Genomic DNA, 71,673 nt, shown 5'->3' with positions numbered 1-71,673 from the left:
TGAAGTTGAGTAAGACTCAAAGCCCGACCACGACAGAAAATAGAAAGAGAATGAAAGTCATTCCCTATGCCTCAGTTATAGGTTCTATAAAGTTTGCTATGCTGTGTACCAGACCTCTTGTATACCTTGCTCTGAGTTTAGCAAGGGAGTACAATTTTGATCTAGGAGTAGATCACTGGACAGCGGTCAAGAATATCCTTAGTAAGGACTAAGGAAATGTTTCTCGATTATGGAGGTGATAAAAGAGTTCGTCGTAAAGAGTTACATCATGCAAGCTTTTACACCGATCCAGATGACTCTAAGTCTCAATCTGGATACATATTGAAAGTGGGAGCAATTAGCTAGAGTAGCTCCATGCAGAGCATTGTAGACATAGAATATTTGCAAAATACATATGGCTCCGAATGAGACAGACCCGTTGACTAAACTTATCTCACGAGCAAAACATGATCATACCTTAGTACTCTTTGGGTGTTAATCACATAGCGATGTGAACTAGATTATTGACTCTAGTAAATCCTTTGGGTGTTTGGTCACATGACGATGTGAACTATGGGTGTTAATCACATACAGATGTGAATATTGGTGTTAAATCACATGATGATGTAAACTAGATTATTGACCCTAGTGCAAGTGAGAGACTGAAGGAAATATGCCCTAGAGGCAATAATAAAGTTATTATTTATTTCCTTATATCATGATAAATGTTTATTATTCATGCTAGAATTGTATTAACCGGAAACTTAGTACATGTGTGAATACATAGACAAAACCTATAGTCCCTAGTATGCCTCTACTTGACTAGCGCATTAATCAAAGATGGTTATGTTTCCTAACCATAGACATGTGTTGTCATTTGATGAACGGGATCAAATCATTAGGAGAATGATGTGATGGACATGACCCATCCGTTAGCTTAGCACTTGATCATTTAGTATGTTGCTATTGCTTTCTTCATGACTTATACATGTTCCTATGACTATGAGATTATGTAACTCCCATTTACCGGAGGAACACTTTGTGTGCTATCAAACGTCACAATGTAACTGGGTGATTATAAAGGTGCTCTACAGGTGTCTCCTAAGGTACTTGTTGAGTTGACGTATTTCGAGATTAGGATTTGTCACTCCGATTGTCGGAGAGGTATCTCTGGGCCCTCTCGGTAATGCACATCACTATAAGCCTTGCAAGCAATGTGACTAATGAGTTAGTTGCGGGATGATGCATTAAATAACGAGTAAAGAGCCTTGCCGGTAATGATATTGAACTAGGTATTGAGATACCGATGATCGAATCTCGGGCAAGTAACATACCGATGACAAAGGGAACAACGTATGTTGTTATGCGGTTCGACCGATAAAGCTCTTCGTAGAATATGTAGGAGCCAATATGGGCATCCAGGTTCTGCTATTGGTTATTGACCAGAGAGATGTCCCGGTCATGTCTACATAGTTCTCGAACCCATAGCGTCAGCACGCTTAACGTTTGTTGACGATATAGTATTATATGAGTTATGTATGTTAGTGACCGAATGTTGTTTGGAGTCCCGGATATGATCACGGACATGACGAGGAACTCCGGAATGGTCCAGAGATAAAAATTGATATATGGGATAATAGTGTTTGGTCTCTGGAAGGGTTCCAGAATTCACCGGAAGGGGTTCCGGATGTTTCCCGAAATGTTTGGGTACGAGAACACTTTATTTGGGCTAAAAGGAAAAGCCCATAAGGTTTTTGGAAAGCGCAAAAGAAAGTTTTGCGGAGTCCAGAGGCCAGGCACCAGGGTCCCTGGCGTCTGGGTCTAGCCTTGGAGTCTGAGAAGGACTCTTGCCTTCTAGGTGAAACCGACTTTGTGGAGGCTTTTGCTCCAAGTTTTGACCCCAAGGCTCAACATATAAATAGAGGGGCAGGGCTAGCACCAAGACACATCAAGAAACACCAAGCTGTGTGCCAGCAACCCTGTCCCCTCTAGTTTATCCTCCATCATAGTTATCGTAGTGCTTAGGCGAGGCCTTGTGGAGATTGTTCTTCACCAACACCGTCACCACGCCGTCGTGCTGCAGGAACTCATCTACTACTTCGCCCGTCTTGCTGGATCGAGGACGCGATGACGTCATCAAGCTGAACGTGTGCTGAACGCGGAGGTGCCGTACGTTCGGTACTTGATCGGGGCGGATCGTGAAGGTGTACAACTACATCAACCGCGTTGATAAATGCTTCCGCTTAGCGATCTTCAAGGGTATGAAGATACACTCTCCCCTCTCGTTGCTATGCATCACCATGATCTTGCGTGTGCGTAGGATTTTTTTTGAAATTACTACGTTCCCCTACAATTGCGTGAGTATTGTGAATGTCCGTCTGTCTCTATGATGTCCTAAAAGACATTTCTCATTGTTATAAAAATATCGTAAATGGATATTAAAAAAATAATTTCAGAGTACTTACCAAAGAAAAATAATCAGTATGTCTAAAAAACCCAAGAATATCGTACACCTGCAAATGGTTTTCTTTGTAATTAATTATTTTCATATGTTTTTTTCGAGAGCATGCCAAGAGCATGCCTTAATTTTATAGAAGAGAGCAGAATAGTCAATGTACAAGAAGCCTAGGGATGAATGCTAACATACATCCCAGGCAAACACACCCACACACCCCCTAGCTATCCTAAGCCTGCTCTCTCGCAGTAACCACCAAAACCTCCTCCCCAAAGGCCTGCCGCCTTCCACTCCTTCAACTCGCCAATAATGGCCCTAGCCAGATCTGGACCGTTCAACTGCTGGTTGGTCCTGTGGAAGACTCGTGCATTTCGCTGCTTCCATAACGCCTAGATGACCGCAATAACGACCGTGTTGAAACCCCTCTTTGAACCCCTGCTCCCTCTCGCTCTTTGCGTCAACCACCAATCCAAGAGGTGATCATGCGCGTCTAGAATGGTTGCCTGCAGGCCCAAAGCATCAAACATGATATGCCACACTTCCCTTGCATACATGCACTGGACCAAGATGTGTTCCGCATTGTCCTCCTCTTGGAGGCACGTATAGCATGCCGAAGGCTGATCTTGCAACCCATGCCTCACTTGCCTATCCGAGGTCCAGATGCGATGTTGCACCGCCAACTGATAACCCGCAAGTATATGGGATAGTTGTAGCCTCTTTCGATAAGTAAGAGTGTCGAACCCAATGAGGAGCTAAAGGTAGAACAAATACTCTCTCAAGTCCTATCTGCCACTGATACGACTCTAAGCACACTTGACGTTCGCTTTACCTAGAACAAGTATGAAACTAGAAGTACTTTGTAGGTGTGATAGGATAGGTTTGCAAGATAATAAAGAACACGTAAATAAAAGCTAGGGTCTGTTTAGATAAAGAAGCAATAAAGTAAATATAGCGAGTGTGGAAAAGTTGTGGTAGGAGTTGTGGAATTGCCCCTAAGCAATTGACTACGTTACTAGACCAGTAATCACTATTGCAATTCTATTTGAGGGAGAGGCATAAGCTAACATACTTTCTCTACTTGGACCATATGCACTTATGATTGGAACTCTAGCAAGCATCCGCAACTACCAAAGATTCATTAAGGTAAAACCCAACCATAGCATTAAAGCATCAAGTCCCCTTTTATCCCATACGTAAACAACCTACTTACTCGGGTATGTGGTTCTGTCACTCACGCCACCCACCATAAGCAAATCATAAACATATTGCAAACCCTACAACGGGAATCCCTCACGCTTGCGCGACACGGAGAGCACCATAGGATAGCACCAATAATAAAACGTGCAACTCAAACCAATCATAGCAATTCATCAATCACTGATAGGACAACGAAAATCTACTTAGACATCATAGGATGGTAACACATCATTGGATAATAATATGAAGCATAAAGCACCATGTTTAAGTAGAGGGTACAACGGGTTGCGGGAGAGTGGACCGCTGAATATAGAAGGGGGAAGGTGATGGAGATGTTGATGAAGATGATGGCGGTGTTGGTGAAGATCGCGGTGATGATGATGGCCCCCGGCAATGCTCCGTCGCCACCGGAAGCAAGGGGGAGAGGGGGACCCTTCTTCTTCTTCTTCCTTGACCTCCTCCCAAGATGGGAGAAGGGTTTACCCTCTGGTCCTTGGCTCCCATGGCTTGGGAGGGGCGAGATCCCCTCCGAGATTGGATCTATCTCTCTGTTTCTGCGTTCTCTGATTCTGCCCCTTCACCGCTTCCTTTATATCTGGAGATCCGTAACTCCGATTGGGGTGAATATTTCGCCCAGATTTTTCTCGTAAAATTAGCTTTCTTGCGGCAAAAGAAGGGCATCCACCGTCTTACGGGTGGCCCACAAGAGTCCAGGGCGCGCCTGCCTCCCTGGGGCGCGCCCCCCTATCTCGTGGCCACCTCAGACACCGTTTCGCGTTGATTCTTCCTCCGGAAAATCCCAAATATTCCAAAATAATTCTCCGTCCGTTTTTATCCCGTTTGGATTCCGTTTGATATTGATTTTCTGCGAAACATAAAACATGCAATAGACAGGAACTGGCACTGGGCACTAGATCAATATGTTAGTCCCAAAAATAGTATAAATAGTTGCCAAAAGTATATGAAAGTTGAATAATATTGGCACGGAACAATAAAAAATTATAGATACCCCGACGGAGACGTATCAGCATCCCCAAGCTTAATTCCTGCTCGTCCTCGAGTAGGTAAATGGTAAAAAAGATAATTTTTGATGTGGAATGCTACCTAGCATAATCTTGATCATATGTCTAATCATGGCATGAATATTAAGACACGAGTGATTCAAAGCAATAGTCTATCATTTGACATAAAAAAAATACTTCGAGCGTACCAATAAAGCAATCATGTCTTTTCAAAACAACAAGGCCAAAGCAAGCTTATCCCTACAAAATCATATAGTTTGGCCATGCTTCATCTTCGTCACAAAAAAATGCTCCCATCATGTACAACCCCGATGACGAGCCAAGCAATTGGTTCATACTTTTTAACGCGCTTTAGCTTTTTCAACCCTCACGCAATACATGAGCGCAAGCCATGGATATAGCACTATAGGTGGAATAGAATATAATGGTGGAGGTTTATATGGAGAAGACAAAAAGAGAGAAAGTCTCACATCGACGCGCCTAATCAACGGGCTATGGAGATGCCCATCAATTGATGTCAATGCGAGGAGTAGGGATTGCCATGCAACGGATGCACTAGAGCTATAAGTGTATGAAAGCTCAAACTAAAAACTAAGTGGGTGTGCATCCAACTTGCTTGCTCATGAAGACCTAGGGCATTTGAGGAAGCCCATCGTTGGAATATACAAGCCAAGTTCTATAATGAAAAATTCCCACTAGTATATGAAAGTGACAACATAAGAGACTCTCTATATGAAGAACATGGTGCTACTTTGAAGCACAAGTGTGGAAAAAGGATAGTAACATTGCCCCTTTTCTTTTCTTTTTTTTTCTTTTTTTTCTTTTTTTCCTTTTTGGGTGGGCTTCTTTGGCCCCCTTTTTTATTTAGGCTTCTTTGGCCTTTCCTTTTTTTTCTTTTTTTCTTTTTTATGGGGCAATGCTCTATAATGATGATCATCACACTTTTATTTACTTACAACTCGATATTACAACTCGATACTAGAACAAAGATATGACTCTATATGAATGCTTCCGGCGGTGTACCGGGATGTGCAATGATCTAGCATAGCAATGACATCAAAAAACGGACAAGCCATGAAAACATCATGCTAGCTATCTTATGATCATGCAAAGCAATATGACAATAAATGCTCAAGTCATGTATATGATGATGATGGAAGTTGCATGGCAATATATCTCGGAATGGCGATGGAAATGCCATGATAGGTAGGTATGGTGGCTGTTTTGAGGAAGATATAATGAGGCTTATGTGTGATAGAGCGTATCGTATCACGGGGTTTGGATGCACTGGCGAAGTTTGCACCAACTCTCGAGGTGAGAAAGGGCAATGCACGGTACCGAAGAGGCTAGCAATGATGGAAATGTAAAAGTGTGTATAATCCATGGACTCACATTAGTCATAAAGAACGCATATACTTATTGCAAAAGTTTATTAGCCCTCGAAGCAAAGTACTACTACGCATGCCCCTAGGGGGATAGATTGGTAGGAAAATACCATCGCTCGTCCCCGACTGCCACTCATAAGGAAGACAATCAAAGAAACACCCCATGCTTCAAATTTGTCACACAACGGTTACCATACGTGCGTGCTACGGGACTTGCAAACCTCAACACAACTGTCTCTACAATCCACAATCACCCACTAGCATGACTCTAATATCACCATCTTTATATCGCAAAACTATTGCAAGGAATCCAACATATCATATTCAGCGATCTACACGTTTATGTAGGATTTTATGACTAACCATGTGAATGACCAATTCTTGTCATCTCTCTAAATAGATATAAGTGAAGCAAGAGAGTTTAATTCTTTCTACAAAAGATATGCCCACGCTCTAACAAATATATGTGAAGCAAAAGAGCATTCTACAAATGGCGGTTTTCTATGTGAAGAGAAACAGGCAATCCAAACTTCAAATGATATAAGTGAAGCACATGAAGTATTCTATAAAGCCATACTCAGAAGATTTAAGTGAAGTGCAATGAGCATTCTATAAATCAACCAAGGACTATCTCATACTAGCATGGTGCATAAAAGAAAACTAAATGCAAAAGACGCTCTAAGACTTGCACATAATGCATAAACGAAACGAATACGAAAACATACCGATACTTGTTGAAGAAAGAGGGGATGCCTTCCGGGGCATCCCCAAGCTTAGACGCTTGAGTATCCTTGAATATTTACTTGGGGTGCCTCGGGCATCCCCCAAGCTTCAGCTCTTGCCTCTCTTCCTTTTCCTCATATCGAAACTTCCTCGATTAGACACTTCATCCACACAAAACTTCAACAGAAAACTCGGTAAGATCCGTTAGTATAATAAAGCAAATCACTACTCTAAGTACTGTAGTAAACCAATTCATATTTTATTTTTGCATTGTGTCTACTGTAATACAACTTTTCCAGGGCTTAAATCCACTGATATAAATTGATAGATTCATCAAAACAAGCAAACTATGCATCAAAAACAGAATCTGTCAAAACCAGAACAGTCTGTAGCAATATGAACATTCACCATACTTCTGGTACCCCAAAAATTCTACCACAATTAGGAAAAATAAAAAATTTGTATAGCAAGACAGTACAAAAATAATCAGAACCAATTGACATTTCAGTTAAAAATGTAAAATCGCGCACTACAGCCAAAGTTTCTGTCCTGCACCATACAAACCAACAAGCATTGTAAACATCCTAAAGGCAAACCTTTGCACATTATTTGTATAATACAATGGAATTGTACAAGGGGATAATTATTTTTGATGAAATTTTTCTGTAATTAAGATTCACAAAGTTTCCGTGAGCATTAACAAAGTTCAAGGCTAGCTCCCACTTCAACAATGCTTGTCTCTCTCACTTTCACTTTCCTTATTGAAAAGTTTTTAGGTTCCCCTCTTTTTTTTAACTATATGAAAGCACTCAACAGAAATAAATGACTCTCTAAAACTTCCGGGTTGTCTCCCTGGCAGCGCTTTCTTTAAAGCCATTAAGCTAGGCATTTAGTGCTCAAGTAATGAATCCACCCGGATCCCAAGGTATATCAAAGCCAATTTTAATTAACAATGATTTGTAATTTAGTAGTGAGCACAAAGTAACATATATCATGCAACGACGAAGTCTAACTCTCTTCCTATGCATCGGCATGTTATAAAAGAACAATTCATGCACACATAGTAAAGGCCAATGCATAGTATAAACAGTTTCTTGCAATTTTATCGTATTGGAAACATAGAGAGGTGGAGATATAGTTCCTCTCTCATAACAATTGCAAGTAGGAGCAGCAAGCACATGCATATTACATTCATCAAAATCATCATGTGCAATGGTAAAAGGCAACTCATCAATATAATCCTCAATAAGCACAAACTTCTCCGATATAGTGTAGTTTGGAGAATTCAAAAAGATAATAGGACTATCATGCGTGGGTGCAATAGCAACAATTTCATGTTTAACATAAGGAACTATAGCAAGTTCATCTCCATAAGTATAATTCATATTGGCATCTTGGCCACAAGCATAGCAAGCATCATCAAAAAGGGATATTTCAAACAAATTCAAGGGATCGTAGCAATCATCATAGCAATCATCCTTCGGTAAGCACGAAGGGGAATTAAATAATGTATGAGTTGGAGGGTTACTCTCATTAGAAGGTGGGCACGGGTAGCTAATCCGCTCTTCCTCCTTTTGTTCTTCGCTCTCCTCATCATCTTTTTCATCCAATGAGCTCACAGTTTTATCAATTTCTTCTTCCATAGCTTCTTGCAAAATATTAATCTCTTCTTGGACAGTGGAGACTTTATCAATAAATGCATTAATATAGTAATTGTATTCATAATTTTCATAGCAATATCTAAGTATAGAAAGATTTTCAGGCCTATAACCATCATCATCAAAAGCTTCATACTTTTCAAACAAAGCTTCAATTTCATAAGCAGCCTTAAAAGCAACAAATTCTTCTATTTGTTCCACATCATAGTAATCATATATACCATTAGCATAAGAAGCTAAGGTTTCATTATCATTAAATTTGCATGAAAAGGGAAGGTGTGGAGCCTCCATCCTAGAGCAACAAGTAATATCATATCTCAAGCATAGATTCCATGCATACGAACGCAACATAATAAATTGATCCCATAATAGTTTCCCTTTTTGTGTCGAGCGATAATCCCTAAAGTATTCACGTTGATCCAACGTGTCTCCCATTATAAAGTTGAATGGGGTTTTCTCAGGATTATCAAAGTAGTACATAATATCTCTCACATAATGAGAGTCGGGGGTTTTAGGAGTTACCCCATCTACATGAGTAGCAAGTACATCTAATTTTTTGGTATTTTGCATTCCATATGCATAATTAAAGATAGAGAACAACTTAGAACAACAAATAAAAATTACTTAGTGATAAAGCAAACAAGCACACACGAGAATATTCACCCCACGCTATTGCTCCCCGATAACGGCGCCAGAAAAAGGTCTTGATAACCTGCAAGTATACGGGATAGTTGTAGCCTCTTTCGATAAGTAAGAGTGCCGAACCCAACGAGGAGCTAAAGGTAGAACAAATACTCTCTCAAGTCCTATCGGCCACTGATACGACTCTACGCACGCTTGACGTTCGCTTTACCTAGAACAAGTATGAAACTAGAAGTACTTTGTAGGTGTGATAGGATAGGTTTGCAAGATAATAAAGAACACGTAAATAAAAGCTAGGGGCTGTTTAGATAAAGAAGCAATAAAGTAAATATAGCGAGTGTGGAAAAGTTGTGGTAGGAGTTGTGGAATTACCCCTAAGCAATTGACTATGTTACTAGACCGGTAATCACTATTGCAATTCTATTTGAGGGAGAGGCATAAGCTAACATACTTTCTCTACTTGGATCATATGCACTTATGATTGGAACTCTAGCAAGCATCCGTAACTACTAAAGATTCGTTAAGGTAAAACCCAACCATAGCATTAAAGCATCAAGTCTCCTTTTATCCCATACGTAAACAACCTACTTACTCGGGTATGTGCTTCTGCCACTCACGCCACCCACCATAAGCAAATCATAAACATATTGCAAACCCTACAACGGGAATCCCTCACACTTACGCGACACGGAGAGCACCATAGGACAGCACAATAATAAAACATGCAACTCAAACCAATCATAGCAATTCATCAATCACTGATAGGACAACGAAAATCTACTCAGACATCATAGGATGGCAACACATCATTGGATAATAATATGAAGCATAAAGCACCATGTTCAAGTAGAGGGTACAGCGGGTTGCGGGAGAGTGGACGGCTGAATATAGAAGGGGGAAGGTGATGGAGATGTTGATGAAGATGATGGCGGTATTGGTGAAGATCGCGGTGATGATGATGGCCCCCGGCAGCGCTCCGGAGCCATCGGAAGCAAGGGGAGAGGGGGCCCCTTATTCTTCTTCTTCCTTGACCTCATCCCTAGATGGGAGAAGGGTTTACCCTCTGGTACTTGGCTCCCATGGCTTGGGAGGGGCGAGAGCCCCTCCAAGATTGGATCTATCTCTCTGTTTCTGCGTTCTCTGATTCTGCCCCTTGACCGTTTCCTTTATATCTGGAGATCCGTAACTCCGATTGGGGTGAATCTTTCGCCCAGATTTTTCTCGTAAAATTAGTTTTCTTGCGGCAAAAGAAGGGCATCAACCGCCTTATGGGTGGCCCACGAGAGTCCAGGGCACGCCTACCTCCCTGGGGCGCGCCCCCCTATCTCGTGGCCACCTCAGACACCGTTTCGCGTTGATTCTTCCTCCGGAAAATCCCAAATATTCCAAAATAATTCTCTGTCCGTTTTTACCCCGTTTGGATTCCGTTTGATATTGGTTTTCTGCGAAACATAAAACATGCAACAGACAGGAACTGGCACTGGGCACTAGATCAATATGTTAGTCCCAAAAATAGTATAAAAAGTTGCCAAAAGTATATGAAAGTTGAATAATATTGGCATGGAACAGTCGAAAATTATAGATACGATGGAGACGTATCACCAAGCAAGTGAAAAGTTTGCACTTGAGAAAAGCCCAACTTTTTCGGATGCATGTGGCATACGGCACCGTAACAGCTCCGAGACAAAGCCGTTTATAAGTCGACCTAGCCGTATAAAGGCTAGACGGATCCGCAGGCCACGAGAAGGAATCCTGACTGAAGGCGTCGCACTGCACTGTGCTCATCGCCAAGTTGAGATAGATGAGCTGCATGTGATCACCGAAGCTGAGCTCACCCGAAATATCTAACAGCCACCTCCCATTTTCCAAACCTTCCGCCACCGTTCTCCTGTTTCTTGTCCTCGTTTCCACCTTGGCATATATGAATGGTGCAATATCATTCACCGAGAAACCATGGATCCATCGATCACGCCAAAACAGGACCTTGGTGCCATCTCCCACCGAAATGTTAACAAGGCTGTGAAACACCGCGCGGGCATCTTTGTCCACCATCATCGGCAACCCTTGCCATGACCTCTCAGGGTCTGTTCTTCGCAACCATTCCCATCTCACACGCAATGCAAGCCCTTGCAACTGCAAGTTCCGAACGCCTAGTCCACCCAGGCAGGTAGGCTTGCACACCGCGTCCCAACCGATCAGGCATTGCCCACCATTGGCCTTTTCCTTGTCAGCCCAGAATAAGCCGCTCATCCACTGTTCAATCTCCTCCAACACCCATCCAGGAGCCTCCACGACCATGAAGTGGTGAATTGGTTTGGCCGCGATAACCAATTTGACCAACACAAGCCTGCCCGGTCGACGTAGCAGCCCTCTTTGCCAAGCCGGGGCAAAATTCTTCGCATGGTCCAACATAGGCTGCCACTCAGCCCGAGTTAGCTTCCTGATGGCCAATTGCAGCCCCAGATATCTACATGGAAAGGCTCCCATGCGGCACTGCAACACCGATTCCACACGATCCTTGTCAGCATTATCTCCATGAATCATAATCGCCATTGATTTGTGATAGTTCACCCTCAAACCAGAAGCCTCCCCGAACACCGTAAGCACCAACTGAACGAGGGTGAGATCCATCTCCCGTGGCTTGACAAACAAAGCCACATCATCAGCATAAATAGACACGGCTTGATGAGGGGCAATGCCAGTGAAAGGACTCAAGACGCCAAGACTCGCAGCACATATCATCAACTTTGACAAAACATCCATGGCTATCACAAAAAGAAGCGGCGAGACTGGGCCCCCCTGCCTTAAGCCCTTCACGTGAACAAAGCTTCTACCTGGCACCCCGTTCACGATCACTTTAGTGCTGGCGGTCCTTAAGAGTATAGCAATCCACTGGCACCACTTATTGCCAAACCCTTTCCTTCACATCATCTCGAATAAGAACGGCTAGGCAAGGGAGTCAAATGCTCGTGAGATGTCGAGCTTCAAGAAGACACCAGCATAAATTTTCCTGGCAACTTGCCGAACCAGGAGGAAGTTATCATGCAGATGTCTCCCACAAATGAACGTGGACTGGTTGGATTCGACGATCTCCTTCATTCTTCTCCGCCCGCGGTTCGCTAGCATCTTTGCAAACAACTTTGCGGCACTGTGGGTTAAGCTAATCGGTCTGAAGTCTCCCACCTCCTCGGCCTCCGGCTTTTTTGGGATGAGCACGATGTGCGCTCGGTTCAGTTTGCCAAAACCACGGCCATCCCCTACGTAGAGCTTCATAAGCATAGCCATCACCTCCTTCTTGATAATATGCCAAGTCTTTTGATAGCCCGATCCGGAGGCATCTCCTTGAGAGTGTTCCACACTTACTCTTCCGTGAATATACCATCAAGCTCCGACAAGTCAATCCCTTCCAGGCCGAGGAAGTCTAGATCAACCTCCATCTCCCGGGCAGTGGCATGCCCAAGGAGCCTCTCATAAGCCTCTGAGAAAATCTCCTCCTTCCTCCCTTGATCCGTGATCAGCTCACCGTTATGTCTGATATGAGTTATAAAGTTTTTGCACCTTCATCCATTGGCCACTACTTGGAAGAGTTTCGTGTTCGCATCACCTTCTTTAATCCATCTAAGCCTCGATCTTTGCCTTTCTATCGTACGTTGGAGAGAGGCCAACCCCAACATAGCCTGTTTTAATGTTCGCCTCAACCATCTCTCCAACCAAGACATCTCCCTCGTCTCCATAGCTCTGCCCAATCTGATGATGACGTAATTGGCGATAGCAATTTGTATCTTTATGTTTCCCGTCTTCCTCTGTCCCCAGGCTTGTAAGGCCACCGCCGTATTCCTCAACAACGCATCCAATCTTTTAAACGGGTCTGTAATTTCCTCGGCGCACACCCACGCTTCCTGCACTGCATGCTCAAAACCTTAAGCCGGGTCCAGTACAATTCAAACCTAAACCTCTTCTTAGCACAAAACGGGGCCGCCGTGGAAAGGTGTAACGGGGCGTGGTCCGAGATGTTCGTGGATAGGGCTTGAAGTAAAACATCCGGGTAGTAGAGCTCCCAATCCACCGAAACAAGCACATGATCGATCTTGGTCATCACCACATTCTCTCTCTCATTAGACCACGTAAACCTCCCCCATGCATGTATATCTCTTTGAGCTCATTGTTATCCACAAACGCCTTGAATCTCCTCCTCATGGATCTATTGAGATTGATGTTATTCTTCTCCTCCTCTCTTAATATCATATCGAAGTCTCCAAGAACCATCCACGACCCCGGGCAAATGTCTCTCTGATGCTGCAATTCCACCAGAAAATTGATCTTCAACTCATCTCCTTGTGGGCCATAGTCCACGGATAACCACCACTCCCATCCATCCTTGTTGCGCACATGCCCCGTGAGGAAGTTAGAGTCCCGGGATAGATTATCAATCTCCATGTAGGAACTATCCCAAGCGAGCAAAATACCACCCCTCGTGTCGATCGCCGACAGATAAGCAAAGCCATCAAAAGATGGCCTAATACATTGCATCACCAAGTATTGATCCAGTACATGTAACTTCGTCTCAAGGAGACACACCAAGTTCACTCTAGCATCTATTACAAAATCCCTAACTGCATTTCTTTTAGCAGGGTTATTTAGGCCCCTCACATTCCAAGAGAGTACATTTGGGTTCCAATCCATAGAAGACGAGGCACACACCCTTCCTGCCCGCGACTAACTCAAGCCGCCCCCAATACCATGGACGTGCTGACAACCCTCTCATGAGCCGGTGGCATCTCCTTGCCAAACAGAGCCGCAATGACCCGGATGTGCTGCTCTCTTAGTGGTGACTCAAATATTTTGGCTAGCTCCGCGATGTTATCATCATGGCCCTCCAAGTCCTCCGGCACGATACCTAGCGCGCGCATTAGAGCATCTCCAACAGGCGCGACAAAAGGCGCGCCCGCGCGGTAAAGTTTGGGTTTAGCGCGCGCCGGCTGGTTCCGCGCGCTCCAGCGGTGACGGGAACTTACCGCGCGCGGGAAGCGTTTGCGCGCACGCAGGAGAAAGCGGCACGCGACGCGGTAGATTTGGTGCGCCGCTTACCGCGCGCCTATAAATTGCCGCGCTCACCACACGCACAGCACACATCCACGCGCACTCCCCTCGCAACCTTGCCGCCTTGCCGCTTCGCAGCTTTCCGCGCCACCACTGCGCCACCATGCCGCCGCGTCGCCGGGGTGCTTCGGGCTATCGCGGCGTCCGCGAGCGCCCCAACGGCTGTTACTCCGCCGAGATACGGTCCGGCGACGTCCGGCTCGGCCTCGGGACGTTCCGGAGCGCACAGGAGGCGGCCCGCGCGTACGACGCGGCGGCGTGGCGCTTGGACAGGCCCCGGTCGTAGATGAACTTCCGGGACGTCTTCACACGCGAGCAGGCGCAGCGCGTCGCCCCTCCGCCACGTCTCATCACCGACATGGAGCGTGCCGACCACGCTCGGCGGCAGCGCCGCCTCCTCGTCGCCGAGGAGGACGAGCGAGCCATGGCGGAGTGGCGCCGTCGCCACCCGGAGGACGTCGCCGACGAGCGGGGCTACTGGGCGGAGAGGACGGCAAGGCGCCGCGCGGAGCGGGCTGACCGGCGTCAGCGGAAGGCATTGGCGAACGAGCAGTGCGACATAGTTTCAGCAGGTGGGAGGTCGTTCTTCACCGCGAACGACGAACGTTGGGACGACATATGGATCTCAACCTCGGACGACACCGACGAGGATGATGATGGTGATGGTAGCGACTTGGAGTAGTTTCTATCTATGTATGTCGTAGTAGTTTCTATCTATCTATCTATGCCGTAGTAGTATCTATCTATCTATGTATGTCGAACTATCTATGTAAAATAACTTGTATCGTTTTTTTTATCTATGCAAAAAAATGTTTAGAATGAGCGCTCGCGCTGCATTTTTACCGCACATGCTGGAGCTGCGCGCGCGGCTTTACAGCGCGGCTGCTGGAGCAACCGTTGCGCGCCGCGTCAAACCAGACGATGGGTGCGCGCCGCACCAAACCAGGCGATGGACGCGCGCCAAATTAGTTTTTAGTGCGCGGCGCGTTCGGCGCATGTTGGAGTTGCTCTTAGAACATTCTCCGCTTGTGTTGCCTTCGTCTTGGCTGGCTGCCCCCTCCTAGCACTTCTCGTGGCACGCCGTGGTCCAACCAGACGTGCGCACTATCTAATCTCTCCTCGCTCACTGGACCAAAACTACTAGTCCACCCTTTCGTCTCTTACCTCCAGCGCCGCCCAAAACTGCCGCCGCCTGCTCAACTCCGGCCGGTGCAATTTCACCGACGGGGAACCGTTTGCCGCATCCACTGGAGATGCTCTGACAACAGATGCACAACTCGTCTGCTAGGGCGAGAGAGAGGGGCTCGCATGTAGACTAGCTAGCTAGGGGTACATCGGGATGGAGGTTGCGGTGGTCGTCGGCCCGATAGTGAAGCTCCTGCCGAAGCTCCTATCGGTGGTAGATGGGAAACGGAAGCAGCTGGACAACCTGGAGGTGGACGCCGGGTTCATCCGGCGCGACCTGCAGTCGATCCAAGAAATCATTGGCCGCTCCAGTGGCGGCAGATCCATCACGGACCTCTGGGTCCGAGATCTCAGGCGCCTGGCGGACGACATGGAAGACTGCATCGACCGATTCCAGGTCGGGAAGATGAGCAGAATCCGTTTCGTCGGAAAGATCGGCAAACTGAAGAAGCGGTCAAAGGAGACTCTCGAGCAGCTACAGAACTGCATCAGCATCGCTGGCGCCGCCGCACCTGATCCCCCCGCTGCAGGTGGGGGCACCGAGGATCCGGAGGAGCAGCTACTTGCTCTGCTTGCGCGGAGCCCATCGGAGGGAAACCTCAAGGTGATCTCCGTCGCCGGCTTCGGTGGAGCAGGTATGACTCGCCTTGCCCACAAGGTGTACAGCAACAGGGATGTGCTCAGCCAGTTCCCTCTGCACGCTTGGGTTCGTGCAGCGCCCGGCATGAGTGTGCACAAGCTTCTTCAGAAAATACATGACCAGCTGCTGCTAATTAGTATGGCCAAGAATCATGGTGCCACTGCCTCCAGCTCCAAAATCAAACCACAAGCCAACGGAGACGACGCCGAACATGCTTCGACTGACCACCGGCTCACCGGATTACTCAAGACCGGAAGGTGATTATGTAGCTTAACTAGTATCATGCCTCTTGAGTAATATAGCTAAAGATTACCGGAAGGTGATTATTTATTAATTAGTACTGTTTGCTTGACAGTGTTATTGTTGTGAACTTGTTGAAGACATGATTCTGTTGGAATATCCCATTTTTGGGAAAATGAATGCTAAAAGTAAATAGGGCTATTGCAGAGTGGAAATATGTTTTGAAAGCAAAACTGCGGAATGAGGAATTTAAGCTCTAAAACATAGTACATGCGTAGATTCTGATAAAAGTAGATTGATGGAATCTGGTCTAGGACTGTAGGTTAAACTTGTTGAAGGATGTCCCGATGAGTTCAATCTTGAGTATACTGACTCAATGAAGTTCACGAGTACGAAACAGAGAGCTAAATTGGTGTCAGCATTTCAAACTTTCAGTAACTTATGATTGAAATCGACTAGTAATATTGCAAGCAAACATTTGTAGCTGCAAGCCTTCAACCAAAAACTAAAATCATGACTGTTATTTTCTGAAAGATTCATTCATTATGTATCTTGCAGGTATTTGATTGTGATTGATGGCGTGAATACGCATGACTTGTACGACGTGCTATCTGCCTTCTCTTGGGCTGATGGAGTGGATGGCAGAATTATCATGACGGCGGCAATTCAGCTGCCAGAAGCAACATGCTGCAGATGTGGCAACGGTTCACCACTCGCCATGGATAGCACAAGCCAGGTTTTCATTGGAGAGCTGACAGAGACTGGATTTGTGGAGGCCTGCCTCCATCTTCGTGACGACACACTAGCAAGAATGCAACGCAGCAACAACGAGATCCTATCAAGTCCCATTGTCCAGGACTTATTGCTGTATTTCTGCATGTTCCCACGCGATCATCCTGTCAGGAGGAATCCCCTGATAAGGCGATGGCTGGCTGAAGGACTTGTGTTTCCTCAACCAGAAACAGAGAGTTTTTCGCAGGATGTTGCAGCCAAGAATTTGGAGAGCCTCATCACCCGCAATGTCATTCAGCCCATTCAAGTGAGGAACTATGGAAATGTGAAGAGATGCCAAACTTTTGGGATGATGCTTAACTCCATTTCCAGCAAATCCAAGTCACAGAACTTCATCACCATGCTGTGTGGTAGCGGCCAGACGACGGAGAGGAGTCCGGCTGGCAAGGAGATTCGCCGGCTTTCCCTCCATCTTAACGGTGCGGCAAATGGGCCACTGAATTTGCCAAAGGAATTATCTCGTCTCCATACTTTGGCAGTATTCCCTGATGATGCAAATGTCGCCAGGCATCAGGCTAATTTGAATTATGCCAAGTATAAGCTACTCCGAGTTTTGGATCTCAAAGAATGTGCTGATGTGAAAGCAGAACATGTCGGGAAAATATGTGACCTGTTGCTGCTCAAATATCTGAGCCTCGGGGACAGTATTGACAAGGTTCCGAGGAAAATAGCGAAGCTAAAATGGTTAGAGACTCTCGACATGAGGAGAACCCAGGTAGTGACGCTACCAATTGAAGTCCTCCAGCTCCCTGGGTTGAAACACCTCCTTGGGAAGTTTCAGCTAGCTGAAGGTGACTGCACACAGAAGAAGCTAGAGAGGCTCATGTCAAAAGATAGTGAACTTCAGAGGCTTTCCGGATTTGTCACCGACAAAAGCGAAGGGTTTGCGCAGCTGATGAGTCGCATGGGGAAGTTGAGGAAGGTGAAAATATGGTGCGATTCCACCGCAGATGTGACGAAACTGGTTCATGTTTTAGGAGCCACAAAGAAATTCATTGGTGGAGGCCTGGATATGACAAGAGTCGATCGTTCTTTGTCTATCGACTTCCAAGGATGCCCAACGGAATGCTCAGAACAATTCATGGATTCTCTGAAAGCTACAGGCCGTCTTACCTCACTCAAATTGCGAGGCAAGCTGACGCAACTCCCTCAGTTCCGTGCAAAGCTGAACTACATCGAGGAGTTGTGCCTCTCAAGGACTAATCTGAGCGGTGACACAATCCTAAGTAGCCTGTCTGGACTGAAAATGACACTGAAATATCTCAAGCTGGTAGAAGACAGGCTTGGTCACTTGGTCATAAAACCAGAGCATTTCCGAAGCTTGAAGGGGTTATGCCTCGTGGGCGAGCAAAGTCTGGAGGGCATAACAATCCAAGATGAAGCTATGCCCTACCTTGTGTCACTTCATATACTTTGTGAAGCTCTAGGTGATCTTCCAGGAATCGACATCACACGCATGGCAAGGCTAAAAGAAGTCGCGCTCCATTCTGGAGTACAAGATACGATAAAGGATGGGTGGCAAGCAGCTGCAATGAACCATCCTAATAGGCCCAACGTTTTGTTTATCCATCATGCTAACTCGTCGCCTAGAGACTCTCCGCCGTGTGAAGCAACAGGGGATATTGTAAATCGGACCAAACCTGTTGGGAGAAAATTCGCCGCCTCCATCATGGGGGGCATCTTTTCTCGTGCACGGCCAAGATCCTGATGCACTGAAGCAAGTCGCATCGATCATGGTTAGTTTTGTGTCTATTTCCTCCTGCCTATTCTTCAGCTTGTCTCCCAGTTCCCAGATATGATGACGTTGGTGCATATTGATTGTCTGCAGAGCAAAACTTTTTCCAACCATTCGCCGATTGATGATGTGTGTGCTGCATATACCTGGCCATGGGAAGCCCGGCCCGGCCGGCCCGGCCCGAAAAAGCCTGACCCGGCCCGGCCCGACGCTGCCCCCGGGCCGGGCTCGGGCCTAGATTTTGAGCCCGAAGGTCGGGCCGGGCCGGGTCCGGGCCGTCATTTGTGCGCTTTCCTGAAGGTCGGGCCGGGCCGGCCCGAAGCCCGACGGGCTTTTAGGTGTTCGGGCCGGGCTCGGGCCCAAAAAACAGGCCCGTTGGTTGGGCCGGGCCGGGCCTGGGCCTGGGTTTTTTGCGTCGGGCTTGGCTAGGCCCAGCCCGGCCCGAGGTATGGCCAGGTATAGTGCTGCACGATGCGGCCTTCGGGAGGTGTGACTTCTCCTTTGCGAGGTGGCTGCTGGTGGTGAGTAGAGTGAGATGATGCATCCTCTTCGTGATGATTGATGATGTCATGATAAGAAATTTACGAGTGAATTCCGCCGATAACGTTTCATGGCAAGAACGGAGCCAGCCATACAGGTACATTGTGTAGAGATGTTGCTGATTAGAGAGTTTGTTAATTTGATTCGATAATGAGTTTATACAATGGAACAGCCACACTTCTCTATTTTGCAAATGCATCGAATAAAGGAAGTTCAGGCAAAAAAAAAAAAAAGAAAAAGGAAAAAAGGAAGGCCACAAGCAACATAACAGTTGAAGGAAAGTTCAACTATTAGATAGCCTATCATGCCCTCTGCCATAAATCCTTTTGTAACCAGGGAGGGAGATGGCGTATATTTACTTGTGCAAAAAAAGAGAGGCTATAGTACTATTTTTCGGTCTCCAGTGCGGCAGTGCTATTGTTGCACTATCATGTTATTGATTTTTTTTTTTTTAAATCTGAGGCTTCCCGATTAACCAAGTGTTCGAACAAGTGATGTTGACACGGATGACTTCCTGATTAAGATAGGACTGCATCAGGGGTCAGTTTTGAGCCCTTATCTTTTTACCTTGGTGATGGATGAGGTCATAAGGGATATACAAGGAGATATTCCATGGTGTTTGCTCTTTGCGGATGATGTGGTGCTAGTTGACTATAGTCGAACAGGGTAAAATAGGAAGTTAGAGTTAGGAAGACAAATCTTGAAATCGAAAGGGTTTAGCTTTGTAGAACTAAAACTGAGTACATGATGTGGTTTCAGTACTACTAGGTGTGAGGAGGAGGAGGTTAGCCTTTGAAGTGGCGCCAAGCTTCTGACATTCTCTATGACAAGAGAGTGCTACAAAAGCTAAAAAGCAAGTTCTATGGGACGGTTGTTCAACCCGCAATGCTGTATGGCGCTGAGTGTTGGCCGACTAAAAGGTGACATGTTTAACAGTTAGGTGTAGCGAAGATGCGTATGTTGAGATGGATATGCGGCCACACGAGGAAGGATCAAGTCCGGAATGATGATATATGAGATAGAGTTGGGGTAGCACCAATTGAAAAGAAGTTTGTCCAACATCGTCTGAGATGGTTTGGGCATATTCAGCGCAGGCCTCCAGAAGCTCCAGTGCATAGTGGACGGCTAAAGCATGCGAAGAATGTCAAGAGAGGTCGGGATAGACCGAATTTAACATGGGAGGAGTCCATTAAAAGAGACCTGAAGGATTGAAGTATCACCAAAGAACTAGCTGACAGGGGTGCGTGGAAACTTGCCATCCATGTGCCATAGCCATGAGTTGGTCGCGAGATGTCATGGGTTTCACTTCTAGCCTACCCTAACTTGTTTGGGACTAAAGGCTTTGTCGTTGTTGTCTGAGGCTTCAAAAGGCCATGAAACTTATTACAGAAAAAAGGGTTATGCCCTGTTTTATATATAAAGTAATGACCGACAATAATCCGGTACAACCGCACGCCATCATAGCACATGCACACACCAAGGCAGGATACAAAGGCGTTGAGTGCAACAACATGACCCCTAGCACTACAAAAGCAACCGGGGACTCCAACAGTGACCGGAGCTATGAAGATTGATAGTACTTCCCATATCTCTGTGCTTTTTTCTACAGAATGTAATACTCCCTCTATCTCAAAATGCAAGACGTTTTTTGACACTAATACAGAGGGAGTATGTTATACTCCCTTCCTTCGAAAATACTTGTCGGAGGAATGGATATATCTAGATGTATTTTAGTTCTAGATACATTCATTTTTATGCATTTCTTTGACAAGTATTTCCGGACAAGGGAGTATGATGATAAAATCAGAAGGCAAAAGCCAGGCGCCCGCTCTCGGAAGCAAATAGTGTTTCTCTTTCTTGTGCCTCTTGTTTGCTAGGCTCTCTGTTTGGCTGAAAATCGGTGCTGCAAACATGTGAGCAGACAGATGCAGGCAAGTTGTGTAGTAGGAGTACTACTATATGACAAAGCAGATGGATATTCTAATGTTCAGGCCACTAAGTGTAGAATAATGGAGCTGGTATGGGAAGGTGGATCTGAGGTCTCAACTCTCGGCGAGTATGGGTCTGATTTATCACCTCCCCCTCCCCTCCTTGCTGTTCTCAGAAACGAGATCTTGAGATCTGAAGAGCAAAGGCGACTAGCTGCAGCGGCTCGACTCACGCGATTCCTCCGACTAGCCGGCGACCAGGATCACCAGCCCTCTCACTAGCCGACTAACTGCCGTCTTCTTCCCACAGCTTATCTTCCACTCTGCAGAAAGAAACTCTCAGCCGGCACCGCCACCGGCACCTACTCTCTCCTCCCCATCCTACCGCGACCTCTCCCACTCCTCTGATTAGTAGCAGCGATTTGGAGCGATTAGTCTGAATCAAAAATCTTGCCAAAGGCTTCTTGAGGTAATCACCACTAGCACTTTTTTTCCTACCTTGAGAAGATATTCTCATCTGCAGGTAACACCAGCACTTTTTTTGCTTCCCTTTGAGAAGATATTCTCTAGATAGTTTTTTTTAAACGGAGGTATACCCCGGCCTCTGCATCATGATGATGCATGCGGCCCTTTTATTAAATATCCAGAAAGTATCAACACAAAGGTCTTGCAGCTCGCAAACGGAGCAAAAACAAAGCACATAGAACTGAAAAATAGAAGCGGACAAAGACAACCGGTACGTTGATAATAAGGACAAGCTCTCTAGACTCCTATCCTGTTATGTGTACGCCATCCGAACCGGTTGAACATAACCCGAGCCACTATCTCCCATTGGTTGCACCCAGTAACCAAAGGCTCCCTGGAGTCCGTAGGAGTGAGTAAGGACCACGTACGGATCCAAGCTGTAGCTCTGAAGATAACCTGCAAAAAAGTTAAGTTGTGTAGTCTGTTAAAAATCATATCATTTCTGCAGTTCCATATAGCCCATAATAGCGCACATATTTCAATCCGAATACGAGCTGCCGTGATCTGTTCAATCCCAGCTAACCACGTCCCAAACAAAGGCACAATATCTACTGAAGAATTGATATTAAAAGCTATATGAATCGTTCTCCAAAGTAACTTGGCAAGTGGGCATTCGATAAATAAATGTTGTATTGTCTTATCCTTAGTACAAAAACAACACCGCGAGTTACCTACCCATCGCCTCTTAAGTAAGTTTTCCTTTATGAGTATTACTTGCTTGTGGACAAACCACATGAAAATTTTAATCCACAAAGAAACCTTAACCTTCCATATATGAATTGACCTTGGGATGGGGCCGGAATTAATCAGATCCGTATAAAAAGATTTCACCGTAAATATCCCATTTTTAGTTAACTTCCAATGTGTGGAGTCCGGCACGTCGGAGAGTCAAACTTCAATCAATCTTCGAACCAGGTGCATCCATGTTGTCCATCTCTCACCCACTAACGTACGTCTGAACTGGATGTTCAAGGGAATAGTTTGAAGGACGATACCTACGTAATCTTCCTTACGTTGCATAATATTGTAAAGGGTAGGATATTGTAAGGCCAGAGGTGTCTCTCCTAGCCACGTATCCTCCCAAAATCTTGTTGACATCCCGTTGCCAATCAAGAATTTGACCCTACGAAAGAACATATCCTTTGTTCTCATAAGTCCCTTCCAGAACGGTGAATCAGTTGGTCTGATGGTTACCTGGGCTAGCGTTTTCGAGTGCAAATATTTATTGCGCAGGATTTGAGCCCACATGCCCTCCGGCTCTGTCTCTAACCTGTACAACCATTTGCTCATAAGGCATTTATTCTTAATTTCCAAGTTCTCAATACCGAGGCCCCGTTGGTCTTTAGGTTGACAAAGGATATCCCATCTGGCGAGACAGTATTTCCTCTTGGCCTCATCAGACTGCCAAAAGAAACGAGATCGAAAGAAATCAAGTCGCTTTCGGACTCCTTTCGGAATTTTGAAGAACGAAAGTAAAAACATTGGCATGCTAGTCAATACTGAGTTAATCAAAACTAGTCGACCTCCATATGACATCAACTTGCCCTTCCAGCAGCTGAGTTTTTTTTCAATTCGTTCTTCAATACACTTCCATTCCTTATTGGATAGTTTACGGTGATGAATCGGAATACCCAAGTAACTGAATGGTAAAGCACCTAATTCGCATCCAAAAAATTGTCTGTAAGTATGTTCCTCGTCTTTGGCTTTCCCAAAACAGAACACCTCGCTCTTATGAAAATTAATTTTTAATCCAGACAATTGTTCGAATAAACATAAGATAAGTTTCATGTTACGTGCTTTAGCCATGTCATGTTCCATGAAAATAATAGTGTCATCAGCATATTGTAGAATGGACACCCCCCCATCAATCAGATGAGGAACTAGACCCTCTACATGGCCATGATGCTTGTCCCTGCCAATAATGACGGCCAACATATCTGCCACAATATTGAACAGAAGAGGTGACATGGAATCCCCTTGTCGCAACCCCTTATGCGTCTGGAAGTAGTGACCGATATCATCGTTCACCTTAATTCCGACACTACCTTTCTGGACTTGAGTATCCACCTGGTGCCTCCAGGTTTCACTAAAACCCTTCATACGCATTGCCTGCTGAAGAATAGGCCATTTGACTTTATCATAAGACTTCTCAAAATCCACTTTTAAGATAACCCCATCTAGTTTCTTCGAGTGAATCTCATGAAGCGTTTCATGTAGGACAACCACTCCTTCGAGTATGTGTTGTCCAGGCATGAAAACTGTCTGACTAGGCTGAACCACTGAGTGAACAATTTGTGTCAATCTATTAGTTCCTACCTTTGTGAAGATTTTAAAACTCACATTCAGCAGGCAAATGGGTCGGAATTGTTCTATCCGGACCGCCCCATTCTTCTTCGGTAATAATGTTATCGTACCAAAGTTGAGGTGAAACAACTCCAAATGGCCATCGAAAAAATCGTGAAACATAGGCATAAGATCATCTTTAATGATATGCCAACATTTCTTATAGAATTCAGCTGGAAACCCATCTGGTCCCTGTGCTTTATTCGGCTTCATCTGAGTAATGGCCAGATGAACTTCTTTTTCAGTAAACGGTGCAGAGTGAACATCGTTCTGCGCTGCCTGTAATTGAGGTATATCATCAATCACAGACACATCAAGAGGCACCGTCGAAGTATTCGGAGGTCCAAAAAGGCCTTTATAATAGTTGGAAATATATGCTTTCAGATTCTCATGCCCCACTATTATTCCCTCGTCCTGTTCAAGCTGTATGATCTTCTTCTTCCTATGTTCACCATTTGCAACCATATGGAAGAACTGTGTGTTGTCGTCCCCTTGGACAACCTTAAGCGTTTTCGCACGCAACGCCCACTTGAGTTCCTCCTCTCTCAAGAGAGCACGTAGGCCTTGCTCAGCCTTGGACTTGGTTCGATGCTCATTAACAGAAAGAAGCGTGGTTTCAGCCTTTACATCTAGTGTCTCAATGAGTTGAGTTAGACGTTCTTTTTTCTGCTTATAAATCCCACTCTCATTCCTGGCCCATCCTCTCAGAAATTGTCGAAGGTGTCTAATCTTATTCTGCCATCTCTCGACATGTGTCCTTCCTGTAACTGGCTTAGCCCATTCGCGTGCAATCATCTCCATAAATCCTTCTCGCTCAAACCAGCTTTGCTCGAAGGAGAAGATGTTTTTGTTTGCAACATGGGTAGCCTCACCTGAATCTAAAAAGAGTGGTGTATGATCTGAGATCCCTCTATGCATCGCATGGACCGACACCAACGAATATTTTTGTTCCCACTCCACACTAGCAAGTACCCTATCCAGCTTTTCATAAGTCGGAACAGGTAACGAGTTGGCCCATGTAAACTGTCTACCGGTGAGCTCAGTTTCACTCAAATTGAGGCTCTCGATAATCATGTTAAACATCATAGACCAACGTCCATCGAAATTGTCATTATTCTTTTCTTCTCTTCTTCGAATGATATCAAAATCACCCCCGACTAGCAGTGGCAGATTTTCATCTCCACAAATCCGCACTAGATCGGCAAGAAAATCGGGTTTAAATTCAGGTTGCGCTGCCCCATATACCGCAACTAGCGACCATCGGAACCCATCCAATTTTGATCTCACCCTGAATTTAACCGAAAAGTCTCCCTGCACCACATTAAGTACCTCTAACGTCTCACACCGTACTCCTAGTAAAATCCCGCCAGATCTTCCTCTAGGCGGTAAAATGTGCAAATCAAAATCTATACCACTGGAAAGGGTTTGAAGGAATTGGGAGGTGAAATTATCTCGTCCAGTTTCCAAAAGTGCAACAAAATCTATGTGGTGCTCTAAAGTTGTTTCTGCTAAGAATCTTTGTTTAGCCAAGTCTGCTAGACCTCTGCTATTCCAAAAGAGTCCTTTCATAAGTCATCATGAATTTTTTTTCTTAAGTTTAACTCTAGCACTTCTGCGTACTGCCGAAGTAGGATAGATTTTCCGCTTCCAGGGTCGTTTGGGCTTCTCCTCAACACCCCGCGGGACGATAGAATTATCTATGACAGACACTACCTCCTCCATCAAGAGAGGCTCTACCATATCTGTGTTCTCAACATCCTCCTCGTCTTCAGCCTCGACACTAGGCAAGAGAGTATTACATATATTTGCAAGATCATTAATTCCTAAATTATTCATGTCATTGTCATTCATAGGTTGGATAGAGACAAGATTACGAATGATCTTAGAAGCCCTCTCCGCTTCCATATCTAAAAGATCATTAACGGATCTGACGACCTCGGTTTCATTTGATCCCAAAGAAATGCCTAAGTCGTTTGCCTTATCTTTCAGAAAAGTATAAAATTGAACAACTAATATCAAAGGACGTACCTGCAGTAGTCTCGGCATGACGAAGCATGGCGGCCCTCTTGGCACGCGCTAGCTGCAGGTCGTCCGCATCCGGCTGTCCCTGGATCCGGTTGCTGACACGCCTGCCAGCCGACACCGGATCCGCAATCCCGCCAAAAGCAATGAGCTCCTCCGTGGTCCTCTCGCACAAGGTGCGGTCAGGACTCCCACGCCCCTCCCTTATCGTCGGCGAAGTAGGGTAGGGCGCGGTGGAGTGAATCTCCGCTGCGAGTGTCAGGGGGGAGGAGGACCGTGGAGGCGCCTGCTCGCTAATCCCGCCCCCCTTATCACCCACGGGGACCGTCGTCCCACGGCCATCCAGCTCGGCGCGATACTGCGAAAAAAAACGTGCTTCCATGTTATAGATAGTTAACTAGCTGCTGCTATAGATCGGTAGCTTTGAGATTAAGAACGTGCTTCCATGTTTGCTGCTTATTTGCTTCAAACTTATTCTAGTTGCCTATGCCGTCAAGTGCGTGTTGAGTTTTGTAGAGGAGCTATGATCGTGCTTGCTCTGTTTCACAACATTCTCCTGTTAACCGGCTTTTGTTATTTTACAATGTTTATCCATTGAAGGAATAATGTTCTATGGTTATTGAAATTTTTTCTACTCAACCAAAATCAGAAGATTCTTCTCTGCACCACAGCTATCTCTTTCGTGATAACTCGAGCAACTCGGGTGCTGGATCTAGTGGCTGCTAATGGGTCGCCAAGCTAGTGTTGCACGAAATGACCTCGAGCACATGCTATCTCACGAAGACGAGCAGCCAAAGGCCTTTCCATTATCACTTTCGGAAGACATCACAGATGGTTTCTCTGAGAAGCGTCAAATTGGCAGCGGTGGGTTTGCGGTTGTTTATAAGGTAAGGCAACTCTCAACTGCCCTCTGTTAATCCGAAAACTGAATTAATGCTGACAAGGCATCTTGCGACTTGTAGGGAATGCTTGAGAATGGGACCGTTGCTGTGAAGAAGCTATTTGAAAGGCTTGATATTCCTGATAATAAATTTAATGAAGAGATTCGTTGTTTGATGAAGGTGAAGCACAAAAACATAGTAAATTTTTTTGGATATTGTGCTAACATACAAGGCGAAATGGTAGGCTATGATGGAGATTTTGTCATGGCAGATGTACGTGAAAGGTTGCTCTGTTTTGAGTATGTACCTAAAGGAAGTCTTGATGAGTATATCAAAGGTAGGATCATGTGGCCTGCACTCCTGTTTCCATTTTAATGAATATATTACAGATATTTAGTTCAATCAGCCCACTTATGGTGTCGTATTCTATCTAACATTACAAAATTGAGTATTTCAATCTTCATATATGTCAAATACTAACACCTTACTTTCTTCAATTCTCTCTCCTTTATAGATGCATCTTATGGACATGACTGGATAAAGACCTATGCGATAATAAATGGTATTTGTGATGGTTTACATCACCTTCACCAGAATCGTATTGTTCACTTAGATCTCAAGCCCGCAAATATTCTGCTAGATGGCAATATGATGCCAAAAATTACTGACTTTGGACTATCAAGGTGCTTTGATGAAAAGCAAAGCCGAGCTATTACCAAAAATATGGCTGGCACATTGTAAGTTGGCAAAGCCTCTTGAATTCTCCTTTTGCTTTTAGTTAGAAATTTTATTATTTGATTTTTCCCATTTGTTTATAGAGATAATTACACCTATAGTCCCTGTACTCTCCTTCATGTAACACCATGGTCCTCGAACTCGTGGAGTGCTCCACTACGGTCCTCAAACACGAGAATACGCTCCAATACTGTCCTGGCTATGTCTTCTGTTAATTTTCCCCTTTTCGCATAAACAAATCCTGTTGTAGTGCATTTTAAATCTATATTCTGTTCTCATTATTGTATGCCTCGAAGACGTAAACATGACTTATAAGAATTATTTTGATTTAAAAAAGTGTAGGAAAATTTATGTATCTTCATTCAGGACCACAAGCACGGGCATTTATTTTGAATCCTCATTGTATTTTTAAATACAAAAATATTTAAAAATTTGACAGCGTGTATTTTATATATTGTTCAGCGTGGTTTTAGAAAATATTTATACTTTTATCCAACTCTACGCCCAATTACAGATTTTCCTATTCTTTTATTTTCAAGTTCGTCTTTTTAACTTTTCCAATTTTAAAAATAAATGTAAGAAAAAACTATAATAATTATTAATACATAATTTACCTATATTAGATAAAAAAGGGAAAATAAACACGAATTTGTCTTTTTTGATCTAACGCAAAATTGGTAAATAAAATAAAAGGAAACCGGTAGAATACGAAGAGAGGTACGTTACCATATATGTGATGCCAGGAACTTGTTTATTAGCTAGACATGATGTGTGGTCTAGTGTGATGGTTAGCTTGGCTGGCAGGTATGCGTTTGGTGCAGGGTTCGATTTCCTCCTCAAAATTTTTGCACGTTCCTTCCTCGTTGATGTACTGACATGCGCGTCACCCACATGTATTGTATGCTGATGTGGCGCCACGCTGGGCTGCGGGAGATGTAGCTAGGACTGTATTGGAGCATATTCTCGTATTTAAGGACCCCAGTGGAGCATTCCACGAGTTTGAGGACCATCATGTTACAGGCCGGAGAGTACAAGGACGGGAGGTGTAATTATCTCTTTGTTTATATGACTAAATTTTGATGCAGGGGGTATATTGCACCAGAGTTTCATAGTGGGGACATATACACGATCACATACAAGCCGGACATATATAGTCTTGGTGTCATAATTATAGAGATGCTGACGGGAAAGAAGTGGTACCCAACATATCCTGATGTTGATAATGTAAGAACAATATTTTTGCGGTTGTTCCATGATAAAGGGCTGGACCTCCCTCAAAAAAGGCTAAACGCTAGGTTTCAAAATAACCATATTTTGCTTTGACCTTGCATTTTTTAAGTCGTTACATAACATTGTTCTTCAAATCATATGTAGTAAAGTATCTCTAGGAAGATAACCTTTATTTCTACTTGTTCAATTGAACATGAAAGGGCAATTTACATGCTGCTAGATCTTACTAGGCTCCACAAAGCAATATCTAAAATCCATTAATGCCACCTTTTTTGTTCTACATAGTAAGAAGAGATAGACAGAACAGAGAGTAACTCGACTCTATATCTTATAATTGACACAACATAGACAAGGAGTAATATACATGATAAAATTACATTAGAGTGCATGTTAATCTTCCAAATGCGGATTAATGAATGACAAAAAAATGTCGGTAATAGATGATTTCTACACCTAGTTAGATTGAACAGTTCTATGTAGATTTCACATATATATTTTCAAGACGTGCAATACTGTAGTTGTACTTTATTCTTATTGCTACTTGTGTGGATCATCTAGACGCGGTTATAGGTACAACCCCGTAATTTTTGGAGAATGTTTTGCTGCTCAAGCTTGAACTGACGCGGTCTACAGATCAATGCATTTTCTTTGTTTGTGTATTGGTTTGTGAGTAGAATAACTTATTGTACATCAAGGTAGATAATTTTTTTACTAGCAGTTCAATGTTTCTTTTATGTGGTTTTATAAGATGCTTCACAATTTTTGATGTAGGAAATGACAGTTTAAAACAGTCATACTTACGCCCAAACCAACATGTCCAACTAGTAACATGCCAAGCCAAGGTCATCATTGTAATATGGCATGATTTTACTGCCATGAGAACAATTGTATATTGTAATTAAAAGTAAAGAGAGGATATGGATTTAATCTATGCACCTCATGCAATTTGTTTTGTTCCTAGTCAATTGTGAACAACTAAAAAGGCACTCCTTCATAACATGTGCCAGCTAGATTTGACAATAAGACATGGTCATAATTACGAAAAATTATAGTCATATAATTTCTAAAGGGATTGTAAAGTCATGATCAAATGATAGTAATTGATGGGCAGATTTTGTTGACCCATGGGGTGGAAAGTGGTGGTTTAATAGGATGTGTTGGGTTGGTTGCACTATAAAATAGTGTTTTGAGTTAGCTCAGGTGTAGAGTAAGATTACTCTACTCCTAGATGTACTTGTACAATATCATCATATATACATACCTAGGTACAATGACCCACTTTAAATATGCAGCAATCTAGTAGTAACATGTTACAATAATTCCTTATTTTACAGTTATTTTAGTCTGTCAATAAATGCTACAATTATAAAAAAAATATTTTGCTCATAATTGGGCATACATATTATTATTTCAACTAGAAAAGGTTACTTTTGACGAGTTGCTTCTTAAATGCTACTACTTGAAAATATAGAGCAAATTAGACGTGTTACTATACGTACCCAGGTATAGATTGGTCTTTTTTCTCTACATATCTAATACACTTAAAAAAGCCCCACCCTGAACCCTTCCCCCTCCCGCGACGCTCCCACGAGCGCCGGGGGGGGGGGGACCCTAGCCGCCGGCCCAGGGCCCTCCTTCCCCTCCTCCTCTCCTCGCCGCCGCCTCGGCGAGCTGACGGGCAAAGCCCGACCAGCATCGGCGGCGGCGGGGCGTTCTCCTTCCCCTGCTTGGTTCCTGGTGGCGCGGGCCGTCGGAATCGGGCGGCGGCGTGGCGCGGGCACGGGGCGTGGCGGCGCGGTGGCAGCAGCTGGCGGCGGAGGCGCGGACTGCTAGCGGCCGTGCGAAAGGGCTGTGGGCGTTGGGGGCGGCGCGCGGTTCCTCCTCTCGGTCGGGGTGGTTCGGATCTGGCTCGCGGCTCTGCTTTCGGCGGCGGCTGGGCTGGGCCCTGGCGCGCGTGGAGGCGGGGTCTGGGCCTTCTCTGCCTGGCCCCCCTGGTGGTGGCGCCCCTGCGGTCCTCCGGTCAGGTCCGGCCAGCCCTGGTCTGGTCTTGACGCCGACAGGGGCGAGGGCTGCGGCGGCAAGGGCCTGCCGGCGGCTCGCGGGGGCTGTTGCGCTCGTCGTCGTCGTCGGTATGGTGGTGGTGGTGGTGGTGCATGCCGGTCAGATTTTGCCTTTTTTCCGGTCGGCGCCGCGGGTTTGGGGCCCCAGCCCAGCGTGGCTGCGGTCCCGGCGATGGGCGGCGACGAGGAGGTGGCTTCGCCGTGCCAGCTCCATGGCAGCTCGGCGGGTTGACTGCGGCGGCGGCTGGCTTTCCGGCGTCGGCTTGTCTGTAGGCTGCCCGTTTCGACCTTCGACCCTCTCGTCGTCTGGTTGCTACCTTCATCAAAGGTTCGGCCATCCCTCGACTACAGTCCATCGCTCGTCTCGCGCTCGGCAGCAGGACTGAGTTCGTCTCGCGCCCGGCAGCAGGACTGACCTTCGTCTCGCGCCCGGCACTAGGACCGTGCTCATCTCGCGCCCGGCAGCAGGACGTGTCAATGAAGGCCAATTTTGGCCGGCCTCTGGGTTTCGGCGTTGGGGGCAGCCCAGGGGTGCGAAAGGCGGTTCCTTTCCGCTCGTATCTTCGGTTGGGATAGCGGCGGGTCACGGGTGAGGTGGTGTCGAGGTCTTGGATGCTGGGGCGGCGGCCCTGGTGATGGTGGTTGCGCGGTGCTCTTGGACAAAGTCCGTGCCTTGGTGCTGCCCGGTCACCATGGTCGTGTGGGCGGCGTGGTTGCCGGGGTGTGGCGTTCGGTGAAAACCTGCTCTATCTTGGGACGGACCGGCGGCGGCGAAGATCGTTCCCTTCTTGAAGGCGTCGTCGCGGCTCTCATTGTCCGTCATGCGGCTCCGGGGGAAACTCTGATCCTTGGATCGGGCGGCGGCGGCGCTCCAGCGTCGTATCCTTCCTGAAGGCGCCGCCTTGGAGCGCATGGTTCGTCATATATAGCTTCATTTCTTCGGGGCGGTAGTGCTAGGAGTGGTGTTGCTGCGCTCAGCGCCTATGTATCCTGTCTTGGGTGTGTGCGTGTGTTGCGGTGGCATGCCGTGTGGTTGTACTGGATGCTTGTGGTTTCGTACTTTATATATAAAGCGGGGCGAAAGCCTTTTTCGGTATCTAATACACTTGGATTCCTATCTAAATAGGTACTTGAAAGTTGGAAGAATAAGTTGGGGAAATCACAGAGAGACACACAGTTGAAACAGATTTGGTTATGCACCAAGCTAGGGATAGAGTGTACTAATGGTAACCAAGCGAACAGACCATATACATCATATATAATCAATAGGCTTTGTAAAACCGAAAATACATGCCTTGTAACTGATGTGAGTAGTTCAACAGTATCACAGGTAACTTCATTCGTGGAGTGTATAACTCTTTTTAATGCCAATTTGAGTATTAGTTTACATGTTTAAACTTGTGCCTTGAAGGTAGAAAGGACGTTGGAAAATCTGGATGATTACACCATCAACCCGCTTATTAGGATGAATAATGTTCGTCATAGAATGATAGCGCAGAGAATAATGTTACCGTTGGGCAGGGGGCAGCTAAGAAACTTCGTGCGGCCAAGGAATGTCTCAATGATAATCCTCACATCATTTCAATCGAATCTGGTCCATCTATGTCTGCTGAGGAATGTAACCTTCAAAACGCTCTCCAATTCATTAAGGATGATCCCGTGGGAGTGATTGGAATATGGGGTCCAGGTGGAGTGGGAAAACACACCTTTTGAACAATATTAAGAAGAGAACTGCTATACACACGACGGCATCTGGCCGATTTATGCACGATAGTGTTAATCACACCGTTGGTGTGAGGAAGCAGCATCCATAACAGCGTCCGATTATGCATCGTCTGTAAATCGTCTACCTACCGTCGTGCATAAAGTAGTTTCGTATTAAGAACGCACTTGATGGAGACATAACCTTCAATCATGTCATACGAGTGACAGCTTCAAGGGGGTGTTCAGTGGAAAAGATCCAAGCTGACATTGCATGCCAACTCAATTTGAAGAATGATGTTAATGCTATTTTTGACTTCTTAAAGAAGTCAAACTTTCTTGTCTTGTTGGATGACCCTTGGGACCAAATTGATCTGCAAGCAACTGGCATACCATATCCCCTTGGAAGTACAAAACATATTCGGAGAAAAGTGGTGCTCACAACAAGATCGAGAAAAGTTTGTGGTCAAATGGAGGTGAGGAAAGAGTGCAAAGTAGCTTGCCTGCAAGAGGATGAGGCATGGCAGCTATTCCAAGATAAGGTCGGACACGAAACTCTATCTTGGTCACGAGAACTTTGGTCAGTAACTGAACTCCTTCCTCCTCTGGCGCTCCCGCGGGCGACAGGGGAGGAACCCTAGCCGCCGGCCCTTCTCCACCTCTCTTCTCCTCCTCCTCCTCCCGCCGCCGCCAAAGGGCGCGCCCGGGCGAAGCCCGGCCGGCGCCGGCGGCGGCGGGGCGTCTTCATCGCCTCGTTCGGGAGGGCTGGCGCGGGCCGGCCGACCTGGATCTGGCCACGGCGTTCTCGCGGGGCGCCGCGGCGCGGCCCCTCATCAGCGCAGGATGGCGCGCGGGTGTGCGGGTGGCGTGATGGTCTGCTCCTCGGTGGTGCTCGGCTGGTGTGGAGACGGCGGCGGCTCGATCCAGATCCGGTTGGGGCGGGCTGCGGGCGGTGCGGGCTGTGGGCGGCTTCCTCCGCCGTGGCTGGCGGAGGGGTCGGCGCAGCAGTGGCGGCCTCGGCCTTCCCCTCCTCTTCTTCCTCCGGGGGGAGGTGGTGGGATAGGCTGGGGGTCGGGGATGGCGGCCGGCGCCCCAGCCAAAGCTGACCTCGCGGCGGCCGAGCCGCGTTCGGCAACGCTTTGGGGTCGGCCGGCGGCGGGTATTGCCCCTCTCCCTTCCGTGCATCCCTTCCGAGTCCCCGGGTTGGTTTGGATCTTGCCGGATCCACCTCCGGTGTGTTCTGGTGGAGCAGATCGGTGTCCGGGGGAAACCTTGGCAGCCTTAGGCTGACTGGCAGCGGCGACGCCGATTTTGGCGCCGCTTTCCTCCTTGGGGGCGTTGCTGAGGGCACCATCTCTCCTCTCCAACCCATGTCCGGGTGAAAGCCCAAGATCCGATGCGGATCGGGCGTCGGCGGCGCCTTAGGCACCGTAACCTTCCTGGAGGCGACGCCAAGGACATTGGGATCGGATGGAAGGGTCTGCAGGTGAGGGGTGGGGGTGTGCTGCCTCCCTTCGGTGGAGCGGTGTTTCATTCTACATATTCTTGGCGGCGGCTCTTGGCGGCATGGAGCAGCGGAGGCTGGGCGTCAGATGTGTGGTGACGGACACGCGCAGGAGGTCGACGCTGTCTGGCGTCGTGGTGGCGTCGGCGGCAGCGAGACCAGGCAAGGCTGTTACAACAGTACAACTCTGAAGATGGATATGTGGTAGGTGGTTGTGGCGGCCTCATACCCGGCGGGCGGCCTGGTTGAGGAGCACGCCGGACTGGTGGGTGCCCATACCCGGCAGGCGTCCAGGTTGGGACCTCAGGTCTTAGATGTTAGGTTTGGCTGCGAGGTCTGTTTGGTATTAGGCCCAGACCATCAGCGCCCCTTCATCAGTTAGATAGGAGTAGCGACAGAGGTTGCGAAGATGGTGGCTTTGGTCTTACTGTTGTACGACTTTGTAAGGTTTTGTGCTAATAATTAATAAAGTGGCCGTATGCATCGACCAGATGCAGAGGCCGGAGGTATTCCTCCTTTTCGAAAAAAACGAAACTCTATCTTATAGTCCTCGCATTGAAGCACTTGCAAGAGAACTTGTGCAGGAAATGAAAGGCTTGCCATTAGCTTTGATAACGATTGGATGGGCAATGTATGGCAAAATTGATACGGCTGAGTGGGAATATGCCATCCAACATATGAAACGGTCATGTTGTGATAGTGATGACCTACTTGATATGGAAAGAGCCGTTTTCAGTCGGGTCAAGTTTAGTTTTGATAGTTTACGAAACAACAGCTTGAGGTATTGTTTCTTGACTTGTGCACTATGGCCAGAGGATGAGATGATTCCCAAATTAAGGCCTCGTTCGGTTTGCAGGAAAAACAAAGGAAATCTGCATGTTCGAAAACCCGTAGTTTTGTTTACCTCTGAACCGTTCGCCTCGTAGGAAAGTGCTACAGAAGTTTGGAGGAAATACTGTCTTGGAGGGCTCATTCCACAGGATTGCAAAAATCCAGTTGAACCTCATTTCTGGGCGGATGCCCGAGAGAAGGCAACACCACTCAAATAAACAATTGAACTGTACCAGCCATGCATGAGGAAAAAGACAATCTGAGAGAGTACATGCGGATAAAAAATAGCATAGGATCTGCCATGGCCTACACAGTCTTGGCCAGTAACAAAGTATTTTTTACAACTATGCTTCGAACACCCCGCAGGCTTCTCTTCCTTCGCTTTATAACCCTATGGTCTGCTACTGTACAATCAATCATATTCCTTTACAGTTTTTTGGTCCTGTATTTTCTATACATGCAAACCGAACGCAGCCTAAAGCTTGCTCGATGCTGGATTGGCTTAGGCCTAGTGGATGAGTCAGATATACAAAGTTGTTACACAAAAGCATACAGTCTGATGGGTGAACTTTCAGCTGCATGTTTATTAGATGGTTGTGGAGAACTATATGATTCTGTTATAATGCATGATGTGGTTTGTGACATGGCTTTATGGATCTCTTGCGGCTGCGGGAAGAACAATGGCAAATGGTATGTCCGCGCAGCAGTTGGTCCGAACGAAAATTTCAGCATCCCTTGGAGGCAAGTTGAATGTGTCTCACTGATGAAGAACCGTTTGTCGAAACTTACTCATGTTGGCTCTAACCCTCGTCATATGAGGATGTTATGCCTTGGAAACAACATGTTGCGTGAAAGCATAATAATTGAAGTAATTAAGAAATTCACGTCACTGACATATCTAGATTTGCACTCGAACGACCTGAAGGGAATACCTGAAGAATTATGTTCCTTGGCAAATTTGGAGTACCTGGATTTGCCGGATAATGATGGTATAAATGAAGTGCCTCTCTGCTTTGGAAACCTAATTAAGCTCAAGTTCTTGTACCTAGAATCAACTGGCATTATAAGGATACCGGAGGGTGTCATATCTAGCCTTCAAGCATTACAAGTAATGGACTTCAGAACCTATCATTTATGTCCAGTTGGTGTGGGCCTTCTTCGTAGAATCCTTCGAGAGTTGGGCACCCTACGCCACTTGAAAGCAGTTGGTATCATTGCCATGGGTTTTCCTCAGTATATATCACTAAGGGGAAGCGACAATCTCCCCGTCAGATATTTAAATCTACGAAGACTTGAGACACGTGCCCTCTACTTCTCTAAAATTCTATCACATGAGTTTGCACCAAGGACCTTGTATGAACTGCGAATTGACATGTGCGCCATGGAGGAAATAATATTTGGACGCGAGTTGGCACAACCATATTGTTGCTTTCGTATTCTCAATCAGCTCAGTTTGGTACATTTGGACGACTTGAAAGAGATAACTTGGATGGAAACATCTCCAGCATCTCTATTTCCCAGGCTAGCTTGTTTGAAGGTGCAATCCTGCGGAAAGCTAAACCACCTCTCCTGGGCCATGTATCTGCCTTGCCTCGAACAACTCGTGATAGGTGGCTGTAATGGGATGCAACAAGCATTTATGAAGCCCCATGGTGATAACAAGTGCAGCGAACAAGATAGTTTGAAAACATTTTCCTGCCTCAAATATCTGAGATTTTGGGGGTGCAAATCACTCGTCAGTATTGGGGATCCTGATGTGATATTCCCATCCCTAGAGCGACTGGAGCTTCGTGATTATAGAGAATTCTTCAGGCTTCCTTTCAAGACGGACAGCTTGCCACGAAAACTGAAGGTACTAAAGATTTTTAGTAAGACCTGGGAAAGATTGGAACTGGAAGAAGGTGTCAAATCTTTCCTGCAACCCTGGCGACTCGGGGGCGATCCCATCTTTCGCCGCCCGCCTCCCCTCATCCCCCTTCTGTCCCTCGCCGCCGCCGGAGATGGCCGCCGGCAAAGCCCGGCGTGGACGCCGGGGAAGGTGGCGGCGGGGATCTCGGCGCCCGGATCGATCTCGTCGGCCTGCGGGCCGGAGTATCGCATCGGTGGCCTGCGGATCCTTGGGCGGCGGCCCTATTGGCGAGGCGGCGGCGGCTGGAGACGTCTGCAGGCGACGCTGGCCAGCGTACTCGGCCGCACGGGTGGCGGGTCGCTGGTGGAACCCGGCCATGGCGCGGTTCTCCGTTGCGTCTGATTTGGAGGTTCCCCTTTCTCCTGCTGCCTCTGTCGTCGTCCCGGTGGTTTGCGGCTGCATGCTCCGGTGGTGGTGAGCCCTGGTGGTGTACTTTGGGTCCGGGGGAAACCTTGGCCAGTCTAGCCGGCCCGGCGGCGGCGACGCCCATGGGCGCCGCTTTCCTTCATGAAGGCGCAGCTGAGGGCCCAATCTACCCACCCAGATCCCCGGCCGGGTGAAAACCTTCAATCCTTTTCGGATCTGGCGGCAGCGGCGCTTTTTGCATCGTGACCTTCCTGGAGGTGTCGTCAGGGGCACTGGGGCTCGGTTGGGAGTGCAGAGGATCTACAGGTGGAGGGGATAGGACCAGTGGTACAAGGTGGTGTTCGCGAAGGAGGAGCGGCGTTGCATCTGACACGTCGACAATGGCGGGTCTCAGCGGCATGGAGCAGCGGGGTCTCGCTGCTGGGCGTGTGTTGATGGACGAGCGCAGGATGGTGGCGTTGTCTGGCGTCGTGGTGGCATCGACAGCAGCTAGACCGGGCAAGGTAGATGCATCAGTACATCTCTGAAGATGGATTGGTCGCAGGTGGCTGCGGCGGCCTCATACCCGGCAGGCGTCCTGGTTGAGGAGTGCGCCGGACCGGTGGGTGACCCATACCCGACAGGTGTCCTGGATGGGAATTCAGGTCTTAGATGTTAGGTTTGACTGCGAGGTCTGTTTGGTATTAGGCCCAGACTATCAGCATCCCTTCATCAAATGAATAGGAGTAGCAACAGATGCTGTCTAGACGGTGGCTTCAGACTTACTGCTGTATTTTTTTGTAAGGTCTTTTAAGAATAATTAATAATAAAGTGGATGTATGCATCGGCCAGATGCAGAGGACGGGGATCTTCCTCCTTTTCTAAAAAAAGCTTAAATTTGTAAAATACTAAATACCATGTGCAATCCGTCCATTCGATTTGATGCTTGTTTCATGCATGTTTGTACCCATGCTCCCGGACTTGTGTAAAACTAACTATGAACTAAATGTGTGCAATTTGTTTTCTTATTTCATGATTTTTGGAATTTGCAAGTGCTACATTTAATTTTGACAGGAACACACCCTTCTTGATTCAGAACTGGCTTGGGTGAATTTTTTTTCAGAACTGACGGGAACACATAGTCTCCTGTTTGCAGCTGATGCATCCCCTTTTCAGTCGATCTTAGTTGCAGCAAGCAATGAACTAAAGGTATGCAATCTGTTTTCCTACTTCACTAATTATTTTCACGGTTTTTGAAATTTGCAAGTGCTACAGTTTGTTTGTTGACTTGGATAAACATTGGAGTCATGCTTTACCTCCTCCGCAGTCCGCACTTTATGTTTACGGTCCTCACGAAGGACACGGTGAGACCCACTCCCAGAGAAAAATTTCCCCAGATCCATCCCCCCCCCCCCCCACCCCCCACACGCAGCAGGCTAGCAATCAGTCCAATCCACACCCCCACACACAGACATGTGCAGACACGAGAAAGAGAGGAGAAACAAAGATTGGGACACCACCACGTTGGGACAACACATGTGAGAGGAGGCCGAGGGTCTGCTATCTATCACCTCTGCCTGCAGCTACTCCTGCCTTTGCTGTTTTCAGATTCAGAAACGAGATCTGGAGAGCGGAGACGACTAGCTGCAGCTGCTCGACTAGCCGGCTGCCGTCTTCTTCCTCCCCCTCCCCGACCTACACTCTGCAAATCTGATCTCGCCCTCTCCCTCTCCTGCGCACCCCCTGATAGTTGCTGCGATTAGTCAGCGACTCAAAAATCTTTGGTGCCAAGGCTTTTCCAGGTAATCACTAATAGTACTTTTTCTTTTCCTTGAGAAGATATTTTCCAGATGGTTAAACTGGTCGCTGCTACAGCTGCTCTTCTTGCATCATGGGTAGCTTTGAGATTAGAATCGGCTTCTTAGTAGTGTTTGGGTTCCTTTTGGACATTCGTCCAAATGCACGTCTGCTGGCTGGATCGTCGCAGCTCTATGTTTACTGCTTATTTTGCTTCAAACTTATTGTAGTTACATATGCCGTCAAGTGCGTGTTGAGTTTTGTGGAGGAGACATGCTTATGCTTGCTCTGTTTCATGACGTTTTCCTGTTAATCAAGATTCGTTATTATTTTACAATGATTATCCAGTGGAGAGGGAACAAGAAAATCTAGTTGTTGATTTTTTTTCTCACGGATTCAAGTTTTTCTACTCAACAAAACAGAGTTTAATTTGTTCTCTATTCTGTAGCTATGTCTTTCATGATTACTCATGTAACTGGGAAGCTGGGTCCAGACGTCCAGTTGCCTTCTAGTCCTAAATAACATGCTTACTCTTGTTTCAAGGGCACTCTACTCGCCGAGTGTAACTGTTAATGGGTCGTCAAGCTATTGCTGCACGGAATGACCTCGAGCACATGCTATCTGACGAAAACGAACAGCCAAAGGCCTTGCCATTATCACTTTTGGAAGACATCACAGATGGTTTCTCTGAGAACCGTCAAATTGGCAGCGGTGGGTTTGCGGTAGTTTATAAGGTAAGGCAACTCTCAACTACCCTCGGTCGATACAAAAAATGAAGTTGATGCTGACAAGGATTCTTGTGACTTGTAGGGAGAGCTTGAGAATGGGACCGTTGCTGTGAAGAAGCTGTTTGAAAGGCTTGATATTCCTGACGATAAATTTAATGAAGAGATTCGTTGTTTGATGAGGGTGAAGCACAAAAATGTAGTACGTTTTTTGGGCTATTGTGCTAACACACAAGGCGAAATAGTAGACGTGATGGAGGTGTTATCATGGCACATGGACGTCAAAGGTTGCTCTGCTTTGAGTATGTACCTAAAGGAAGTCTTGATGAGTATATCAAAGGTAGTATCATGGCATGCACTCCTGTTTAAATTTAATGAATATATTACAGATATTTAGTTCAATCAGCCCACTTATGGTGTCGTATTCTATCTAACATTACAAATTTGAGCATTTCAATCTTCATAAATGTCAAATACAAACACCTTACTTTCTTCGATTATCTCTCCTTTATAGATGCATCTAATGGACATGACTGGATTAAGACCTATGCGATAATAAATGGCATTTGTGAAGGTTTACATTACCTTCACCAGAATCATATTGTTCACTTAGATCTCAAGCCCGCAAATATTCTGCTGGATGGCAATATGATGCCAAAAATTACCGACTTTGGGCTATCAAGGTGCTTTGATGAGAAGCAAACCCAAGCTATTACCAAAAATATGGCTGGCACATTGTAAGTTGGCAAAGCCTATTGAATTATCTTTTTTGGTTTTATTTAGAAATTGTATCGTTTTCTTTTTCTTTTCATTCATTCATACGACTAAATTTTCATGCAGAGGGTATATCGCACCAGAGTTTTATAATGGATACATACACACGATCACATACAAGTCGGACATATATAGTCTTGGTGTCATAATTATAGAGATGCTGACTGGAAAGAAGTGGTATCCAGCATATCCTGATGTTCATAATGTAAGAACGGTACTAGTGGCTCTTCCATGACAAAAGCAGACCTCCCTCAAAAAAGGATAGACACTAGATTTTGGAATAACCATATTTCGCTTTTACTTTGCATTTATTTTGAAGGAGTTACATAATATCATTCTTCAAAGCTGATGTAGTAAAGTATCTCCAGGAAGATAACCTTTATTTCTATTATTTTTAACGAAACATGAAAAGGCTAGATCTTACAAGGCTCAAAGAAGCCATATCTAAAATTCATTATCGACACTTTTTTTTTACATATGAAGAGAGTAAGAGAAGATATACAGGACAAAGAGTCGTGCTATATCTCACAATTGACATTGGATCCACAAGGAGTAAGATGTGATAAAAATTATGTTAGAGAACACATTAATCTTCCAAATATGGATTAATGAATGACAGAAACAATGGAGGTAATAGGATGATTGGTGGACCTAGTTAGATAGAACAGTTGTATGCCGATTTACATATGTATTCTCAAGATGCACAATATTGTAGTTGTACTTTATTTTTACTGCTACATGTGTGGATGATCTAGGCGCGGTTATAGGTACAATCCCTTTATTTTGGGGGGAAGTTTTTTGCTACTCACTTGAAAACATGTGGTCTGTTAATCGGTGTATTTTGTTGGGTTGTGAGTGGAATAACTTACTCTGCAGCAAGGTAGATGTTTTTTTACTAGCAATTCGTGGTTTCTTCTATGTGGTTATAAGATGTATTTCAGAATTTTGTATGTAAGAACTTACAGTTTAAAATTGTCAAACTTATGTCCAAACTAACCATGTCCAACTAGTAACCCGCCAAGCAAATTTCACTATTGCAATATGGTATGATTTTTCTGCCATGAGAACATTTATACGTTGTAATTAAATGTAAAGGAGGTGTAAGGATTCAATCTATGCACTTCATGCAATTTGCTTTGTTCCCAACCAAGCTATTGAGGTGATTGTGAACAACTAAAAGGACACTTTCATCGTAACATGGGCCAGCTAGATGTGACAATAAGACATGGTCATAATCACAAAAAATATGGTTAATAATATTAGAAGGGATTGTAAGGTCATGATCAAATTATAGTAATTCATGGGCAGATTTTTGTTGGACCTATGGGGTGGAAAGTGGTGGTTTAGTAGAACGTGGTGCGTTTGTTGCGTTGCAACATGGTGGGTTGGCTCAGGTTTAGAGTAAGATTACTTCACTCCTAGTTGTAGAATAGCATCACATATACATACTTAGGCATAATGACCCACTTTAAAGCCAAAGCAATATAGTAGTAACATGTATAACAATTCATCCATATCTTACCATTATAGTCTATTAGAAAATGCTAGAACTATAACAATTTATTTTAGTCACAAATTGGTAATACATACTCCCTCCGTCCCAAAATTCTTGTCTTAGATTTATCTAGATACGGATGTATCTAACACTAAAATGTGAATAGACACATCCGTATATAGACAAATCTAAGACAAGAATTTTGGGACGGAGGGAGTACTTATTATCATTTCAAGTAGAAAAGGTTACTATTGACAAATCGGTTGTTAAATGTTATTATATTTAATATGGAGCGAATGAGACGTGTTACTATATGTCTGCAACTACATAATGGGTCCCTCTAGCCAGGTATAGATTGGCCATTCTTTCTCTAAATATCTAATACACTTCAGTTTCCTATCTAAATAGGTACTTGAAAGTTGGATGAATAAGTTGGGGAAATCACAGCAGGACACACAACTGAAACAGATACGGTTATGCACCGAGCTAGGGATAGAGTGCACTGATGGTAAACAAGCGAACAGGCCAGATACAACGCATATTATCACTAGACTTGGTGAAACAGAAAATGCATACATCATAACTGGTGTTAGTAGTTCAACGGTACCACAGGTAACTTCATTCGTGGAATGTATAACTGATCCATAATGCAAATTTCGAGTATTAATTTACATGCATAAACTTACACCTTGAAGGTAGAAAGGACTTTAGAAAAGCCGGAGGATGGCACCAACAACTTGCTTCCGAGGAGGAATATTGTTCATCTCATGAATGATAATGCCGAGAAAAATGTTACTCCTTGGCAGGGGGCAGCTAAGAATCTTCATGCAACCCAAGAATCTCTCAATGATAATCATCATATTGTTGCAGTCGAGTCTGGTTCATCTACTGAGAATCTTCATGCAACCCAAGAATGTCTCAATGATTATCATCACATTGTTGCAGTCAAGTCTGGTCCATCTATGTCTGCTGAGGACTGTAACCTTAGAGAGGCCCAAAAATGTCTCAATCATAATCTTCACATTTTTGCAGACGAGTTTGGTCCATCTATGTCTGTTGAGGCTCGTAACCTTCAAGAGGCTCTCCAACTCATTAAAGATGATCCAGTGGGAGTGATTGGAATATGGGGTCCAGGTGGAGTGGGGAAAACACACCTTTTGGACAATATAAAAAAGTCACTTGATGGAAACATGACCTTTAACTATGTTTTAGAAGTGACGATTTCAAGGGGGCGTTCGGTGGAAAAGATCCAAACTGATATTGCACAACAACTCAATCTGGATGAATTCAAGAAAGATTCTGATGTGCAATTTAGATGTCGTGTCATTTATAATTTTTTGAAGAAGAGAAGCTTTCTTATATTGTTAGATGACCTTTGGGACCAAATTGATCTGCAAGCAGTTGGCATACCATATCCTCTTGGAAGTGTAAACCAAATCAGGAGAAAAGTGGTACTCACAACTAGATCAAGAAAAGTTTGTGGTCAAATGGAGGTGAGAAAAGAATTAAAAATAGCTTGTCTGCAGGAGGATGAGGCATGGCAACTATTCAAAAAGAATGTCCGTCATGAAACTTTTTCTTCTAATCCCTGCATTGAAACTCTTGGAAAAGAACTTCTGAAGGAAATGAAGGGATTGCCATTAGCTTTGGTAACTATAGGACAGACAATGTATGCAAAAACTGATACGGCTGAGTGGGAATATGCCATCCAATATATGAAACAGTCATGTTGTGTTAATGATGACCCGCTAGATATGGAAAAAGTTGTTTTCAGGCAGGTAAAGTTTAGTTTTGATAGTTTACGAAACAACATTTTGAGGAAATGTTTCTTGACTTGTGCACTGTGGCCAGAGGATCAGAAAATTCCTAGAGAAATGCTCGCTCGATGTTGGATTGGCTTAGGTCTCGTGTCTGAACCAAACATACAAAGTTCCTACAGAACAGCATATTATCTGATGGGCGAACTTTCAGCTGCATGCTTGTTAGAGCAGGACCATGGAATTATAATGTTCAATGAATATCTTGGAATGCATGATTATGTTAAAATGCATGATGTGGTTCGTGACATGGCTTTATGGATCGCTTGTGGCTGCGGTAAGAATAATAGCAAGTGGTTTGTCCGCGCAGGAGTTGGTTGGGACGAAAAAATTAACATCCCTTGGAGTCAAGTTGAATGTGTCTCATTGATGATGAACTGGTTGTTGGATTTTCCTCCTGTTGACTCTAATCCTTGCCACATGAGGATGTTATGCCTTGGAAATGACGACTTGAGTAGATTACCATATTACGAAATCAGAAAATTCACTTCACTGACATACCTGGATTTGAGCTTCAACAAGCTGGGTTTCATACCTAAAGAATTATGTTCCTTGGCAAACCTGGAACACCTTGATTTATCGGGAAATAGTGATATAAAAGTAGTGCCTCACTGTTTTGGAAACCTCATTAAGCTCAAGTTCTTGTACCTAGAAGAGACTAGGATACAGATGTTACCAGAGGGGGTCATATCTAAACTTCAAGCATTGCAAGTAATAGATATCAGAACCCATTGTTTGCCACGTCCAGTTTCTGAGAACATAAGAATGCTTCGAGAGTTGGGCGCCCTAACCAACTTGAAAGCAGTTGGTATCTATGTGGAGTATCTATGTGCACTACTAAAAAAAGGTGCTGACCTCCCCATTAGGTATTTAATTTTGGAGGATCATGAGACACGTGTACTCAATTTCTCGGATATTCTGTCGCATGACTTTGCACGAAGGACCTTGTATGAACTAACAATTCACATGCTAAACTTGGATCAAATAATAACAAGAAAAGAGTCGGCACTACCAAGCTGTTGTTTTGGTGCTCTCAATCAGCTCCAATTATCAGAGTTTGATAACTTAAGAGAGATAACTTGGATGGAAACATGTCCAGCATCTCTATTCCCAAAGCTCACGTGTTTGTTTGTGGACTACTGGCAAGAGCTAAAACACCTCTCTTGGGCGATGTATCTGCCTTGCCTCGAACAACTCCACATATTTAACTGTAATGTGATGCAGCAACCATTTGTGATGCACCATGATGATAACAAGTTCGGCGAACAAGACAGTTCAAATACATTTCCCCGCCTCAAATATCTGACATTTTCATGTTGCTCATCGCTGGTCAGTATTGGTGATCCCGATGTGACATTCCCATCCCTAGAGCGACTGGAGTTTGAACATTGTGCAGAATTGAAGAGTCTTCCTTTCAACATGGACAACTTGCCACGAAAACTGCAGTTTGTGCAGATTGATGTTAAATCCTGGGAGAGAATGAAAGGGGAATTGGAAGAAGGTGTCAAATCTTTCCTGGAACCCAAGCTTAAATTGTTTGGAGTACTATGAGCAATCCGTCCGTTCCTCTCCATGCTTCTTTCTGGGCCCAGCAAGGATAGGCAACTGTATCAGTAATTCAGTATCTCGTGTGGGAGTTGTATCGTGCATGTTTATGCAGTGTCATGGAAATTGCTTCCTTTTGGCTCCCGAGTTGTATCCATGCTACCTGTTGGCGATGCTGTAATAATTCTTAGCGACTTGTGTCGACTGTCGAGGTGTTTCCATTTGTGTGCAGGCTGATAAAACAAGCTATATATGAACTAAACGTGTGCAATTTTTATTCTTATTTCATGATTATTGAAGTTTAAAAGTGCTACATTTTGAACGGGAGCGCATCCTTTTTGATTCAGTGCTGCCCTCATCTTTGAATCTCTACAGTCTCCTCTCCTGTTTTGAAGCTGAATGCATCCCTTTTCCAATCGATCTGTGCCAACCATGGTACTATCTTGGTCAAATGTGTGGAGCTTGGTTGCAGCTGGAGCATGTTTGAGAATTTCTTTGTTGCAGCTGGAGGAGGATCGGAGCTTGGTTGCGCACCAGTTTACTGGGCAGTGGGCACGGACATGCTCTCTTGGAACTGAAGGAATGGTGTGTTGTGCTTTCTGGTATGGTACTAGCAGCAGTACTCAGTTTCAGAATTTGAGCTAGTATTGGCCTAGCGGTATTTCTTTTCTCACCATGCTTTGGGACATGGCATAACTGTACTTTGAGAAGGATGCCTTCTCCCGGTTACTATTTTGACAGAATTTTTTAGAAGACCACCATGGTTTAACTGTGAGCACCGTGCGGCCTTCAACTGCCTGAATTTTCAGGCCCAACAGTACAAAAAGAAAAAGGATTGTCCGCTTCAGTGTCAGTAGTCAAATCTCTGTACTTTTTTCGCTCCTCTCTTCTAGTGGGAAAAGCGGCAGCTCAGCATCCTTCTGCTCCGTTTCCGTGACCGTTTCTTTTTGTGGCCTCCATTATTGACCAATCTCTACCTTGAAAGTTGAAAGGGAGCGTGTGCATCCCCTCCAGCCACAAGAAAAGATGCCTCCCTTGCCTAGTGCAACTTCTTGAAAGCTCTCCGGCGGCTTCACTTCCTGGCGCCTTGCTCTTCTATCGCTGATTCTTCCACTACTGTCCGCGACTCCAGAACTCGTTTTAGTTTTACTTGCGCAATTCTGGAGAGGGGGCATAAGTCGTTTGTGATCAAGACAGGGGATCCACAGTGAGTACTTCTGATCTTACAATCTTTTTGTTGGCCGTGGTTAACGTTTTCTTCTGTTAGTTCTATATTACTGTAAATTGTTGGGAGTAATAGTCTGACTACACGTGGTTAATCGGCCCAGATCGCCGCAAAAAAACTCAAAACAGGGGATGTAATGTACAGGATAGGTTTAGAGCTCGCTGTAGGTGTAGCAGGAAAGGCCGAGGGCAGATTTGCAGAGGGAGTAGGTCAGGGAGAGGGTGCCGGTGTCCAGAAGCATGGGCGGCAGCTGAGTGCAGAGTGGAAGATAAGCCGTACGAAGAAGACGGCAGTCGGCTAGCCGGCGGCTAAGCCGGCGAATTGCGCAGTCGAGTCGTTGTTGCTAGCCGTGATTTTCATCGACTCAAAAATCTAGCCAAGGTTCTCAGGTTGATTACCACGCCTGCTTGTTCCTCATAGTTAAACAAATTTGGCTTACAGATGCTCTTCTTGCATGATCGGTAGCTGCGTGTTTGGACATTCATCCAAATGCATGCCTGATGCATCATCGCAGCTCTATGTTCATCGTTTGTTTGCTTGAAACTTATTCTAGTTACCTATGCCATCAAGCGCGCGTGTTGAGTTTTGAGGAGGAGATATTCATAACATTTTCCTGCTAGCTGAGATTCCTTGTTTTGCAATGTTTTCCCACTAAGCAGGGCCGGTCCTGAGATTTCTGTGGCCCCGGGCGAGATTAGAATCCGGCCCCCCATAATGTAAACATCAAAAGAAATTCAATATATGTACTTCCTCCGTTCCTAAATATAGGTCTTTCTAGAGATTTCACAAGTGACTAAATACGGAGTAAAATGAATGAATCTACACTCTAAAATATGTCTATATACATCCGTATGTGGTAGTCCATATGTGGCTGTGGTGGCTGTGGTGCGGGCGTCTCGGCGGCGCCCGATCCAGATCTGAAGGCCTCCGTTTACTTCAACCAGGGTTGCCTCCGATGGTTTGGCGGCTGGAGGTGGGAGGTGGCTCCGGAGAAATCCGAGGCCAGCAGTGCTGGCCACGACGGCGGCGACGCCCGAGGGCGCCGTACCCTTCTTGTAGGTGCCGTCCAGGTTGCCTCCTCCCCCTCTTCCTTCCACTCAGCTCGTATGCCGGGCGAAAGCCCAAATCCTTGCCGGATCGAGCGACAGCGGCGCTCCGGGCGTTGTCACCCTCTTGGGGGTGTCGTTCGTGGTGAGCTTGGGATGGATGTGATGCTTTGGTTGCTTTGCGGCGGTTGGTGGCGTGGTCGGAGTTCGTCTGGTGGCGGTGCGTTGGCGCCCTGCCGCCTATGTGCTCAGCCTAGGAGTCCTTCTTCCACGGTGCTTGGTCTTCAGCAGCCCTGCCGGACTCGGTGGAGCGGTGCTTCATCCTACTCCTTGATGGCGGCGTATCTCGGTGGCGTGGCGCAGTGGAGATACGGCGTCCGATGTGTGGCGATGGATTCGCGCAGGAGGACGAAGTTGTCTGGTGTCGTGGTGCGTCGATGGCTGAGTGGCCAGACAAGGTAGAAGCCTCAATATTTGCTCTGAAGACGGACCTGTGGAAGGTGGCGGCGACGACACACGAATGCGTCGAACCGGTTTGTACCCTAGACCCAGTATGTGGCTCGGCTGGGGCTTCCAGCTTTTGATGTTAGGGTTAGGTGAGTGGTCTGGGTAGTGACCCAGCTAGCACCCCTTCATCATTTTGATGTTAGGCTTAGACGAGTGGTCTGGGTAGTGGCCCAGCTAGAAAGCCTTCATCATTTGGATAGGAGTAGTGGCATATGTTGCCAAGATGGCGGATTCAGGCATATTGTTGTAATACTTTGTAAGGTCCTCGAGAATAATCAATAAAGTGGCCGTATGCATCTCCCAGATGCAGAGGCCGGGGGTCAATCCTCCTTTTCTTAAAAAAAAGTATGTGGTAGTCCATTTAAAATCTCTAAAAAGACTTATATTTAAGAACGAATGGAGTATATGTGAATCCTTAGCAGTAAACACTTGAAATCCATCCAAAATCAAATAATGAATATTTTTACCTTAAAATTTTCTTTTAAGATTCCTATATCCAAATACGTTGATGAAGAGGTATCAATATCAGTCCCATTCACATTTTATCTACACGCAAAAAGTTACTAAACGATTTAACCTCTCATGGGACACTTTACAAACCTCACATCACTTTTCCTCAATATATAGCTCTGTACAAGATGCACATGCTATTTCCAGTAGGGCAATAACCACATAAGGTAGAGCTCGAGCACAAATGGACCCGTTATCTGGGCGGTTCGTTATGGCATCGGGATACGACGGGATCCACTCCATTGGCCATGTCACGTGCGCCGTGAACCCTGGACGGTGGGCCATGTTAGTGACGGAGCTAGAACGCCGTGGACGGATCAAAGCAGAGCCGTGGCACATGACGTTATGTCCTTCCCGATCCATCGCCCAGGAAACTTCCTTTCTGGTTACCGGGACAGGCACTGAGTAAATGCAGGGATGGTGAGCTCGCTAGGGTTGTCTCCTACCTCCGCTGCCTGGATTAGTCACTTGCGGAAGCGGCGGAGCTCATCGGCGATTCTCGTGCGCGATCAGGGCCGATCGGAACGGCCAAAAATCGAGTTCCTTATGCAGGTGATTAAGAGGTGAGCAATCTGTCCAATTTTTCTGTATTTTCTGGTGCGTGATTTTGGGTGGTGCTCGCTAAGATGAAAGCCTCCATTTCCAATCTGGGTACCTAGGACCAGCGTGCTGGAAGAGGTGAACGGCAGCGATATTCTGATGCAGCCGCGATACTACCCAGTGTCGCGCCTATGGTTGAGCTGGGTGCGAATGGCCAGATCTGTACCCGCTGAAGGGGCGGCGGGTGGAGGCCGAGAAGGGTCAGAGCACTATTAGACAGATCAACCCCATAGCTCTTGGGTGGAAAAGAAGGTATGTCAGTTCTGCAGAACCACAATATTTGTGCGACCAAATTATGATTATTCAGCAGATAATGTGATTTAGGCGCCCTCTGCTTGTAGAGATGGGGGCAAAAGAACTTAGGTGGACTGTCAAGTGCACTCTGGTTTGAAACAATCTGCACATGCAAATTGTGTAAGGGAGTGGGTGCCTATGTTGGTACTGGCTGAACTGCTATGTGTGTGGCCCTGTAAATATGGATGCAGGGCAGACTCGTCTATTAGTACAAGCTTCAGAAATTCAGAACTAGAATAAGCTGGGTAGGGACATTGCATGATTTTGTGGTTTGAAGTAATTAACATGTTGCCGTTAGTGTGTGAAATCAGGAAATTGTTATTAACAAAGTTGTGCAAGGTGTGATTTGGCTATGTTGATTTTGCAGCTAAACCAAAAGTAGAATATCAGGGTACTTGCAAATGTTAGCTAGCACTGTCTGTAAAACTATCCATGATATTCATATCTCTTTGTGGGATTTTCTTGGTTGCAGAGTGAGGATAGCTACTGCTGTGTCGGGAAGGACGCCATGTCCTAACCAGACTACTGCTCTGGAGAAGGCTATCCCTGGTTTGCCAATAATCCTGGGGACAATGGCATAGTGCCAACTTTGGGTAGAAGCTTTGATTATGTTATTTGAAGCCTACGACTTCTACAACTTGTATTCGTGGGAGAAACGATTTGGCATTATATACGAAAAAGGGTATGCTAAATGTGGAGAGGACAAAATGCATGTGGGAGATTGTTTGTGGTTGTGTGCTATGGAATAATCAATTTATATCTTGTTAGCATTTGACAATATTTCCTGCAGCAATTATCTCCTAAAAAATGTTCTCTCTTTGTTGTTGTTTGTTTAGACAGGGGGAGGCGGGGGTTGAGAACACTCAGTCGTGCCGTTGAGAATGCCCTGCTCTCATCAGGTTGTTGAGATCCAAGGTCAATGGTTGGTACATAGCAGAACACCGTGAGGAGCACAACCACTCCTCGTCTCCTATGTTTGGACAAAGAATACACTGACCATCGCCACAAGCACATTGATTTATACATTTGAGACCTGGTAAAATAGCATCATGGTAAGTTTCTTTGGATCCATGGAGAATGTGCCATTCACAGAAAGAGCCATAAGGAACTTGTGTGGGAAAATTAGCCGTGATCAGGCCGAGGATGATTTGAGGAAGACTATGAAAGTGTTTGCGGAGCTTGGTTCAAAGGATCAGCACTTCACATATAGCGCGGAAGCTGACAAAGAGGGGAGGATCAGCAGTCTGATGTCGGCAAATGGAATAGCCAATTGCAGTACACATTCTTTGGTGATGTCATAACCTTCGATACGACCTACAGGACAAACATGTATAATATTCCCTTTGGCTTGTTTGTCGGCATGAACAACCATTTTCAGAGCATCGTAGCATCGGTTTTGGTTCGTGATGAGAAGGTTGAAAGCTTTTTGGGTTTCAAGTGAATTTCTGAGGAGCTTGCAGCACATTGTTGGGCGGGCTGGGCAGGCCAAACTGAGATTGCCTCGTCCCGTGGGTTGGCTGTAATAGGAGAAGGTGCTGCAAAGCTGGGCGGGCCATGACCGATGTAGCCTCTCTGAAGCTCCGCTGGTGTATCTATGCTTAAAGTGGTATATTAACTTGTGTGGTTCTGTTTTACAGGGGAGACCTGTAATGAGAACTAACTTGGCCATAGAGAGACATGCTGGGAAGATATATACAAGAGCAATGTTCGAGCAATTTGGACATATTCTACATGAGTGCGATGCTTACGAGGTTGAGGAGATCAAGAAAGGGAAGCTGTACGCTACCATGCACACTGAAGCAGAAAGGAGAGAGAAATGGTGTGGGGTCTCATATAAAGTGTGCTCAGTGGAGGAGAGGAGTGTGAGTGTAGTCAATTCGCTCACATGGGAGTACTCTACAGTCATGTGCTGAAGGTATGTAATCATGAGGTGCGAATGTCCGAAACTTTCAACTTCATTTTCAGGAGGTTTGCTGATTTGATGTTGATGATAATTGCAGGTACTGGACTTCATCCGCATTAAGGAAATTCCGCAGAAGCACATAGTGAAGAGAGGCCCACGTCATCTTACGCACTACCAGAAAGATCATGCCCACAGAAATCCTTTTAGCTATGGACATTTCAATATGTATATGCATGCCATGGAGCCCTGTCCGTTTGGGTGACACAAGTGTTGAGGCTTATGACCGTCTGATTTCTCTTTTCAAGAACTGCATGGTGGAAATGCAAGCTTTTGTGGAGATTAGGAATGGGCTTGGACTGGAAGACAGTATTCTGAAAACGGTGATGTTGTGAATCAAATTCAGACTGAAGGGGCACTTGTCATTGCTGGGAACAGAGGATAAAATAGCCTTGGCAACGATGATGTTAATTCAATAAATGAGTCTGGGAATAGATTGGCAGGACTTTTGCCACCGACAAAGAGGAAGGAGATGGGCAGGCCTGCGACCAGCAGTAGGAAGTGCCTTATGAAGGGTTGATGAAGAGGACCATGTTTTGCACTACTTGCCGGCGACAGGGAAACAAAAAGACTACGTACCCAAACCGCGGAGATGTGCCATAGCAGGCTAGAAGACCGCCCGATGCAAGAACTGTGGAGTCGAAGGCCACCGGTAGAACAATTGCAACAAAGCAGCGGAGCTATGTCTGAAAGAGAGTTGACTGAAAAAGTAGGGATGTACCTGGGACAATACCTGCATGGTTAGGATAAATGGTTTATGTGTATGACAATTTGCAGATAATGCAGACTGTTTGTTGTAGCTTGTGTCCTCATGCTGAAGCTGCAAATTTCCTTTGCGTGTGTTGATACAAGTGTGTCTGAATGTATTTCTTTGATACTTCCTGAGTGGAACTAGTCTGAATAAATAGATTGTGGTCCGAATAAACTGTACTGAATCTGTTGTGAGTTGGTTTGGGTTTTGATCTGGGAATTATGATGTGGGTGGGCGTTGATTGTTCTACCTCCAGAATTATGTTTTTGGTACTGTCTTAGAGTTTGTTGGGTAAATTGAAAGATTGTACTTGTAGCTGAATGGTTCCAACAGTTCATTGCAAATTGCATTCATAGCTGTCTGCAGACAGGTGTCTACTCCAAAATTCTGGTGCGGCAGACAAGGCATATGCACGAGTTCAAATTTTGAATGACATGAGCTGAAAAAATTGATGCCTACGTATGGATAAGCATTGGGAGAAGGAGAACTGAACGTATTGGCCCCTCAATTTTATTTTATTTTGACATGTTGGCCCCTCAATTCATGTATTCAGCAGTCTATTTATTCTTTTGAGACAATTCAGCAGTTTAGATCCGGTCAGTGCAACGGTTGGGAACAATAAATGGGCTCCAACGTTGCCGTTCGTCCAGAATCTCGGATTTGGCGGCCCATAATTTGTGCTTCCGTCAGAGCGGTAACAACGTGACTGACGGCGTCGTCTATAACGTGGGTCATCAGCCCTGGTAAAGAAAAGAATACTTGGGCCTTCACGTGATGGGTCCATGATCTCGAGGAGAGCGAACGGGGATGATTCCGCGAGCATATGTGCTCGAGCACAGAACAGGACTTTCGAGCATACCTCAGCTATTATCGACACATCCAACACCTCCTTATACATGTCCTTGATAAAAAAAGTTGTTATTAAGCATTACAACCATCTTCTAAGCCTTAGAGATCACATGGATAATGAGTTAAGTTTCATAAACTATATGAGAAACCTGTTGAACAGAAGAGATTACGTGATATCATCTGCAGGTCCAAATTTGATTATGGAGATATAAGTTTAAATCTTCTACAGGGAATGCATCATCTAAATGCCTTTGAAATATGGCTTTTGCAGCACCACTACAAAACCATAAAATTGATCATCTAGTAGAGTTAACAGAATAGACCAGTTCATAAGGAATTCGGCACAACTTAGTGGTAAATCCTTCTTAGGGCATCATCCCATGCTCCTAATTTTCTAATTGAACTATAACATCACAGTTTCTAAGTTTTGAATGCCATAAGAATCTCACTTATGGTGATTATATTTTCCCATATCGGGAGCAAGGAAAGGCAGTGCTCTCAAAATCAGTACAAAACCACACAAGACTCGATCAAAAACGTGTGAAGCAATCCTTACCAAAGGCTGATGATGAGCCAACCGGCCCTGCCAAGGGAACAAGAATGTAGTAATTAAAAAAAATCCCTATTCTATAGCCGTGTCTTAAAAAGATGAGACTAGTTACGACTAGCCCTTGGCATCATATTTTTTTAATAGGAGAAGCAACCTGAGCACCCGGTGAGCCCAGGTCTTGAACCTGGGAGAGCAGCTTGCACACCCGCACAACCTGCCAACAGAGAAACACTATGTTCATAGCTGTGTCTTTTTCATGATTACTCGTGTCTTGTGACCTCCTAGTCCTAAATAACATGATTGCTTTTGTTTCAAGGGTACTACTCGCCGGACGTAACTACTAATGGGCCGCCAAGCTAGTGCTGCACGAAATGACCTCGAGCATATGCTATCTCATGAAAACGAGCTGCCAAAGGCCTTGACATTATCACTTTTGGAAGACATTACAGATGGTTTCTCTAAGAACCATCAAATTGGCAGCGGTGGGTTTGCAGTGGTTTACAAGGTAACACAACTCTTAACTGCCCTGGGTTGATCTAATAACTCAAGTTGATGCTGACCAGGCATCTTGCACTTGCAGGGAGTGCTTGAGAATGGGACTGTTGCTGTGAAGAAGTTGCTTGAAAGTCTTGATATTCCTGATAATAAATTCAATGAAGAAATTCGTTGTTTGATGAGAGTAAAGCACAACAACATAGTCCGGTTTTTGGGATATTGTGCTAACATACAAGGCCAAATGGAAAACTACAATGGAGATTTTGTCATGGCAGATATACGTCAAAGGTTGCTTTGCTTTGAGTATGTACCTAAAGGAAGTCTTCATGAGTATATCAAAGGTAGGATCATGTGGCCTGCAACTTTTGTTTCCATTTTTAATGAATACATTCAAGATTATTTAACTCAAGTAGCCTACGCACGTAGTGAAACTTATGGTGTGGTATTCTTTCATTTATAGATACATCTTCTAGACTTGACTGGATAAAGAGTTATCAGATAATAAAGGGTATTTGTGAAGGTTTACATTACCTTCACCAGAATTGCATTGTTCACTTAGATCTCAAGCCAGCAAATATTCTGTTGGATGACAATATGACACCAAAAATTGTTGACTTTGGTCTGTCAAGGTGCTTCGATGAAAAGCAAAGCCAAGCTATTACCGAAAATATGGCTGGAACATTGTAAGTTGGCAAAGCCTCTTGAATCGTTTTTGTCTTAAGTAGAAATTGCACCCTTTTCCTTTTCCCTATTCGCTGACATGTCTACAATTTTTTGAAGGGGGTATATGGCACCAGAATTTCATAGAGGAGACAAATGCATGATCACATACAAATCGGACATATATAGTCTTGGTGTCATAATTATAGAGATGCTTACAGGAAAGAAGTGGTATCCAGGATATCCTGATGTTGATAATGTAAGAACAATATCGACTGTTTCATGACAAAGGCTAGACACCCCCACCCCCCTCAAATAAGGATAAACACAATGCTTTTAAAATAAACATAATTTTCTTTTACTTTGCAATTTTTAGGGCCTTACATAATATCATTTTTCGAAGCATATGTAGTAAAGTATCTCTAAGAAGATAACCTTTATTTCTATCTGTTTCATCAGAACACGAAAGCGCATTTTATATGGTGTTAAGAACCCACATCTAAAATTTGTTTATGCCACCCTTTTTTGGGCTATACATGGCGAAGGGAGTACGGGAAGATAGACAAGACAAAGAGTAATGCTATATCTGATACAATATCCACAAGGATTAAGATATGTGATAATATTATATTAAAGAACATATTTATCTTCTAAATGTGGTTAATAAATGACAAAAAATGGAGGTAATAGGTTTTTTTACCTAGTTAGATAGAACGTTTTTTGTCGGTTTTACATCTCTATTTTCAAGACGCACAATATTGTAGTTGTACTTTATTTATTTTGGTTGCTACATGGGTGGGTGATTTTTTTTTGACTGTAATGGGTGGGTGATTTAGATGTGGTGGAGTACAACCCCTTATTTTTTTGGAGGATATTTCTTGTTGCTTGAGCTTGAATTGATGTGGTCTACGAGTCCATATATTTTGTTGGGTTGTATATTGCTTTGTGAGTACAATAACCTATTCTACAGCAATGTAGATAGCACTTCACAGTTTCTTCTTTGTGATTTTATAAGATGCTCTATTAAAAAAATGTAAGAGTTTACAGTTTAAAACAGTGAACTTGCGCCAAATCAACCATGTCCAACTAGTAACCTGCCAAGCCAAATTCATCATTGGAACATGTCACGATTTTACTGCTAAGATGTGTTGTATAGTTTCACCCTGGTCGCAAAAACAACATCTAGAACTACCTACCCATCTTCGCTTAACCAAATTATCTTTTGTCAAGATCACTCCCTTGTGGAAAAACCACATGAAGATTTTAATTCTAAGCGGAACTTTAATCTCCCAGATATGAAGGGGTCGCGGAATTGGCCCAACATCAATTAGATCCAAATACATAGACTTCACTGAGAAATTGCCATTCGTAACTAGTTTCTAGTGAATGGTGTCTGACTAGTCAGAGAGTTGAACTTCCATCAACTTACGGACCAAGTGCAGCCACGAGCTATGAGAACATCTGTAATTTTGTATGCTCTACCTTAAAATAAGGACGGGTAGGGATTTAATTTCTGCATCTCATGCAGTTTGTTTATTTGCAAGGCGAACTATTGAGGTGACTGTGAAGAATTAAAAATCCAATCCTTCATTATATGTATTAGTTAGATGTGAACTAAGACGTGGTCATGATTACAAAAAGATATGGTTAATACTTTCTAAAGGAAAAAAGACAACAATTATTGGGCATATTATTTTCCCTATGGGGTGGAAAGTGGTGGTTTAGTAGGACGTGATGGGTTGGTGGGTTGGCTTGGGTGTAAAGTAAGATTACTCCTAGTTGTAGAATAGCATCACATATACATACCTAGGCATAATGACACACTTTAAAGCCATAGCAACATAGTAAACCATATTTTACCATTATTTTAGTCTTCTAATTTATTTTTAGTCATAAAATTTTCATACATATCATTATTTCAATTTAAAAGGTTTCTTTTGAGGAATTGGTTGTTAAATGGTATTATTTTCTACATGAGATGTGTTACTGTATTTATGTCTCGGGTACATGATGGGTCACTATAGCTAGGTATGGATTGGGCATTCTTTCTCTTCATATCTAACATACTTCAGTTTTCTATCTAAATAGGTACTTGAAAGTTGGAGTAGTAAGTTAAGGAAATCACAGCGGGACACACTTTTGAAACAGATACGGTTATGCATTGACCTAGGGATAAAATGCACTGATGGTAACCAAGCGAACAGACCAAATACATCACATATAATCAGTAGGCTTGGTGAATCAGAAAATACATGCATTATAACTGTTTTGACTTCTTCAACAGTACCACAGGTAACTTTTTTCGCGAAATTGATAACTGAACTTAATACCAATTTCGAGTACTAAATTAGACATGTAAACTTATGCCTTGAAGGTAGAAAGAAATTTGGAAAATTTGGAGCATACTACCAATAACTTGCTTCTGAGGAGGAACAATGTTCCTTATATGAATGATATTGCCGAGAAGAATGTTACTACTGGGCAAGAGGTAGCTAAGGAACTTCAAGAGGCCCAAGAATGTCTCTATGATAATCCTCATATTGTTGAAGTCAAATCTGTTCCATCTATGTCCGTTGAGGACCGTAACCTTCAAGAGGCCCTCCGGCTCATTAAGGATGATCCAGTGGGAGTAATTGGAATATGGGGTCCAGGTGGAGTGGGGAAAACACGCCTTTTGAACAAAATCAAGAACTCACTTGATGATGACAAGACCTTTAACTATGTTGTGCAAGTGACAGCTTCAAGGGGGTGTTCGGTGGAAAGATCCAAACTGACATTGCATGCCATCTCAATCTGAACAGAGATGGTAATGTGGAATCTCAATCTCGCGTCATTTTTCACTTTCTAAAGAAGAGAAGCTTTCTTGTATTGTTGGATGATATTTGGGGCCAAATTGATCTACAAGCAGTTGGCATACCATATCCTCTTGGATATGCAAATCAAATTTGGAGAAAGGTGGTGCTCACAACAAGATCAAGAAGGGTTTGTGGTCAAATGGAGGTGAGGAAAGATTTGAATGTATCTTGTCTACACGATGATGACTCATGGCAGCTATTCCAGGATAAGGTCGGCCACAAAACTCTTTTTTATAGTCCTCGCATTGAAGCTCTTGCAAGAGAACTTGTGAAAGAAATGAAAGGCTTGCCATTAGCTTTGATAACTGTTGGAAAGACAATGTATGGTAAAACTGATATGGCTGAGTGGGAATATGCTATCCAACATATGAGACGGTCATGTTGTGATAACAATGACCCCCTGGATATGGAAAGAATTGTTTTTAGCCAGATCAAGTTTAGTTTTGATAGTTTGCGAAACAATACTTTGAGGAAATGTTTCTTGAGTTGTGCATTGTGGCCAGAGGATCAACATATTGACAAAGTCGAGCTCGCTCGATGCTGGATTGGCTTGGGTCTAGTGCATGAGTCAGATATACAAAGTTCCTACACAAAATCATATAGTCTGATGGGTGACCTTACAGCTGCATGTTTGTTAGATGGTTGTGGAGAAATGTATGATTCTTTTAAAATGCATGATGTGGTCCGTGACATGGCTTTATGGATCTCTTGTGGCTGCAATGAGAAAAATGGCAAGTGGTTTGTCCGTGCGGGTATTGGCCAGCATGAAACATTTAGCATCCCTTGGAGCCAAGTTGAATCTGTCTCCTTGATGTGGAACTATGCATTAAAACTTCCTCCAGTTGGCTCTAATCCATGCCACACAAGGATGTTATGCCTTGGAAATAACAAGTTGCATGAAAGCATATTAGTTGAAGAAATCAATAAATTTACTTCACTGACATATCTGGATTTGCGCTTCAACAATCTCAAAGGAATACCTGAAGAGTTATGTTCCCTAACAAACTTGGAACACCTTGACTTGTCGCATAATATTGATATAAATGAAGTGCCTTACTGCTTTGGAAACCTAATTAAGCTCAAGTTCTTGTACCTAGAATGGACTAGCATACAAAGGATACCGGAGGGGGTCATATCTAGGCTTCAATCATTACAAGTAATAGACTTCAACACTTTTTATCCACGTCGAGTTTCGAAGGACCTTCTGTCTAGAATGCTTCTAGAGTTGGGAACCCTACCCCACTTGAAAGCAGTTGGTATCATTGCCATGTGTTTTTCTCAGTATAAATTATTACGAGAGAGTGAAAACCTCCCCATCAGGTCTTTAACTCTGCGGAGACTCGAGACACGTGCACTCTACTTCTCTGATATTCTATCACATGACTTTGCACCAAGGACCTTGTATGAACTGCTAATTGACATGTGTGTCATGGAGGAAATAATGCTTGGACACGAGTTGGCACGACCAAACTGCTGTTTTGGTACTCTCAATCAGCTCAGTTTTTTAGATTTGTCAAACTTGAGAGGGATAACTTGGATGGAAACATCTCCGGCATCTTTATTTCCAAGGCTCACTTGTTTGGAGGTGTATTCCTGCGGAAAGCTACATCAACTCTCCTGGGCGATGCATCTGCCATGCCTCGAACAAGTGGTAATATATGATTGTTCTTCGATGCGGCAAGCGTTTATGAGGCGCCATGGTGATAACCAGTGCAGCGTACAAGACAGTTCGAAGACATTTCCATGCCTCAAGTATCTAAAATTTCTGAGGTGTGAATCACTGGTCGGTATTGGGGATCCTGACGTGACATTTCCATCCCTAGAGCGACTGGTGCTTCATCATTGTCCGGAATTGAATAGGCTTCCTTTCAAGACGGACAACTTACCACGAAAACTGCAGGAACTACAGATTGATGTTGGATCCTGGGAGAGATTGGAATTGGAAGAAGGTGTCAAACCTTTCCTGCAACCCAGGCTTAAATTAGAAAAATAGTAAATACCATGAGCTTGTTTCATGCATGTTTATAGTATCCATGCTTCAATTTACACCTTAGCATGTAGCTTTGATTGATAGGAGTATGTATATGTAATAATTCTTAGCCGACTTGTGTAAAACAAGCTATGAACTAAATGTGTGCAATTTGTTTTCTTACTTTACGATTTTTGGAATTTGCAAGTGCTACCTTTTGAGGGGAACACATCCTTCTGGATTCAGAACTGGCTTGGGTAAATAATTCAGAACTGATAGGAAAACATGGTCTCCTGTTTGCAGCTGATGTGTCCCTTTTTGAGCCGAACTTAGTTGCAGCAAGCAACGAACTAAACGTGTGCAATCTGTTTTCTTACTTCACTAATTATTTTCATGGTTTTTGAAATTTGCAAGTGCTACACTACATTTTGGGTAAATATCTGTGCTATGTTAAGTGTTATGTTTTGACAGGAGCACATGCTTCTCTAGTCTCTGAATCTGTCCAAGCCTGTGGCTGGCGTTGTTCAATCGACTTGTGCAAGCCTCGGAGGTACCATCCTGGTTGCAAATGTGTGGACCGCTCTGGCTGCTGAAGCCTGAAGCCATGTCTTTGCTGGGCACGGTACCACTCAGTTTCAGAATTTGAGCTAGTGTTGGCCTAGTGGTATTTTCACCATGCTTTGAGACCGGGCATAACTGTACTTACTTTGAGAAGGATGCCTTTCCCCGGTGACTATTTTGGCAGAATTTTTTAGAAGACCGCCATGGTTTAATTGTGAGCACGATGTGACCTTCTACTGCCTGAATTTTCAGGCCCAACAGTACAAAAAAATAGGATTGTTCGCTTCACTTTCAGTAGTCAAATCTCTGTACTTTTTTGGCTCCTCTGTTCTAGTGGAACTGCTGTGCATGTTCCACGAGGTACAGTCGTACAGACATCCGGTCCCTTACTCTGGCGTAGCGCGACGGAGGCGAGGAAGCTGAGCACGGCGACGGCGCTGGCGGCGGAGCAGCACAGGTCCACCAGCACCTCCCGCCTCGCCTTGGACTCCGCCGTTTTACTCCACTATTTTTAGGGGATTCGTTAGAGTTGTCCTTATTCTAATTACCTATGCCACCTATGCCGTCAAGTGCGTGTTGAGTTTTGTGGAGGAGCTATGCTTGTGATTGCTCTGTTTCACAACATTTTTTCCTGTTAACTGGGTTTTGTTATTTTGCAATGTTTATCCATTCAAGGAATAAGACTGTAGTTATTGAATTTTTTTTGTACTCATAAAATCAAAAGATTGTTCTTATAGCTGGATCTTGTGGGCCTCCCAAATAATGTTCTTGCTCTTGTTTCAGGGTGCTCTCGCCCCACGTAACTGCTAATGAGTCGCCAAGCCAGTGCTTCACGGAATGACCTTGAGCACATGCTATCTGACGAAAACGAACAGCCAAAAGCCTTGCCATTATCACTTTGGAAGATATCACAGATGGTTTCTCTGAGAACCGTCAAATTGGCAGTGGAAGATATCACAGATGGTTTCCGTCAAATTGGCAGCGGTGGATTTGCGGTGGTTTATAAGGTAGGGCAACTCTCAACTGCCCTCAGTTGATCCAAAAACTGAAGTTCATGCTGAAAGGCATCTTGTGACTTGTAGGGAGAGCTTGAGAATGGGATCGTTGCTGTGAAGAAGCTGTTTGAAAGGCTTGATATTCCCGATAATAAATTCAAGGAAGAGATTCGCTGTTTGATGAAGGTGGAGCACAAAATTATAGTATGTTTTTTGGGATATTGTGCAAACATACAAGGCAAAATGGTAGTCTACGATGGAGATTTTGTCATGGCAGATGTACGTCAAAGGTTGTTCTGCTTTGAGTATGTACATAAAGGAAGTCTTGATGGGAACATCAAAGGTAAGATCATGTGGCCTGCAACTTTTGTTTCCATTTTGTCTATCTAACATTACAAATCTGAGTAGGAGGCAACTGAACCGGGCTTGGGACACGGTATGCAGGCCCAAATGGGCAGGTGGATTGGGGATCCCAAGCCTACAGTGGCTCAATAAGGCTTTGCCAGCGAGGTGGGCTTGGTTGCAAAGGGCGGACAGAAGCAGACCATGGTCCGAGTTCTACATCCCTGTGCCGGTGGAGGCTTTGGAATTGGTTCGGACAGCGGCTTACAATACGGTGGGCAATGGCAGATCTACCCTCTTCTGGGAAGATAGATGGATCAATGGCTTGAGGATTCAGGAGATTGCACCGACGGTGCATGAATTTATACCGGATCGGATCAAGAGGTCAAAGTTGGTTTCTGATGCGCTGCTAAATGACAGGTGGGTAGGCGACATCGGCCCCAACTTATCACTCCAAGCGCTTCAGGAGTTTTTGCGGCTGTGGCCGCTGGTCACTGGCCGCCAACTAACAGATGACGTTGAGGACGTGGTGACATGGTCATGGGAAAAGAACGACTAGTACTGGGCTAGATCAGCTTATGCGACCAGATTTATGTTGTGGTCTCCCCGACAGTGGCGTTCACCTGGAAGTCGAGGGCACCCTTGCAGTGCCGTTTCTTTGCATGGCTGGCCCTCAAGAACCAATGCTGGATGTCCGATCATTTGGCCCGCCGCGGACTACCACACCAAGACACATGCCCCCCTATGCGACCAACACGAGGAAACTATCCAACATCTGCTTGTGGGTTGTGTCTTTGCAAAGCATGTCTGGTATTGGATGGGGAGAATCACGGGCAGGCTAGAATTCGAACCCCAAGATGGTGAAGGCCTCGGCGAATGGTGTTCTAGACAGGATCAAAGCCCAGTGCATTGCAAATCGACTTGGGCAAAATGCCTCCTTGGGATATGGATGTTGTGGAAGCACCAGAACGACATCGTGTTAAATGGTGCCGCACCGTCTCTACCCGCGATTTTGCTTAGAATTAGAGAGGAGGGAATTCTATGGGCGAAGGTTGGGCTCATGAAAGGCAACACCTTGGGTTTTAAGGCGGATGACGGTAGGCCAGATCGTGAGGAGGAGTTGTAGCTAGTTCGTCCGGTGGTGTCGGATGATCCCGACATGTAATTATTGTTGTAACCGTGGACTTGGGAGTCTTCCCTTTTCTTCTTTAATGAATGATACGCACACTCGTGCATATTTGAGAAAAAAAAGTATTTCAATCTTCATATATGTCAAATATGAAGATGGATAGGTGGAAACGGCGGCGGTGACCTCTGAGAATGCGTCGGACCGGTGTGTGCCCCATACTCAGTATGAGCCTTGGTTGGGGCCTTCGGCTTTAGATATTAGGATTTGGTGCGAGGTCTATTTGATATTCGGCTCGGGCCGGGGGGTCATCCTCCTTTTCCAAAAAAATATATGTCAAATATTAACACCTTACTTTCTCAATTCTCTCTCCTTTATAGATGCATCTTATGGACATGACTGGATAAAGACCTATGTGATAGTAAATGGTATCTGTGAAGGTTTACATTACCTTCATCAAAATCGTATTGTTCACTTAGATCTCAAGCCCACAAATATTCTGCTGGATGGCAACATGATGTCAAAAATTACCGACTTTGGCCTATCAAGGTGCTTTGATGAAAAGCAAAGCCGAGTTATTACCACAAATACGGCTGGCACATTGTAAGTTGGCAAAACCTCTTGAGTTCTCCTTTTTGTTTTATTTAGAAATTGTTTCTTTTTCTTTTTCTCATATGTTTATATGACTAAAATTTTATGCAGGGGATATATAGCACCAGAGTTTCATAGTGGAGACATATACACGATCACATACAAGTCGGACATATATAGTCTTGGTGTCATAATTATAGAGATGTTTTTATTTTTGCGGTTGATAATTATAGAGATGTTGATAGGAAAGAAGTGGTATCCAGCATATCCTAATGTTGATAATGTATGAACAATACTTGCGACCATTCCATGATAAATGCTAGACCTCCCTCAGAAAAAGGATAAACACTAGGTTTCAATATAGCCACATTTTGCTTTAACTTGGCATTTTTTAAGGCGTTACGTTGTATCGTTCTTCAAAGCATATGTAGTAAAGTATCTCTAGGAGAATAACCTTTATTTCTTCTTGTTTCAGCTGAACATGAAAGGGCCATTTACATGGAGCTAGATCTTACTAGGCTCCACGAAGCCATATCTAAATTTCATTAATGGCACCTTTTTTGGTCAACACGGTGTAGAGAGTAAGAAGAGATAGAGAGAACAGAGAGTAACACTACATATCTACAATTGACATGGTATCAACAAACAATAAGATAAATGATAAAAATATATTAGAGTACGTGTTAATCTTCCAAATGCGGATTAATGAATGACATAAAAATTGTAGGTAATCCGACGATTTGTATACCTAGTTAGATAGAACAGTTATACATATGGATTTTACATATATATTGTCGTTACGTCCAATATTGCTTGCCATATATAGGAGAGCGCGATGTGGTTTGGTGGTGTAGTAATGGCGGAGGTAGGGGGGGAGGTGGGTAGGTTATTCGCTTCGCGAGTCGCCTCGCCTCCTCTCTCTCTGCGTGTCATCCGTTCATCTCCTAGCTGTTTTCAAATCAGCTCTTTTTTTACAGTAACTTAGGAGATCAGTTGTCGCTCGTGCACCCAAAGCTCTTGCAGTTCGGCCGACCGTCCATTCCGCAGCTGCGTGCACCCAAGCTCTCGCAGTTAATTCTAAAAAAAAAAAAACTCTCGCTGTTTAGCGACTGACGCTACTGGCCATGAACAGGATATTCCAGGCTCAGGGACGACCGGTCAAGACCCAGCTCAGCATCCTCAGCCTCCCACCGCTCCGCTTCCACGATTGATCTCTTGTGGCCTCCATTATTGACTAATCTCTACCGGCCGTGCATCCACTCCAGCCACAAAACAGACGCCTTCACTGGATTGCTGCTCATATCCTTCCTACTGTCACCTGTGGAAGCTCTCCCCTGCCGCTTTGCTCTTCTTCTTCTGTAGCTGATTGCTTGCTTTGGGTTCTTATCGCGCCTGCCACGCGATCGGCGCTTCGCTCTTCCACTACTGTCTGCAACTCCAGATATCGTTCTAGTTTTACTTGCGTAATTCTGGAAAGGGGACATAGCTCGTTTGTGATCTTTTCTTGATGCAAATATCTTGAAAGACAGGAGATTCACAGTAAGTACTTCTGTTCTTAAATTCTTTCTTTAGCCGTGGTTAACGTTATCATCTGTTAGTTCTATAAATTTTTGTGTGTAAATATTGCTCCTTAACTAGTGTATGTCTATCGTTGGAAAGGTATCGTCTTTGGGTGAGTGTTGGATGGGTCTGATATCACCTCTCTCCCTCCTCTCTTTGCTGTTTTCAGAAACGGTTTGTCTTGTCGCCCTGGTGCCGACATCTAAACTCCTCTTCACTAGGCAGCAAAAGCTTCTCCAGGTAATCACCACTAGTAGTCTCGTACTCCATGTATTTAAACTGGCTGCTGCTACATATGCTCTTCTTGCATGACGGGCAGCTTTGAGATTAAGAACCTGCTTATTAGTCGTGTTTGGGTTCCTTTTGGACATTCATTCAAACGCAGGCCTGTTGCAGCTGTATGTTTACTACTCCCTCCGTCTCATAATATAAGAGCGTTTTTGGCACTAGTGTAGTGCCAGTGACGGACCCAGAAATTGAAGTTAGCCGGGCGAACATTTAATGTTTATTTTTTTCGCTACAAATGCAGCTATATTCAACCAGAACTCATAGCATTCAACAACAAAAGTATATATGAAAAGACTATTTAAAACTAGTACACTGTTAAAAGTCGCCGAGGCCGCCTGACTGCTCACATGGACTCTTGCCGCTTGAAATGCTCACTTATGCCACAATATGATCCCATAATTCCAACTTTCAAATGAGACCTACAAAATAATGAATGCATTAGCACAAGTGTGATGAGAGTTGTATATTTTGATATAGTCATCTGATGGTAACTGGGTGGTAGTATACCTTTAAGACGTAATTGCATAATGAACATGAGGTTCTGGAGGTAGATGACCTCGATGTCTCTTCAAGGCATGAAAATGAACCATAATCTCTTTATCACTAATTTTAGCAAATATCTCACGCTCAACAAAGCAAACCATCAAATCATTAAGCCAATCATCACCCATCTTGTTTCGAAGATCGGTCTTTATAATATTCATGGCTGAGAAAACCCTCTCAACTAATGCAGTTGCCACCGGTAATGCCAATGCAAGTCTGATGAGCCGATAAACCAATAGAAATACCAGATGTTGTCTACTCTGAACCAACTTGAGAGCAAGAGAACTCAAACTATCGCAAGCCAAGAATTCAGTACTTTTTTTCATCACATCAATATATATATGTTGAGTTGATCAGTCAACAGATAGCGCTCTTATGAAGAGAAATTAATTGAGTAAATATTTGCAAGCTCAACTAGCTTATCATGATCAAAGTTGCTAAATGAGTCTCTAGGATCAAGGCAAGCAATGCACTTCAACAAGAGTGTGGAAGTTTCACTAAATCGATTATTCATCTCAACTATGTTTCTATCCAACACCTCATTGAATATAGTTACCTTGTAATGATGGAGACAAGTAACCCTTTTGCGTGATCTTCTTGGGTAACCCCTTGCTGAAATGTTATCATCCATATTGGGCACTATTATATTTCTTGCAGCACAAAAGTTAGTAGTAGATATTAAGAAGGCTCCCATCCATCATCTCTCAACCTTTGTAATAAACTTTTCACTGACACAATCATATTCATAGCACATACTATATTCTGATCTTTTTGTTACAATGCTTGTGACAAATCATTGGTTAAACCAAGCACTCCAAGCATCAAAAGCAAGATAAGAACAAATTCAAAAGTTTCCATGTTTATCATAAAGCCAAAAGCCAAACCTCTATCATCAGCATCTGCTCCATCAAGAGAAATACCATGTTTTTGGATTTTATGACAAGTCAATTGATGATTGCCAGGAGCATTTTTATGGACCACATCGGCTACATCTTTTGCTTCTTTCTGCATACCAATCCAACATCTCAAGGAAATTACCCTTGTTCATGGAAGTGGTAGTCTCATCATGCCCACGAAAAGCTAGGCCTTGAGAGACAAGAAACCTTACCACACCTACAACAGCCCTCAAACTCTCTTCATATTCAATATGTGATTTCTCAGTATGAGAAGTCATTGCATATGACACACTTTGCTTTTGGTTTTTGAAATCTTCACACCGTCTTCTAGCATTGTTGTGAGCGCTGTTTGGTTCACCTACATAAGCATTGAATATTTCCACTGCCTTCTTCCAATTTTTGAACCCTTTCTTAGTGAAGACATCATGGTCAAACTTGTCACCAATGCTTGGAGCCTTGAAAAGAAAACAATGGAAACAATAGGCAGATTTTGTCTCTTTACTATACTCTTGCCAGTCATAATCTTTATACCATGCTTCTTTGAAGTTCCGCCAATCTTTCCCGAAAAGAGTACGAGGAAAATCATGACCATGCAAACGTCCCACACCTTTCGACAAATATGCCCTTCTCATTTCATCTCTAATTTCTGGAGTTGCTACTCTTCAATTTGCTTACACTAGTGCAGAACCGGGCAATAGCACTGGTTCATAAGGCCCTTTAGTGCCGGTTCCACAACCAGCACTAAAGTGTGGGCACTAAAGGCCCCCCCCCTTTAGTACCGGTTCAGCATGAACCGGTGGTAAAGGGCAACCATGTGGCACGAGCCAGCTCCGGGGGCCTGGAGCCCTTTAGTACCGGTTGGTAATACCAACCGGTACTATAAGGTTTGGTTTTTTTTAGTTTTATGATTTCTTTTTCATTTAATTTTGTGTTTCCATTTTAATTCTTTTTCGTTTGCTGGTATTTTATGATACTACACATTGTACACGTTATGCATATATATATAGAATTTCTAGTAGAACCAATCATGCATATATATATCATCAATGTCTCACAAACCACCATATTAATTAATTCACACATATACAAATGTATAGCTATATACAATTTCTCCTACATATGCATGTTGCCTTCGGAGCCAGTGGCATTAGCCTAATTGGTGCCTTCGGAGCACGATGACAATTGGAAGTGGTTTTCATGGGGGCGGTAGTGGGTAATAGTATTTTCCCTTCGGATTTATGATCTGGTCGAGCAAAAATCCCGCTATTTCCTCTTGAAGTGCTTCTACGCGCTCCGTTTCTGGGAGCTTCTTCCGCACCACTCTGAACTGTTAAGAAGGAGATCAATATGCATGTGTATTAGTTGTGTGACTAGATATCGATAATGGTGTAAAAATTGTGAATAGTGTTCTGACAAGCGTACCCATTCCTGTCTTTGAGATCTGCTCCTTTCGGACGCCATCATGCGAATATTCTCGCAAACGCAGAATGCACACAGATCAGTCCCCTGCGCCTGCTTCAGGGCCTTTACGAGAATGGAATTTGATCAGATAATAATTAATCAAGCATGATAATTAAAGAGATGGCAGCTAGCTAGCTAGCTAGTACTACTTAATTACTTACCTTAGGTCAAAACCATTGAAGCTTTTTTTTTCCATTCGCCATCCGTGACGCTGATGAACCTTGCCCAAGCCCTGCCCGCCGACAAAGAAAATGAATAAAGGGGTTATTAAATAGTTCATATCATGAAATGACGAACTAAATAGGCCGAGATATATAGTTAATAATGATTGAAATTACCTGTTGACTATCCCAAACAAGATGTTATAGTCAGTTTTAACATTGAGTAGTGAGTCCAGTATTTCAACTGTTCCGGCGTCAACTTTAATGATACACAAGACCCAGTAAAATCTGCATGCACACACGTTTGCATGTCTTAATTAAGCAGGCATATGTAAGCAAAAACATGTAGCTAGCTAGTAGGCAAAAACAGAGAATTTGTAGTACAAGACAGTGTGACTCACTGGAAGTTGTAAGGAAGTAGTATATCTTCATTGTATTTGAGGCGCTTCAAGAACTCTAGCATGTTGTCCTCTACGTCCTTTTGATGATGTGGATTTACCCGCCATGTGTATTCATTAACGGTGTTTGGGTCAATGAACCCAATGCCATAGCGTCCACCTTTTCTCATTTCATACATCTTCATCCTACATAATACCACAGAAAAGAATATAGTGAGGATAATTATAGATAATGATTGATCAAAAGGATCACTACAGCTAGCTTGAGACTTAAATTACAGAAAGAAATCACTTACAGACAATAGCAACTGACGATAGATTTGTCGAGTGCGTCTTGATTGTATAACTGAAACAGTTCAGAATACTCAACGGACAGAGCTTTCTCATGGAAGTAATGCTCCTCCTTGACATTCACCATGAGGGACAATCGATCTGAAATCTTGGTAATGTTCATGTACCATTGATGCAACTCATACATTCTCGTTGGGAGGTTCTTGACCTTGTCTGGCTCGACCAAAGGTTGGCTCCGGACATATTTCCGTTTTATTTCATCCTCTCTAAGCACAGGCATGGGCTCGATCTCGAGGAGTTGTCCAACAGTGATGTTGAGAACTTCAACCTGCATTATATGGTCCTTGGTTATTACCACATTGCCCACCTTGGGAACGTAAACTGTTTGCCCACAATAATATTGGGCGCGCGTACTGTCACGTGTTGTTGGCACAACAAGCGAGGGGATCGATTGCGCCGCCTGTTCTCCCAGCTGGGGAATGGTTTTCCCGCATTTTTTGACAGCTGCTTATTGTTTGCTCGATCCCGAGCTCGCCTCCTTACGTAGACGTGCTCGATTTAACTTCCTGATGTGGCGCTCATAGTCTGTGTCAACAAGCTTGGGAGCTGGTGGTTGAGCCATACGAATGAAGTGGTCAATCGTTTCCTCAGGCACTTTCTCGCTTGGCGGCGGTGGCGGTTTCGGTGCAAAATGGGCTTCCACCTCGGCCTTCGATATGGCTGGGTTTTCCTCCTCGGACTTGTCATAAGCCCTCTGCGGAAGAGGCATGAGGCTTGGACCATATTTATATTGCTTGCCTCCGCCTGTGCTTCCTGTACTACCTCGACTCGTACCGCTACGCACCATAGCTGCGGGGTGTCTCTTCTGCGATTGCTGAGGCGGCGGAGACGGCTGACGGGGCTGAGTTGGACGAGGAGGAGTGGCCTGAAGCTGTGCCGGACTTGGAGGAGTGGCCTGAGGTTGTGTTGGACTTGGAGGAGGAGGAGTGGCCTGACACTTTGCCGGACTTGGAGGAGGAGTGGCCTGACACTTTGCCGGACTTGGTGGACTTGCAAGAGCGGGAGTCTGCTGACTCGGTGGCGGACTTCGACGAGGAGTCGGCTGACGCGGTGTCGGTGGCCTTCGAAAGATGATGCAATCCTTTTCCATAGGATGATACGATGTTTGGCCTCTCCGAGAAAGCGCTCGTCGTCACCTCCAGGAATGTCAAGCTGTAGCTCCGAATATGGTGGGTCCACCACCTCATCAATTTTTGACACGAGCATAGCCCGCTGGAATCGGGTTGCAATGAAAGGTTGCCTCGGGGGGATTTGTAAAAGCAACGGCGTTCTCCACCTTCATGGATATGTTCATTATTTTGACGTGTAGCTCGCAGTTAGTGTTCTCCGTGATGTCATCCACGGGGTATCTACCCAGCATTGCGTCGTCTGGGGCGGAACCCACGCTGCTTCTCGGCATGGATGGGGCGGTGCTATCCAATGCTGGATCATCCGCTAGAAGCTGCAGCTGCTGAGACCCCCTTTGCTGGGTAAGTGAGTCGATCTGCTCCTGCTGCCGCTGGAATTTGACTGCCAATTCCGCTTGACTTGCTTCTAGGCCTTGAAGGCGTTCATAGTCCCGCTTCCTCTGCTCCTCCTCCATCTTCCTCTTCTTCTCCTCCGCAATCTTCTTTCTCGCACGGGTTTTGTAGTCGGTGTTCCAGTCTAAAAACCCCTCATACCACGGAATAGCGCCCTTGCCTCGTGTTCTTCCTGGGTGTTCAGGATTTTCCAGGGCACGCGTAAGCTCGTCGTTCTCTCTGTTGGGCTGGAATACCCCCGATCGTGCCTCTTCTATTGCAACAAGTATCGCATCGTCGGCTCCCTTCAGACTTGCCTTCGTCGAAACATTGCCTGTCTTCGGGTCCAACTCCCCCCCCCATGCGCATAGAACCAAGTCCTGCACCTGGGGGGCCAGCTTTTAGTAACCGGAGTGACACCTGCATCCTCCATCTCTTTCTCAGAATTATCCCACTTAGGCATTGCCACCGCATAGCCACCTGGCCCCAGCTTATGGAACTTATCCTTTTTTTCGGCATTCTTCTTGTTTATTCTCGACCGTTCCTTAGCTAATTCCGAATCCTTGAATTTCACGAAATCGTCCCAATGAGCACGTTGGTTCTCTAGTGTTCCCTCGAATACTGGAGTCTTCCTTCCTCCCTTGACGTACTTGTCCCATTCACGATTCTTGTGGTTCTTGAATGTAACCACCATCTTCCTAAGAGCAGCGTCCTTGACTTTCTGCACATCTGCTTTTGTGAAATGATCTGGTAGGGTGAAATGTTCCATGAGAGTATCCCAAAGCAGATCTTTTTGATTCTTGTCGACAAAAGTAACATCTGGACGTGGCTTTGCTGGCTCTCTCCATTCTTGAAGTTTGATCGGGAGTTGGTCCTTCACAAGAACTCCGCACTGACGAACGAACTTGTCCGCAATCTTCTTAGGCGCTAATGGTTCGCCATTAGGTCTGACTGCCTCGATATTGTACTTTACCCCTCCTTCAACTTTTTGTTCGGGCCTCGTTTCGTCCTTTTGCCTGAAGATTTGCTCGATCTGGATGGCTGAAAGAATAAAGATCGATTCGTTAATATATCTTCAAGTCATTTAAAACATGTGATGATCACCAGATGCCTGCTTATATAAATATACCTCGCCGGTCTTTGTTGTTTCAGGATCAACATGTTATTCGT

General features: G+C 44.7%; 3 protein-coding genes across 8 annotated transcripts; all 3 read left to right on the top strand.

Moving 5' to 3' along the window:
- The first annotated feature begins 15,183 nt into the window (after nt 1–15,183).
- On the top strand, nt 15,184–19,682 carry LOC123114008 (disease resistance protein RGA4). Its single transcript, XM_044535353.1, has 3 exons — nt 15,184–16,243; nt 16,785–18,754; nt 18,847–19,682. Exons 1-2 carry the CDS (start codon nt 15,501–15,503, stop codon nt 18,724–18,726), a joined length of 2,685 nt encoding a protein of 894 aa, XP_044391288.1. The 5' UTR covers nt 15,184–15,500; the 3' UTR covers nt 18,727–18,754; nt 18,847–19,682.
- A 7,154-nt stretch (nt 19,683–26,836) lies between these two features.
- LOC123115206 (probable disease resistance protein At1g61300) lies at nt 26,837–37,304 on the top strand. Its single transcript, XM_044536435.1, has 8 exons — nt 26,837–26,998; nt 27,074–27,276; nt 28,813–28,951; nt 32,429–32,491; nt 32,539–32,726; nt 32,888–33,283; nt 34,770–35,070; nt 35,535–37,304. Exons 1-8 carry the CDS (start codon nt 26,837–26,839, stop codon nt 37,302–37,304), a joined length of 3,222 nt encoding a protein of 1,073 aa, XP_044392370.1.
- Nucleotides 37,305–38,802: 1,498 nt separating this feature from the next.
- On the top strand, nt 38,803–52,532 carry LOC123114006 (probable disease resistance protein At1g61300). Of its 6 annotated transcripts, XM_044535349.1 has the most exons (12): nt 38,803–39,109; nt 39,648–39,838; nt 39,915–40,169; nt 40,344–40,566; nt 40,670–40,808; nt 42,507–42,710; nt 42,794–49,311; nt 49,408–49,600; nt 49,690–49,887; nt 50,115–50,324; nt 50,479–51,557; nt 51,643–52,532. In XM_044535349.1, the coding sequence occupies exons 3-7, from the start codon at nt 40,097–40,099 to the stop codon at nt 45,464–45,466; spliced, it is 3,312 nt and encodes a 1,103-aa protein (XP_044391284.1). In that variant the 5' UTR covers nt 38,803–39,109; nt 39,648–39,838; nt 39,915–40,096; the 3' UTR covers nt 45,467–49,311; nt 49,408–49,600; nt 49,690–49,887; nt 50,115–50,324; nt 50,479–51,557; nt 51,643–52,532. The 6 variants fall into 6 exon arrangements, with proteins under 6 accessions (XP_044391284.1, XP_044391285.1, XP_044391283.1 ...); XM_044535350.1 differs by lacking the exon at nt 49,690–49,887 and having other exon boundaries at nt 49,414–49,600; XM_044535348.1 differs by lacking the exon at nt 49,690–49,887 and having other exon boundaries at nt 50,483–51,557.
- The last annotated feature ends 19,141 nt before the right edge of the window (nt 52,533–71,673 follow it).

Source organism: Triticum aestivum, chromosome 5B (assembly GCF_018294505.1).
Source record: "Triticum aestivum cultivar Chinese Spring chromosome 5B, IWGSC CS RefSeq v2.1, whole genome shotgun sequence".
In the NCBI taxonomy this organism is placed as follows: Eukaryota; Viridiplantae; Streptophyta; class Magnoliopsida; order Poales; family Poaceae; genus Triticum; species Triticum aestivum.
Note: the sequence above shows the minus strand (reverse complement) of the source record. Positions and strands in the feature narration are given on the sequence as shown.

Bases quoted from the DNA above. Each gene is read 5' to 3' on its own strand.
- LOC123114008 (XM_044535353.1), top strand. From the start codon at position 15,501: ATGGAGGTTGCGGTGGTCGTCGGCCCGATAGTGAAGCTCCTGCCGAAG. The intron at 16,244-16,784 runs GTGATTATGTAG...TGTATCTTGCAG, and splicing joins GGATTACTCAAGACCGGAAG to GTATTTGATTGTGATTGATG.
- LOC123115206 (XM_044536435.1), top strand. From the start codon at position 26,837: ATGGGTCGCCAAGCTAGTGTTGCACGAAATGACCTCGAGCACATGCTA. The intron at 26,999-27,073 runs GTAAGGCAACTC...TGCGACTTGTAG, and splicing joins GGTTTGCGGTTGTTTATAAG to GGAATGCTTGAGAATGGGAC. The intron at 32,492-32,538 runs GTTCGTCATAGA...ACCGTTGGGCAG, and splicing joins CGCTTATTAGGATGAATAAT to GGGGCAGCTAAGAAACTTCG.
- LOC123114006 (XM_044535352.1), top strand. From the start codon at position 40,097: ATGGCACATGGACGTCAAAGGTTGCTCTGCTTTGAGTATGTACCTAAA. The intron at 40,567-40,669 runs GTAAGTTGGCAA...ATTTTCATGCAG, and splicing joins AAAAATATGGCTGGCACATT to AGGGTATATCGCACCAGAGT. The intron at 42,711-42,793 runs GTAACTTCATTC...TACACCTTGAAG, and splicing joins GTAGTTCAACGGTACCACAG to GTAGAAAGGACTTTAGAAAA.